Genomic DNA, 71,856 nt, shown 5'->3' on the forward strand with positions numbered 1-71,856 from the left:
CCCAGCAGCCTCTCAGAATTATCTTTTCACTTAAAAACTGTGTACATTGGGTATAGAAGTCATTGCAATAGAATAAATACGAACCCTCATGAAGTCATTTTCACGAAGTCTTTTTTAGAGCATACACACCCTTTAAGCAATAAAACATGACACACTAGGCAGTAGTTCTGATTAATAGACCCCTAGGTGTGTGCTGAGGCAGGCGGGGAAGTAAGGAGAGGGGGAGAGGTGACCGTTTGCCAAAAAATGAAAGGCAGATTACAGCAGCAGGATGTGGGGCTGGGAAGGAGTTTGATTAAAGGGCAGAAAGATTATGTCTCCATTTAATTATAAAATGCGCAATTTAAACCAAATGTTAGGCATATTTAAAATGTACACTTCTCTAATTACACAATGGATTTGTATGCTTCCAGGTGATTTTTCATTGCAAGATACTAGACATATCGGTCAGCGATACCCTTTATCATTTTAATGGAGTTGCCAGGGGGAGAAAAGAGAAGGAAGCTGTGTCTGCTGAGGTGTCGATAACCTGTCCAGCCATAGGACGGTGTAGTAAGAACTATATAGAGAGAGCTCTTGAGCCCCGTTTGCTGTTTATATGGCCACTGGGGTGTTCCTGTTGAATGGATGTCTCAGTGCATAGCATGGTTCCCCACACTGGCCAGAAAGAATCTGATTGATAGTACCAAGCTTTTCGTCTGGTGAGTAACAATAAGGAAGTACTCGCCTGGGAGAGGCAGATGAAGTCTTACAGCACTGGAGGCTAACATGTAAGAGCTGAGCTTTTCTGGCCAAGTAAACACTACGGAGATTCCCTAGAAACGTTGCCATTATCCCCATGTTTTCTGGGGCGGGGTGGGGGGGCGTGGTTCATCTTTGGGTGAGAGGAAAGGATTCTGTTTGAGGGTGAGGCTAGAAAGGAGATTAAACAATGAGTACTTTTATCCTGAGAGAAAAAGAAGGGAAGAAAGTTGGGAGACTTGGGAGCACTCGTCTGGACATTTCCACAAATAAATTGGTGATACGGTGAAAGAAAACTCTGTGAAAATTTAAACAAACTTACAGGATCAATCCCATGCAGAGCTAGGTGGAGAAGACGCATGGCTGTGGGTTGCCTCATAGCCACATCACCAATGGCCTCAGTTTCTACGAGGTCAGAATTTAACCATAGAATTACTGTGGCATGTTCTCCCCAAGAACTTTAGCTGAACCTGCTGCTTTTTTAAAGCGTGAGAGATTCCTTCATCCCGGTTTTCACCCTTAGTTTGTCACCCTGGTGGCATTTGCAATATTGTATTGTTTCTGCTGATGGTGTTAGAAAGGTTCGATTCCTTGTTCTTTAAATCCCCCCCCCTCATTTTCTGACATTATTTATCTATAAAAGGTTAATTATTATTTCGGTTTACTGAAATGAATCAGTGAAACAAACTTCTTTATCTTTTGGAACCCAGTGTATCCTTGCTGGCTGTGCACCCCGTGAACCCCTCACTCTCTCTGGTCTGGTGACTGTGGATGATCTGCTGGGCCTGTTGGTGCGGAGCAAGCACTGACAGATATTTAAAGATCTGTGACCTTTTCTATCAGGTATTGCTGCTTGGCCAGGAGCAAGGATGTGACCTTGAGCGAGTCAGTTCCCTTAATCTCATCTGAAAAATGAGAGGCGATGAGCTTTCAGGTCTTTCCAATTCAGTCTCGTTTCCATGACTCTAAGCAAGAATCTTGATTCCTTTTAACTTTGGTTCAGCAGACATCAGCCAAGTGCAAATCTCTGCGCAAGGCATTGCCTACTGTAGGGCAGTAAAACTTGTCTCTGCTTCCTAGGAGCTTGTAGGGGGCAGGGCACATTACACAAACAATTATTAGAGTCCATAGAACATGCAAAGGGAGTAGGGCAGAAAGTGCTTAAGGACTCAGCTAGGGCGCTTTCCTTGGGGCGAGGCTTCCTAATCGAGGTGGCATTTGGATGGGAAGGAGTGGGACTTCACTGCAGTGTGGGATGGGCTGTAAAGAGGGAAAATTAGACTGGGTCTGTATTGTAGGGGCCTTGAATGCCAAACTGAGAAATCAGAATTTAGTCCAGTAGGCAAAGAGCAAAGGAATGATATGTTTAGAGTGGTACTTAAGAAAAATTAGTGTGGTATTGGTGTGAAGGATGGGCTAAAGGTAAAAAAGAACCTGGAAGAACTGAAGCCATTGGAAGGCTCTCACAAAAGTCCTGGCACAGGTGACTAAAGGATAAATGGGTGCTGGGAGAGAAAGGAAGCACAGCCTCCAGTGTCTTAGCAGCTGATTGGCTATGAGAAGCAAAAGAAAAGGAGGAACTGAAAATGATTCCTCCATTGTAGGACCAAGTAACTGGGTGAAGACGGCAGGAAATAGACCATGGCAGGAAATGGGAACATATTTTGAGGGAGAGACAAAGATTTCTGTCTTAAACTTTCTGAATTAGAAGTGTCTGTGTGGTATTTGATGGAGGTATGACCTTCTCAGAGTTAAAGGCCCTGTCTTATTCATCTTTTCCAGGTGCCTGATAGATACTATGCAAACACTGAATGAATGAATCAATGAATGAATGAATGAGCAAATAAGTGAATGAACCGATAACCAGAGGTTATTAAGATGTGGATGTGGAGCTCTGCAGACAAGCAGGAACTAAAGATAGCCACGTGGGTGTTCTCTATGGAGAAGTAATTGTTGAGGTCATGCAGGGTGGGTGTAGGCAAAGATTGAGAAGAGAGTCTTGAGGAATATCTACATTTATGGAACGGGAGAATGAAGATGAGCCAGTAAAGGAGGCAGAGGAGAGAGTCAACTGGTGGAAGGAAAGTCAGGATGATGTGGGGTTCCAGGGAGAAGGGAGGACAGTTTCAGGACTAATGTGGTCATCGGTATGGGGGCTCGGTGTAGCCAAAAGGGCAAGGTCTGGGTAGGGACCTCTGGGTGCGAGGCTGGAGACAGACAGAGGTCAGTCCTGCAGCCCCTAAGGCTGAGCACCATGTGTTAGAGGACAGGGGAAATGGCAGAGGCTTTATAGTGAGGGGCCGAGGTGCGACAGGAACTCAGAACGTGGCCAGGTCCATGGTGCTTTCAGAGCAGGTAAGAACTGGGCAGAAGAGGAGGAGGAGCACCAGCAGAGTGGAGAACACCAGCAGAAGCATCGGCTGTGACAAGGTTGAAGGACAGTGCCCCCTACCCCCACCCTCCACCTTAGCTTCCATCTTCCCACCACAAAATCCACTCTGTCATCCGCACATACAGGGTGCTGTGGAAGGTCTCAGACCACCCCACCATCAGGTGGGCATGCTGAGAAGGGAGACTGGGTGACATCCTCTCTTCTGCCTCGGCCTCCCCTGGCCGGCCGCTGTCTGGTGCAAAGGGGCAGGACCGGACTCTTCCCCCAGGTCCCACGGTTCTGTCTCCATCAGCGTGACTGACCACCATCACCTGTCATTTAACGGCCTTATCTTTCTTCCTTGTCTGCTCTAGATGCAGCCGCTCTCTGTTCCCTGCCCCAATGAACATCTGCACTAGGCCCAAGCCTTGGAGTGATTTACCTGAAGAGTGACACCATTTATTTGGAAACTACTGTGAGTACATTATGCCTCCAATGAAAGCCTTCTTAACTCACTTAGTTTAATTAAAAAAACAAAACAAAAAAAACCTCACACAATTATAAATGCAGATGCCATTCTAGATGGCCTTGTGTCTTGACCACAGTGAGGTCACAAGGCTCAGTGCTGAGGTGCCTGCAGTGGTCCTCAGCTGCCAGCCGGCAGCTCCGCCCTGAGCAGCAACGTGCCCTCCTCGCCAGATGGCCGCGTGGGCCAGATCCGGGCCCACCTCACGGGTTCCGGCACTGTTCTGCTTCATTGTCTGCACCCTCGCCGGAAGTGGTGGCAGCTCCCACCCTCCTCTCTTGGCCCCTTGTCACCTTCTGTGCCACTCTATTGAATCTCACCGCAACTTGTCATTTCATGCCACCCTGCCCAGGTCCAGGGGCCAAGCTTTCCTCCTTGGCATTTGCCTGTTGTCTGAGTTGCATCTCTGAGCCAATGCTGTTGCCTCCTTGCTACTTTAGGGGGGCCAAGCTTCCCTGGGGACTCCGGGTCGCATCTCTCACCCATTGCTTCCAGCTCCGCCCTGCCCTCTAGATGCACGGCTCTGTGCGTGTGGTTGAGTTCCCTCTGTGCCGGGCATTTATGTCAGAGAAGTACAGCCCTTACAAGGCAAGGTGCACAAATAGGTTGGAATAGGAGGCATGACGTCTACATGACAATACTTATGAGAGATTGGTATCACGTATTCATTAACCATTGCTAAAAGTAACAAATGAAGAGATGCTTTTTTTTCTTTTATGCAAAAGCCAGAAAGTTAAATTATTTAGAGGCTATGCATGCAAAATAACTTCATTATACATTTTAAGACAAAACCTCTTTTTAGTTGTAGTCTCAAGTTTTCCTATATACGGTATGAGGCGGGTCATGGGGTGGTTTTTATAGACCTCTCTGTTACTGGAAAACGCTAACCCTGGGAGAGAACCATCCCTGTTAGGCTTTTGGGTAGGATTTTCACATTCGTATTTTCCGTGTCTTTAGCTATTCGGGCATAAATCATAGCCAAAGGGAATGTTTTGTTTTGCATTGCTGTTCTCCTTTCATGCTTTTAGTCAACTGCATTGTAATCAGTAGCAGTGGGGAGACGGGGCCACCAGAGTAATCTGCAGTACTACTGGGTTCAAGGGACCGGGGACTAAAGACACGATGGAAGATCAAAAATAGTTTCTCCATACCCAGGCAAGGAACTTGCTTGTGTAGACACCATCATTCATCCTCAAGTTGAAGTGCATGGAGTGCCTTAGACATTCCCATGTCTGGATGGTTTTCTGGGTTTCTCTGCATTATGTGCAACTAGGCTGGGGGCAAGTAGCACAGCTGAGCTAGGGTGCAGCCAGGGTTCCCAGGGTCTGTAGCCTCTGGAAGAGGCAAGTCTTTACTGCCCCTACCTTCCTGCAGAGAACTGAAATCCAGACCCAGGAATCAGGACCTACAGTTTCCTGAAAATCATGGAGAGGCCCACCAGTGAGCATCTGTTTCAGCCCTAGGAAGCATTTAACCTGTGCCCAACCCCAGGGCCTGCTTTCAGGCTCCACAGGTCCTACCAAGGACAGACAGGGCTCTAAAGGTTGTAGGCTCTGCTTTTCAGAAACTCAGCCCTCTCCTATATAAAGAAGAAACAACAGTAAAGTTTCCACACTTGCTAAGTACAAAACCAGTAAGGCGAATAAACTATAAAAATGTGGACTAATCGGGGCACCTGGGTGGCTCAGTGGGTTAAAGCCTCTGCCTTCGGCTCAGGTCATGATCCCAGGATCCTGGGATCGAGCCCCACATTGGGCTCTCTGCTTGGCAGGGAGCCTGCTTCCCTCTCTCTCTCTCTGCCTGCCTCTCTGCCTACTTGTGATCTCTCTGTCAAATAAATAAAATAAAAAAAAAAATGTGGACTAATTACACAAATGTTTCCTTCCTGTGTGTAAGCAGTGCCCCGGACCAGGTCTCAAGGCTTAGGGATGGGAAGGGAGGGGACAAGTGTTAGATTTTAAAACCTACCGGCTCCCACATCACTTACACAACTGTGCTCAGCAGCCCTGCCTACTTAATCTGGATAGTAGTGATAATTAAATGAGATAATATGCATATAATGTCTGGCATAGCAGAAGTGAATATATTTACTTGAACAACTGAAATTCACTGGGCATATTCCTTTGTGTCAGACACTGTTCTGGGGACTAGGGATGTGGCTGCTAACAAAACACACAAAAATCCCTGCTCTCACAGAGCCCACGTTCAGCTTTCTTCCCCCATAAACGGCAAATAGACAAAATAGGTACATAGATGCTAAGAGAACTAACTTCACTTCATTTTGCCCTGTCTTGCTTTCCAGAACATAAAACTGAGAGGGGAGGGTGAAGGAAATGGAGAAGGGAAAGAAGAGGTCCACTGATTCGTCTCCCCTCTACACAAACACAAAACCCTGAAGCCCTTCTCTGCCCTGATATGTGGCCCAGGAGGCCAGCCTCTCTGGACTGCACTCCTAGGCTGTCTCCCACTCAGGCTCCCCTTTGAATGTGGCCTAGAGGAACATCAGCAAAGGATGTGTGAGTAGGAGGAGAGTGAGGGCAGGCTGTTGATTTGTCCAGCCCCCTTCCTAACTGCAATTCTGACTGAACTCAGAGAACACCTCTCCTTCCTTGCCCCTTGGAGGTAACAGTTGGAAGCTGACTTTCACAGCTTTCCACCGCTGCTAGCCCCGGTGCTTCAGTCTCCCTTGGGCACCCGGCCACCTCCTCTGTACCTCACTATACAGTCCTTATATTAAACTCTCTCCAGCTAAAACCTTGGAGCGTGCCAGCTGTTTCTTGCCAGGATCCTGACGGTTACAGCAAGGGAGAAAAACACCAAAACACATTATAAATTGGCCTTGCTGAGAAGGTTAAAAAATTTGAAAGAATAAAATGTTTTAATTACAAAAACATCTTAAATTGATCTGAGAACATTAGACCAAATAGTAAAAGGATAAATTGTGAGGAGAACATGATAAGCAAGAGTGCCAAAGGTTGGCTTTGACACATAGACCGTAGTCCCAGGTTTGGTGAGCTTCTGCGGCCCAAGTGTATATTGCTTGACCCTCAAGTTCGAGAGAGGTTCTTGGGGTAGTAACAGCAATGACACCGTGAGTAGAAAGACCGTGTCAGGAGGGTGATACGGTAAGATCAGAGTGTCGAAGAAGAGATTGCTTATCCTTACACTCTTTCTACCTGTGCTACAGTGACAGTCCATTTCCCCCTGCTGAAGTCTAGACAATTAAAAAGATCACTAAGGTCGGGGAAGTGGCTCCTTAGAGCTGACAAAAACTGTGGAACTGATGCTCTCTCAGAGTTACCATCATTGAGTACTGGCCCTGCGCCATGGCTCTGCCCGTCGGTTGACATGAATTATCTCATTTATATACCTACCAACTCAGTAATACCTACCAGCCCAAGGAGGTAGGTATAATTACCCCATTATTTCCACTAAGGCCCAGAGAAGCACAGTAATCTGCCTAGGACACACAGCTACTTGATGGTAGAGTTGGGTTCTATTGGGGGGTGGAGGGTTGTTACACCTCTGCTCTCTTCTCCGCCCCCCCCCAAAACACACTCCTGAGCCTTTTCAATATTTTGTTGGGAAAGAGAATAAAGAAGTGGTTACCATTCAAAAAAAAAAAAAAAATTGGAGGGGAGGGCATCGTGGATCTAGATTGTCATGATTCAATGACTGAGTAATTATTTATCAAAAGGAGGTTCTGACTAATTCTTTCTTATCCAACAGGCTGATAAGTGGAAGGCATGTTAATGTGCAGGAGAGGTGGGGGTGGAGGGCAGTGAAGAGAGAAAATTGGGAGAGGGAGATAGAAGAGAGCACTCTCCTCCCAACAGCCCCAGGAGCCTGATAAGAGCTCACACAGATAAAATATTTATTTTCCATATGTTGCAGAAAGCACTGCCATCACTGTATGTGTGCAATATGTGCAAAGAAGTGTGAGATATATACATCAAATGCCACCGATCTGGTTAATTTCCACGCATTTAACATGCCTAATACCTACCATCTCATCAATATGTTTCAATGCATATTTCTTTCCACATGCAATATGTCTAGGAAGGAAGGAGCCAACATCATCCACAACCTCACTCACTGCTATGTTTCAGCCCAAAACTTGTTGCCAGGACCAGCACAATGAGAGTTAAAAACCAGCCACCAGTCACCTTAAAACGCCTTTCCAGCTCTTGAAGCAGCCCTTTTTCTCTTATAAGAGAGATGTTTGCAGTGGGGAGATGAGAATGTTTTTGTTCTCTTCGGACAATTGGGAGATATTCAGGGAGAATGTCAGAACTGACCGTTGAAAGGCAGGTGCCTGGAGCCACACTTTTTTTTTTTTTTTTTGAATGCGGGGCCCCTCAGTGTGGCGGGAGGAAGTGCACAATGATTGGTCTGTTTCTCTGTGGAAGTGTTCAGGGTACACCCAGTTTTGCTTTGCATATATTTACGAAACATCTGCCCTTTTCTTGTTCTTGAATCCTTCCCCCTCACCAGCCCCCTTTCCCCTTTCTCCCGGTTTCTTTCTTTGTTGTTGTTGGCTTGTCTAACTTTTTCATTGGAGCTTTCATTTTCCGGTTGAGGGGCGACTTCATCTGAGTGTATAATTTTAACATTGAGGGAGGGAGGGAGAGAGGGAGGTAAGAGAGACAGAGAGAGGGAGAGAGAGAGGGAGAGAGAGAATGAGAACTGAAAAGAAAAAAAAAGAGGCTGAGCGGCCAGAGCTTGGCAAACCAACCTTTGGCATGGTGACCGGGAGGAAGGTTCTGGTCTGTCAGAGTTTGCCTCTCTGCCGTGCCACCCAGAGTAGCCGGTGTGCTGCTGCCCTCTAAAGGCTCCAGGGAATAATGCGTAGCCACAGAGGCTTGGACAGACTTGCCCTCAGATGTGCCCTGTTTATGTAATTCTTTTTGCACAACCAAAGAAGGTATTTTCAATTAATTACTACAGGCCTTGCTTTTTCTCCTTAATAAACTATGAACTGCAAAAACGGGGTCAGCATAACAGCACCTGTGCACGTCTAGACAGACTGGGGCTGTGTTTCTGTGTTTCTCAGCACCAGAAAAAGGAGTCCTACAGAACTATCGGAGAGGGTGAGATGGGAAATGATTGCTTCTAAGGACAGTCAGTGGCTCTGTGTCATCTGTGTAGTTGGGAAAAACCCAGTGGTATCAGGATAAGCAAATGAGGGGGTGAGCCGGAAGGTTGATTTTCAATATTTTCATTTTGTGGGGGTGGCTTCCAGTGCATCTGTATTGTCATAGGTGATCCTTGGGACAACCAGGAGGAGGGTGTGGTGTAAGACGCCGGGTAGGAAGCAGGATCAAATCTAGGGAAGGAAGCAAGGGCATTTATATAAAGAATAGTACCATTTTTGCAGTGTTAAAAGAGTAATGCTGGTTGTTTGGTCATGTACTCATGTCTGAAAGAGAGCTTTTTCAATTTCCTGAAACACAAATCCCAGACTAGCTGAGGCCTTGTCTATAAGCATCAGAAATAAATGTTAAAAAAAAAAAGAGAGAGAGAGAGAAAGAAATAGTTTTTCTGTTAAGTCATATCTACCATTAGTACTTCATCCTGATATTTAACAGACTCATGAGGACCAGTCCAGTTTTGTTGAGCAAAATGGTCCTACTCTTGGGGCGCCTGGATAGCTCAGATGGTTAAGCGTCTGCCTTCAGCTCAGGTCCTGGGATCCAGTCCCACATTGGGCTCCCTGCTCAGCAGGGAGTCTGCGTCTCCCTCTCACTCTCCCTTTGTGCTCTCACACTCTATCTCTCTCTCTCAAATAAAAACAAAACAAAAGAATAGAAAAACGTAATTGGGATTTAGATGATGACTATTCTCTAAATACACCTTTATTTCAATCCCACTTCACTCCATCAACAAACGAATGTTGAATGACAGCTTTGTTGAAGCCACTCTGCTTAACAGTCCTCACTAGAGAACAAATTCGGGGAGGAAAGCAACAAGGCTTGCTGCGTTTCCTAACCTATGCCAGCACACTAGAGGTGCATGATGTTTTAAATATGTGAATAGATGAATGGTGGGAGGGAAGGAGGAAGGAAAGAAAGGATGAACACAGGGAATTAAAAAATAACCAAGACGTTTTCTCTCAGAGAATTTACAGTCTCATGAGAGGTATCACCACATAAATAACTATCATTGAAACAATTTAGCAGGTAAAATAGGGAGAAGTAAATTTGGGGGGGGTGGGGAATTTCAGAGAAAGGTGGAACAGAGTTCAGTTTCAGAGAGAGAGAGACCTTCTATCTGGTAGAGGTAAATCAAGACGGTTACAAGATAGAGACAACCTTTAATAGCAAGAAGGGTAAATATGATTTCCACAGAGTTGTAAAATGGACATTCAAAGCAAGGGAACTAACTTGAACAAAGATGGAGAGCCAAGGATATAGATACCCCAAGACATTCTGAGAATTTTCACAAACTTTGAGAGTCCTGTGTGGCCAACACTTAGCTAGAGCACATATAGAACTCATTTGGGGTACTGGGCTAACCTGGTTTTCTCAAAGGGGTCAAGGAGGATAGAGAGCCAATAAATAAACAACAGTCTAAATAAAACTGTTAAGGTGATAGTGGTGAAAATGGAAAGGAAAAACGGATGTGAAAAAATACGAAGGAAACAGAATTGTCAGGACTTGATGAGTTTTTAAAACTTTTTTTTTTTTTAAAGATTTTATTTATTTATTTGTCAGAGAGAGAGTGAGCACAGGCAGACAGAATGGCAGGCAGAGGCAGAGGGAGAAGCAGGCTCCCTGACGAGCAAGGAGCCCGATGTGGGACTCGATCCCAGGACACTGGGATCATGACCTGAGCCGAAGGCAGCTGCTTAACCAACTGAGCCACCCAGGCGTCCCAGGACTTAATGAGTTTTAAGGCAGGGAAAGCTGTTGCTCACCTGTGGTTTCCACCCTGATGACAAAGCGGGTGATAGATGACAGTGATGGAAATAGGGAGGGGCCTGGGGGGGGGCACTGATTTCCAAGGATAAAAAGCAGTTGAGCTTTGGAGACTTTATTTTTTTTTTTTTTAAAGATTTTATTTATTTTTTTGACAGAGAGATAGATCACAAGTAGGCAGAGAGGCAGTCAGAGAGAGAGGAGGAAGCAGGCTCCCCACTGAGCAGAGAGCCCGATGCGGGCCTTGATCCCAGGACTCTGGGACCATGACCTGAGCCTAAGCTGGAGGCTTTAAGCCACTGAGCCACCCAGGCACCCAAGCTTTGGAGACTTTAGTCTGGTATATAATCCAGGGCCTTGTAGACAGGTCCCTGACCCTGTCCCTGTACACACTCAAGACTTGGGGGTCGGTTCCATAGTCACCCAACCAACAAACGGTTGGTAAAGCATTGCAATTTGTTGCTTCTCTTATATTGGCCTACTCCATACTGAAAAATGTGTCTGAAAGCTTCCCCCTCTCTCTTCATCTTTACCATGCCATCTCTGCCTCCTGCCCTCTGAAAAAGCAGATTTGATTTCACAACCCGTTGGACCAGAAACACAGCATGCTAATCACAGCACCATATTCTGCGAGGGCAGATTTAACTACCCCGTACCACAAATTCCGATACAAAATACTCTGTATGACAAGTCCATTGCCAGGCTTATAGAAACAAGAAAAACATGGAAACAAAGCTACTTAAAACAAATTCTGTTGCACGCATAGTCTTCCACCAAAAAATAAAATAAAATAATTCCTCTGGTCACCATCCACATAATGATAGAAGGAGGCACAGAGCTAAGGAAATTGGAGGGCATGTTCAGGGTATGACTAATAACCCAGTTTGGCTAGGACCTAGGGTACATGCAGTGTAAGCTAAGTAGTTCTGTGTTTATGTCCGTTTTATCATCCCAGAGGGGGAGGACACCAGAGCCGACCCATACCTGAGCTCTTCTGTTTCCTATTCTGAATTCCAAGCAGCAGTGGGCAATAATTACTCTCTAGTTCCCTTCACCCGTCTCTTCCTCCCACCCTAAACACACAGTCACACTCCCATACTCTGGAGTCATGTCCTAAATCAACAAACAAAGAGAATCTTCAGCTTTGGATGAGTAAAGATTTGGAATAGAGGATCTCCGTGTGATACCTTAACTGTTCTACCTGCTAGAAGCTAAGCTCATCTTTTCACTTTTCATTTGCTACTTTAACAAAAACCTCCATCACTGCTCTCTCATCTATACAGCCTGCAAACTTAGATTGTGATTGGAAGGTATGTGTTCATCTAAAGTAAAATGTAACAACAGCGAGCAAGTTGAATGTTTCATAATGTGTTCCATGAATAGAAGCTTCAAGCTGGAAGGAACCTTTAAGGCCTTCTAATCCAAGCCCTTTATTTTACAGATGAGGAAACTGAAGCCCAGAGAGGTGAAGTGAGGTGCCCAAGGCCACACAGCAAGTTAGAGGCACAGCTAGTACCATAGCTCAAGTCTCCTGACTCCCAGTCCAGTGCTCCTCCCATTACTCCACGGGTCCTGTCTCTAAGCTTCCTGACAAATGCTAGAACGGTAAACCTCCACTAGTATTTTTCCAGACCATGTTAAAACTCTTAAGGGGGAAAAAAGGATGCTTTCTTGGATAATGTCAGCCATACGTAGCTCAATCTGTCTAAAGTTCTGGGACAGGGTCTTTTTATGCAGCCAACAGAGTCCAAATGTGGTGCTGTTTGCTTGGCCCATATGCTTTCATGTGTTCCCAGTTAGGCCATTACTGGAGGGAAAAAAACAAGAATCAGCTTGTTTTAAAACAAGGGACATACTGGACTCCCTCCCATCCCCCCTCAGAAAAAAAAAAATCAAGTTATCTTTAACAGATTCTAAAAATGCCTTTTCCCAAATATGCAGTCAGTTCCTTCAAAGGGCCCTTTGTTTATTTTCAGGAAGAAACCCAAGACAGCTGAAAACCAGAAGGCATCTGAGGAGAATGAGATTACTCAGCCGGGTGGATCCAGCGCCAAGCCGGGCCTTCCCAGCCTGAACTTTGAAGCTGTTTTGTCTCCAGACCCAGCCCTCATCCACTCAACACATTCACTGACAAACTCTCACGCTCACACCGGGTCATCTGATTGTGAGTACACCAGTAAGGTGATGGTGTCTTCGCGGCGCTGGGAGCGTGCTTCTCCCCTGGGTTCTGGCTTTTTCTTGCGTTCCCAATGAGCCGTTTCCGTGTGGTCTTGTAGAGTAGCCGAAGGGAACTTGCCTCCATCTTGATTCAGCCAACGTCACTGTTTTCAAAGCCAGAGTGTGTTTTAAAACCAGGTGCCCGGCCACTTGGCCTCGAAAGGCTGATTCATTACATGAACCACATTTTCTTTCAAAACATTCACTCAAAAAAAAAAAAAAAAAAAAAGTTGGGTTATTGTTTTCTAATTATTCTTTTGTCCCCGCGATCTGAATAACAGCACTTCCACCATGACTAAACTGAACCACCAAATATGGACCTCGAAAAGCCAGTAGACACAGGAAACATCCATTTTGAAATTACATAATACAAGTCAGCTTTGCATTAATTATTGGAGTCTCATTTGGCTTGGCTGAATTTCCGTCCTTCCAGTTTTTAATTTATTTTGAAGTGGTTAAAGGATAGCATAAATTTACAGAAGAAAAGAGAATGGCTTCCAAGAATTCAGAATCCACCCAGACTTCACGTAGCCAATAAGAATTCAGGTTAAAAATATTTTTTAATTAAAAAAACTGCCTACGGGCTAAATTTGGAAATGGACAGCTTAATGAGATCGTCACCATTGAAATCACTCCATTGCTGTTTATTTTTGCTGTCTTCCCACCAATCTGGGAGTCACTTCTTCAAATTCTATTTTAAGAAAGTTGATAAATCATGTTTTGGAGCTTTTCTCTCTTTGAAGTGTAACCCAATACTTCAAAGAGAAAGGAACATGTGTGGTGACAATGGAAAAGAATGGAATAATTTTGGGGTCCGATCTGAAAAAAATATTCCTTTTGGTCTTAAGGTACCCAACAAGTATTCTGAACTGCCCTCCACACAGGATGTCTAGTAACAGGCAAAGAGCTGGCATGTCCTTCTTTAGGAGGAAGAATAAGACCAAGACAGTCTTGTTTTCAAAAAAGGACTGCATTTATCCTGTCCATGAACACAAGCATTATTAATTAGGAAACGAGAGTCTAAATCTCCTGTTGTTATTTTTCTGACAAAATAAATGTAAAACTCTGCAAAGAGGGCAAGATGTGCCCGTGTCTGGAAGATTCCATTCCCTACTTACTTCATCATCCTAGTGTCATAGGTAAAGGGACAAAACCCAGGGGTTGATGTTGGGGTGAAAGGAGCTTGTTATTCTTGGTGGCTGGGCTGAAACCCTGCTCCAGCTATCGCTAGAAACGAAACGAGAAAGAACGGGATCCAACTCTCTAGAGCCTCTGTGATTTGCACTAAGTTGCTGCTTCTTTAGACAACCCTGAGGATCAGGAGCAAGGACTGTGTTCTGTGGACCCATCATAATAGTAACATCCTTGGCCCTTCTTGCCTGGCAGTCTCCAGCCTAATAGTAATTACAGGAAGAATTGGAAAATAGCATGGCACAGTGCCCGTAGGCATGTGTGCACTGCCCCTACCTACCAGGAAGGTGGCCGGTTCCTGCGGAGAAGGGCCTGGAGCTCCTGCACGCGCACCTTCATCGCCTGGCTTTCTGCCACACCTTATGGGGAAGATTACATAGAATGGCCTTAGCCCAGAAACCCCCTGTTGCAGCAAAATGACTGTTTTGCTGAATAGAGAAGGCACTGGGCTTCACTGATTGTACTTTACCATAAGCATCCTCCAGCCAGGTCTTGGCATTCGCCTGGAATACATGCAAGAAACTGTAGGAGCGTGATAGTTGCCGTACAGCTCAGAAGTGACCCAGAGGGAGCCAGGAGGCTGGAGCTTTCAGTGAGGTATCTGAAAGCTGTTGGAAGGAAAACAGAGAGGGAGGAGACACCTAATCTCCAGCCGCGTAGAAAGTCATTCCGATTTTACCATTAAGATGTGGACATCCTCTCTGTCCTAACCTCTTGTTGAAATCGATTATGCTTTTCTCCAAATCTATTTGGATCGTAGTTTGTCCTGATTTGAGCCTACACTTAGAAGAAAATTGTTTTTAGGAAAGATTCACAGAAATCTGTCCATTTGGAGATTGCTTGAGAGAAGACAGGAAAGAGGTTTATTTTAAGCTGTTAAATTTTTTGGATGCTCTTCTTGCATTCAAGAAGATTTTTTTTTTTTAACTTTCAAATGTCATTCTTACCATAGATTAATTTAAAAGCCTAATTTCTTTAAGGTAAAATATTCTGTTCCTATTTAGAACTAACAGATTTGGGGCATTTAAAAATAGTGCCCTTGACTTGTTAGTCTCTTTAACTTCAGAAACATTCCACCAGTGTGTGGTGTTCCAAGCTTTCACAAGTGCCTGAATTTTTAATAGCACCTTTTTATTTGTTATGTGTTTAGCAAAATTATTCTTAGTCATGCTCTAATGCCCATTTCCTGTCAGTCATTATAATTCTTCCCAATTTACGGATGAGAAAACTGAGAAAATTGACACTTCTGTCAATGAATGACTTGCTCTCGGTAGTTAACTCATTCAGATACTGAGGGATGTTTATGGACTTGCTCTCCCTGTGAGCAGCCTGAATCCTCTGTTCCAAGCCCATAAATGGCATTCTTGAAAATGTGCAACCATCATATTGGTGACTGAGTTCTAAAACACAGTTGATCAGCATCCCCACAAGAGTCAGCTCTGCCTATGAACCAGTGAGAGTGGGTAAGACGTAGTGTTGTCGCATCTGAAGGACGCAGGCCCATGTTTTAGACAAGTCTGACCCCTAAGATTTCAGCTGGCTACTTAACCTGCCCAGCGACTTCAAATTTTGCAAAAGATCCCAGTAATATCCAAACCAAGAAGGACTAGGGTTGAGAAAAGCTTCCCTTGTGAGATGGTGAGGTTAACATCTCCGCGGCGCGCCCACTGACAGTGACCTCTTAGCAACATTCCCCCATGACCTCCTTGTTTGTGGCCTCTTCACCTTTTCTAAAAACCCGGTGGTAATGGACTCCGGTGATGAGAACTCACGGCATTGGGATGAGTTGTGGAAGGCAGAGGGTACAAAAGCCCTAGGTGTTTGACAGACCGGTTCCCCGCTGAGGAACAGGCTGAGGAAGAGCTGAGCCAAGCTCTCTCTGCTCAAACGCGTGAACAGGCCCAACCCAAGTCAGCAGAGCAGATGAAGCCGTCCCTAGCTTGACAACTGCCAAGCTGTGGCACGTCACTGTCGTGTACACGCGACAGACTCGACCAGAGTGACGACTCGCGTGCTTCTTCCACTTTTTTTCCCCCAGATAAGGCCCCGCCGAAGGGAGAAGCAATTCTCCCCGCCATGGCAGTGCTCCCGACTTTTGGCCCTAGACCCACCTATTCTGATGTCGTTGGTGGGAAGCTGATGTCCCTGGTGACTTACCTTCCGGTGTTTCGCGCTGGCCTCAGCAGGCTGTCTCATCTTTTGGGTCCTTGCCAAGAGACACTTATGCGTTAACAGTTTTTATTTATTTTTAATTTAACCTTTACACATTACCAAACTGTTGTGTGGGTGGGTTTAAGTTTAGCTCCGTAGGTAGCATGACTATGCTGGGGCTGAGCACTGTCTGAAGAGACTGCGGGCCCTTCCTTTCCTTCTCTGGCCTTCCACCTTCAGTGGTCTTCCCCCTCCCAGCCCTTCGCTTCTCCCCGCCCCTCCCCGAACTCCCATCACCAGGCCAAGTGCCCGAGATTAAAATTTTTAGTACACTTGGTTCAGTTTGAACTTCTAAGCAATTTTTTTTTTAAGAGAACAAAACAAAGAGGATTTTTTATGGCCAACTTCATTAATGCCACATTAAGGCTGACATTTTAATTACCCCAAAGTCAGGAAATGCAAAGTTCAGGTTCCCACAGCAACAGAAACTGTCCCCTTGAGTGCCCACACCATAGCAGATTCTTTCTTTCCTGATTACACAACACCAGGCATGGGGACATTGTTTGGTCTCCACGTATGTGGACAGGAGCATGGTTTTTACCCTTTGTCTCTCTCCTGTAACTACAGTTGAGGATATGGGTCTTTAGCTTCCCTCCCCAGACCATCTATACATATTATCCTGGAGCAGAAGCCTGTTATGGCCCTACATGTGCACACGGACAGAATTAAAGTTGCCGTGGGAACATTAACTCTGATTTCCGGACTTCCGTGCCAGTCACATTTAAACCATAATGTTGTAATTTTTGGCATGTAATAAATGTGCATTTCATGTACACAGACAGAAAGAAGCATAAAATGTATTTTAAAGAGCAATTAATTACTAACTTTGTGATTAAAAAACATTTGGTGCATGTTCCTTCCCATTTAGCATCAGCTGCTGGTCTTAGCCAGGCCTAATAGATGACATACTGTGTCTCATCCTGTATTTCAGATGTACTTACTGTATGTTCCTGTTCTTCGAGATAATTAATTCCCTTAGTAAAGCTGTAGGGGGAAAACAAAATGGAAGGAATATGCAAGCATGTAAATAGGGTAAAGGATATTTTGAAGGAAATGATTCATTTCTGCAAATAAAACCCTTAGTCCCTGATAAAGAGCCAGAAATCTGCTAAGTGGGTGTAGACAAAGGTTTTTGGCCACCTTAGAGCATCTGGTCCAGGACTATAGGAACAACTTGAAAGCAGATTTCCCCCCTGAATTCCGGGCATGCCCAATGCGGGGGGGCCGGGGGGTGAGTTTACGCTGTAATAATTTTGCAGGCTTCGGGCTTAAGAAGTTATTTTACTCTGTCTCCACTTTTCGGTTTATATCCAAACTGGAAAAGAAACGGTGTTGGGAATTGGGCAAAACATGGGGTTCGCGGCAGAGCCCGATTTAGAGCGTAGTGTTGTCTCTTCCTGGATTTGAATCTGATTGGCCCGTTTGTGTCGGAGAAGGACGTGTTTCAAAATAAACGTCTGAACAAGTTTGTGAGTAAAAGGAGTGGGTAGCGAGATGCTGAAGGTACAAGTGTCTAAAATCACAAACGCTTGGGCGCGCACGGGAAGCTGGGTAAGGCAGCGTTTTACTGAGACGATGTGTCGCCTCAACTCCCCAGTAGCGCTTTAAGGGGGGCACGCTCGCTCCTGAACGATTTGCGCCTCCGCTCTTGCTATTAGTTCGTTCTCTCTCCTGTCACGCGCTCCTTTTTGTTCAGTTTGCTTGCGTATGGTATTTAACCTTGAAGAAAGATACTGCAGTTTTGCAGGGCTCTGATTTGCTTTCACTTGGGCTGTCTGCATGTGTGAACGTATGTCGGTGTGAGTGAAAACTGCTCAAGCAAGTTTGAAGGTCTCCTTGGCAAACTTGACTGTGCGTTCCCAAAGTTTCCAATCAGAAAGCCGATGCAGTGTAAAACCTTCCAAAAACTTCCCGAGGCACCTGTTCACACGCGAAGATGGGATTTCTGCTGGAGGTGCTCAGAAGGCAGTGTTTATAACCGAAGATCTCTGTTTGCAGTGCCAAAAAATGAAAAACATTTTGGCCCCCAGAAAACCTCCGAAAATGTTCAAAACGTATAATCAAACAAAAGCTTCATTTGGATTCAAATGCGTGTGTCTCAGCAGATGTGTCTAAACTCACTGGAATCCCACAGGAGCAGCTGAACTGGGTTTGGGTATGTCTTGATAACCGAGAGTTATTCTTAGGCTTTGAAAGGACAAAAATGGTCCATCTGTGAAGAACCGTAATAGAGACATGGCAAAAAACAGCATCCTCTGAAAGAGTTTATTTATGGAATTTAGGACAAGTTGGACAATCCTGAAAACATTTTGGGGTCACACTAATTTGCAGAAGAAACATAATCAGAATGGGCTGGGATGAGCAACCACAGAGAGCTATTATCCTATGGCTTTGCTATTAATTTTCTACTAGATTCCACATCAGTTTAACAGTAAATAGAACATCTTTGGTATAACTGAGTGTTCTCATTGTCCCCAGAGTGCCCCGCATCCCTCTTTATTCTACTTCCTATAGAGAATGACATATTTACCTCTTCATAGCTAACAGTTTCAACTATCTTTCTGCAGTGTCGTTAGCCAGGTAGACCTCTTAACCTATTAAGTGTGGATTCGTTCCTTTAAAGACAGTCTCGCCCTTTATAAACAGTCACCTTTCTGCCTCTGAGTTAATTGATACATAATCTCTTTGGAATTACTTTTGTTATCTTTGACGCCCTCTTATTTAGAGGTTTCAGTTCTTAGTCCAGCCCTCATGCATCAGAAGGCCAGTTAATGTCTTTATTGGCCCAAATTCCCAGAGCCACTACTTAGCATGTCTGGGGACACATTTATTGTTAAAAGTCTTCCTGAAGTTTCATGTCACAGTCTACCTCTTTTTATAAAATTCTCCATCCTTTTATCACAACTCGTTCTGTCCCTACACTGCTAATTTTACTGGATGTCTTCCGTGCTCCCTTCATGCAATAATTTCTAATAGTCCCGTTTCTCATTTATGCATGCATTCCTTCTTCTAGTCGTTCATCAAATGCTACTGAGCCCCTGCTTCTATGCCAAGTCCTCAGTGAGCCCTAGGGTGAAGACACTAACAAGATACCTTCCCCCCACTTTAGGAGCTCAGTGTTCCCAAATGCCTGGCTAAAACTAGAAACCTATGAAGGGAGATGTACAAATACAGTATTAACGTGTTCCTGAGGAGGTGGGAAGGGGACATTAGACCTGGATCATGAAAGAGCAGGTATGTGTAAGGTAAAAGAGGAAGGGAGTGGCATTCCAGGCAGACGAACGGAAGCAAAGCCACAGAAACAAAAAAAAAAAAAAAGCAGGATGTTTTCAGAAAATGGAGCAGTTCAGTTACAATACTCAGACCTTCTTAGGTTTCACCTCACTTTAATATAAACCCATGGGGCACTTTATATTTGGGTAATATTGCCTGTCATTAAAATTCAACTGGGCTGAATTGCCTATCCTTTCTAGAGACATTTCCTTCCCAATTAAAAAATAAAGCAAGACACCCACTTATTTTCTAATAAGCAAAAGTGCCCTCTTTCATTCAGTCAGTAGATGTAAGAAAGTATTGAGGAACCTAGTAATAATTTATTGATGAACAGATTTCAAAATAACTTTTCTTATTGATAAAGAGTCATTCTCGGAGCCGCGGAGTCACCTGTAAGTGTCACGCTAGAACTCTGTCACTGACTTGCGGTCTCCCCAGTTCTAGCAATCTGTCCTCTTTTGAAATCCTCCCAGGTCCCTTGGCAAATCTGGTCTCGTGACCCACTGCTTCAAGCTACTCCATGCCATGTTGCTCTCCCAAATATTGCATGGAGGTGCCTATAATTGTCTACATATAATTGTTAAGACTTACTGCTGGTTTTCAGGGCCCCGGTCTTCATCTTGCCATCCCATATCTTGAGAGAATACATCTTTAATTCTTATCTGCAGCAGCTGTTGACAGTTTCATATGTGCTTTCTCCACGCGTGGCAAGTTTCATTATATAAAATTAGTGTTCCTCCGTATCTGTCAGGGATTCTCACATCCTGACTTAAAAAACAAAAATTGCCCTCAGAGAGGGAGCATTTAGGATCAGTTGAGAGTGTGCATGAAGACTCTGGGAATTCCTTGCTTTAAGAAATTTCAAGTCAAATTCTTCCACCAATCACCTCACATCAAGTAGTACCACAGTCAGCTCAACCTCCCTGTTGACACTCAGCTGAATAAGCACTTTTCGCTTTTCTCCTGCCTCTGTATCCTTTGTTCTCTCTCAGAATGTGTACCAGTGAGTCCTTTTTATCAGCACTGGAAGAGATGGAAGGTGATCTAAATCCACTATTATTCAGATGAGGAAACAGGCCCACAGAAGGCAAATGTCCTACCAAGAGGTTTCCACGTAGTAAGTCAAAGAGCCCAAAAACAGAACCCTCCCCTTCTCCCACCATACTATGCTGCCTGCTACCCAGGAGAACTTAATGTTTTTCTGAACAGGAAGAGAGTCAAGACTGTTCGTCTACCAATTTACTGAATGCTTTCAGTGTGGAGGACCAGGACTACGTATTGTGTAGGATGCGATTTTATAAACTAGAGCCCTATGTACAGAGATTTGGAATCTCATAGAGAAGATCAGGTACCTTCACAAACAGCTACCTTGCAGAGTGGTTAAAGATATGTCCTATACACCTGGATTCACCAGAGCATTGATTCATTCACTTGGCAAGAGTGTGTAAGGTATATCTTATGTGCCTGGCCCTACACGGACTTCTATAGGCATACAAAGGTGGAGACAGCCAGACCTTGTCACCAAGAATCTTAAAACTTAGTGCATGTCCTCAAATCACCATTATCTGAGATAGAAGTTAGAAAGTTCATAAAGTTTATAGTAATATCCAGTTCAGTTTATCAGGAAAGGTTCCATTTGAGCTCTCTTGAAAAATGAATAGAATTTCTTTCGAAATAAGGCATGAGCGTAAGGGATAAGGAGTCTTCATTTTGGTGTAAAGCTATGGGTGGGTTTTAAGTAGGAATAGCCATGCTCAAGACTTTGCTGTAAGAAGCTCTAATTTAGCAGCGAGGGTGTGGAACATGCATGGATGTGGGAAGGGGTGGTTGGGGTAGGAGAGAGCCTGGGAAGCTTTGTCAGTAGTTCAGACTTTGGGTGACTGGAAGGGGGCTAGTGATGAACCAGGTTCAACAGACTTTATGGATGAGGGTGGACAGCTTTAACAACTGATTGAGTGTTAGTTAGTTAGAGAAGATCAAAGGAGCTAACTCCAAGATGTCAGAAAGAGGGGACGAGAGGAAATGTTTAGAGGAGTAGAATACAGTTCAGTTTTAAATGACACTGAGAATGAGACACCAGGGGTAGACCCAATGGAGACAATTAACATAAAGTCACAAATAGGTCGTGGAGCACAGCAGGAAGATTTGAAATTAGGGCCAGCGAATGCTTTCACCAAGGGGCCAAACCTGATGCCATGAATATGGGAGTAAGTTCAAAGAAGACTTTGTGGGGAGAAAAAAGAGAAAATAGAATACTTGCAGGGAGTGGTAAGAAAGAGAATGAGGAACGAGCAAAGGAGGAGAAGAAAAGAAGGTCTGAGATACAGGAGGAACAGCAGAATAATCCCGAAGGCCCCTTGGGGAGAAGGGTCAGCAGTGCTGGGTGCTGCAGACACCAAGGATTGGTGGCTTCCTGGTGGCTGTAAAGACAGCAGAGCCAGCTGCATCACAAAAACACCATAAAAGGGGGTTCGAGAGCAAAGAGAAGATGAATGAGGAAGCCAGCAGCTCGGCACTACTTTTTCAAGAGGTTTAATACTTTACAAAGAAATAATGAACAGGTAATACAAAAGCAGGGTAGGGAATATTTTTATGATGTGAGAGTCGCAAGCCTATTTATAGACTAAAGAATAAAAACCAGTGTTAAGGGAGACTCTGCAATTAAATAGGTGAGGTGAGAGAGAATTAGATCTTCCGTGTACACAGCAATTGAAATGATAAATATGTGAAAAAGAAATGTGAAGTCACTACCCAAGCCCAACTAATCAGTGATTATATTAGTTCTTTCTCTACTCCTTTCCAGCATGGCTTTCTCTTCCTTTTAGCTAATAAGAATGAATGCTCTGTAAGAATTGTTTGTGTCTTCTTCAGATGGCTTCACAAATATTCACTCATCCTTAGTAATCTCTAAGCATTAGCCAGAGGACAGGTACCATATACTTTGAGCCCTAAAATTTTCCCCCAGAATTTTAAAACAAGTTCTCTTAAAGAGTAATCTTTTTGAAAATATCACATTCTGAGAAATTCTTTTATGATAGGTTCAATTCAAGTAGCTCTGTATTACTAACAACAGATTTATGTGTTGTTCTCATGTAATTCTTCATTGTCACAGGACATCCTCAAGTTCACTATTTTGTGGAAGTTTTTTAAAACTTTTTATTTGGTCTGTATTGTTCTCTTTGATGGCCGAAGACATCCCTTAAGGCCACTCTCCCATGGACACACAGTATCTGCAATTACTTCTACTTCGTGTTCTGGAAACTTCTAAATGAAATGCTACTTTCCTCTGCTATTAAATTACTTCTAAACAAATAAGAAAATTATTTTATCACTACTAGGAATTATATAAACAACCACATGGAATAACTGTGAATATGAGTCTTTGTCATTTCACAAGGAAGAATGAATTCATAGTTAGTGCCAAAATGGACTTTGAGTTTCCCCTTTACTGTCCAACTCCAAAAAAGAGTTCTTCCCACTCATTTGTCTTCAGTGCTTTTAACTAGGTCCATGGTACTGGTTTTATACCAAAATCTCATGCAGTATTCAACCAGGCATACATGATTTTTAAGAGTGCCTGGCATGGCATGAAGAACACCACATGAATAATTGCAAGAAGTGAAATTAACTTTGTCATTAATTTTTTGGTAATCATTTTCTTTTCTGCATAATCACTTATTGTCTCTTTGCCTTGACCGGGTACTTAGATATAAAGGAGACAGTAGAAGAAAGATATATATTCACTTGAGCTACAGAGCATAATTCCATGTCTCACAGAAAATACACATGCAAATTCTGAACTTCAACCATCAGCTGTTAACTCCAGGGAAAAGGATGCATAGCCTTTCCTCGGGGAAATATTGTAGGTCTCCACATGCAGGAAGGGATGGTTAGGATTTTCCCCCCCAATTTTAAGAAAACCCCCAGAAATCTGATTTATTCCATTTTATTCCTGACCTAAGTGTCCTGGAGGAGTGGTTGGATCCTGGGTTTCTGAAGTAGACATTAATTATGGGTTAACATGCTGAGAGACACTCCAAGCAGACCTGGGCACTGTCCTTGGGCAGTGATCCAGGCAGAGACTTCATGCAGAGGCTACCCTCTCCCTCCAAAAGGACTCCTCTAGAAGAGGAAATGTTGGCCTGGAGGCTTGGTATTATGGTACCATGACCAGACCTCCCTCTCAGAGTCTGTGAACCTCCTAAGAAGATACACTCACATGTGTGCTTGCCTCTGTGGGTATTTTTCTGGGACAGTGTGTAGCTTTCTTTAGGCTGGGGTCAGTGGACAAAAAGAAGGAGAGAGCCACTTCCCCCATGGTATATCCCAAACAGAATCTTCATGCTCAAACCTGACCCCCAAAAGTAAACTCAGAAGCAAGTCCGATGTGAGCATCCAAATGTGGACTGGTTCCTAAAGCTCTTTCAAGTCCCTTCAAGATGCCTGCAGGAAGAGGCAAGTATAATAACAGACTTCTAAAGCTACTTCTTCAATCTCTGATCATGGAATAGATTTGGACCATGTGTTGCTGAGAAAATGTGTTCTCACCCCCACGGTCTACATATGTGTGCTTTTTAATGTGAACTTCAGCCTGTGAATGCATTTTACGTGTCTTTACCTAACCTCCCTATATTTCCATTTTCTCTTGTGCATAATGAGAATGCAAATAGTATCTGTCTCCTGGGGTTTATTATAAAGATGAGATGGAACGCTATATGGAAAGCTCCTAAAACAGCACCAGAAGGACAGCCAACACTCAGTGATTCTGAGCATTAGCTCTGATTTAAATGTTTTAAATTATTAAGTAAATATGTACTAAAATTGATGCAACATAAATGATGTATGTCACAGTAGCAGAGCCCACACCCCCCCCCCCCCCCCGCCCCCCCCCCCCCCCCCAGCCCCGAGAGTGACTAAAAGGAGGCCCGGATCTGTAGGAGAGTACATGGGACAGGAACCCTCCTCACTTAAAGAAAAAGCCAGTGCCCCCCTCCTTACCCTTTCTCGGATTCAGGTGCAGGTAGACTGAGAAGCCTCTCCATTACCTTTTTGCCTTCCTTCACTCCCTCATTTGTCTTGGTTTGGTTTTTGTCCTAAAATTGGTAGAGGACTAATATTTACTAAGCATCCACTGTGTGTCAAGTACTATCATTTTTACAAAATGTTCCATTTTAGAGATAAGGAAACTGTAGCTCAAACAAGTTAAAAAAACCTTTCTGACTTTTTTCTTCTTAGTATAGGGAAGGTTTAGAGTATTATTTATATGATGCATCAGTAAGATGGTATTGACCTATTAAATTCTTTCTTGTCCTCAAGTGCATTCCAGTCAATGAGAGATTTTCAAATTATAGGGAAGGGATCTGTGCGCTGTCTTAGCTCAGGATACGTCTTCGTAGAAGCTGGACCTGGCTGTGCTGTGTATCCTCCTTCCACAGAGTCATCTCCTGGCACTGACAGCTGAAAGGGCCAAAAGAACAGGTCCTGAGAATGGGCAGACGCTGTGCTGCCACATCCCAGGGCCCTTCTCCAAAGAGACCTTCTTACCCCAAAGAGACACATCTTTTATCCTTCCAAAAGACAGTCTGCCTGATGGCTTCAGAGTATTTTGAAATAATTGGAAATAGAGGCAAAGTTAGAAGAGTAAATGTGTTTCGCTGCAGAGAAAGATTGCTCTGAATCGCCCAGCTCACTCACCTTCTTCCGTTCCGAAGCAGTTTTCAGGAGTTGAAAAAAATATAAATATTCTTAAGAAATTCAGTAAGACTTGCTGGCTCCTTACACCAAGTAAGCCCTTCCTTTCCCTCTGGTGCCCACATAGTTTTTGGTAATGGAGATCATTTTGGATATTTGCTACTCCAGAGCATTTTGAGTATAGCATTCCAGGGACATGTGGGTGTGGAATTTGAGCTGTAAGTCTCTTAGTAAGAGTTGCAGATCAAATGCTAAACTAGACTGTATGAAGTCTCTATAAGCCCCAAGTCAGAGCTTTAAAACAATGATGTACTGAGTTGTGATTTCTGTATCTCGTATGCAGTATTCCTTAAGTTGTATGTTGATGCCTAATCAGCAGAATCCAAAGACACCAATTAGATGGTACAATATTTACAGAGAAAATATATGCATAGCTTGAAAAGTAACAATCCCTCAAGGTTGCAGTCCCACCAAAAGAAAAAGGAAAACAGTTAGCAGTGTGATCTGAACTCTCAACATTGTAGCCAAGAAATGAACAAAGATAACAATAGAAAAAGAGGGAGTCACGACAGAACATCTTAGTTAAAGGAGACTGGAGCTTCAAGAAATATGTTTGAGAAAGATTCAGAAGAAATTGTAGGTAAGACAAATCATCCCTCTTCCTCGAATAACATGCTGCAAGTTAAATTATTAAATGCTTATTTGGACCAAGCGAAGAACTGGTGAGGGCAGAAATCCTCTCTTGTTCGCTGCTGGATCCTTAGCTGCTAGCAGAGTGTTTGGCCGGAGGAGGTTCTCAGCAAATAGTTGTTGAATGAATGAACGTGGTGGGGAAGAGCGGAGCGAAAGGAAGGGCAGACTGTGTTTTTGAGCGTTCTGCCCATGGGTGAAAGTGTAAGTACGGATTTCTTACTGGTTTTTTTTTCCCTTCAGCAGACCTACAAAACAAAGTGCATCGTAGATACCCTCTGGTTTTTATGCTGGGAAAACAGAATGGTTTTCTGTTGGATGTAGGCTGCTACATGTTTTGATTCTAGTAACAATATGGCAGGGTGAAGGTCAAGTTTGTAGTATAATCTGGTGCCTGTTTTTGATAGATATCATGCAAATAGATACTTATTTTCAAGATGCTCAAACAGATGATTAGGTGAAAGCTCCAGCAAACCTTGAAACAAGAAAAAGGAAAGGTTTTTCCCACTCCCATCTCCCATTACCGTACCATCCTGCAGAGTTTTCTGTGACCCCACACCCTTCTCCTTGTTTCACCTTTTTCCCCTGGCCTAATCCGTGTCTAGGGGACACAGCGTGTGCTGTCAGTCGAGCAAGGAGGCCATTCTTGGGAAATCTACCCCCCACGCAGTGCTCCCCAGCTCCTCTCATGGGACTGGCATGATTTGATCAACAGCAGGCAGAGCTGGCCCAGGGAAACAAGAGCTTGGCTTAGAATCCCAGTGCCCTCCTGCTGGAAGGGCCCTCAAGAGAGTTCTTCCCACCCATCCTCCCTCAACTGGCTGGACACTAGAAGAATGTGCAGGAAAACAGACTCCTTGCTGAATGAATAGAGGATTAAATGAATGAGAGATGAGTTCACTCCTCTAGAGTCTCCACCAAAGAAAGCTAACTTTGAAGCCACTCTGTTCTCCATGGCACGATTTTGTATATACTCAGCTTTGGAATATGGTTGCCATCTGTGGCCAGCGCATTGGACTAAGGAAGCACTGGGGTGAGTAGGAGGGGGCCAGGAGGGAAGAGAAAGCGACATTTAAAACGCGCTAATGATTTCCTTTGTGTTGGAGTCTAGGTTTCAGAACTTCAGTCTTATACTTCAAGAACAAAACACCGGTGAGCCTTAGACCACACCAGGCGCCGGTACATCAGATAAAACCTGAGCTGTGTGGTGTTCAGTCACTGAGCCTCAAGAAGTTTTGAAAGTGAAATTAAAGGAACAAATTGGGGAAACTGAAAGGAGTAAAGGCGTAGGGGAAAACACGATCAGGAGGGCTCTGCGGATATGTGTCTTTGGGGTTACAGTAGTTCAAAAATGAATCTACTAATTAAAGAGTTGGAAAATGCTAGAAATCCCAGGAATTTAAGAATCTTTAGAAGAAATGAGATACTTCTTCATACACTCTGCATCCATTGTGATCCTTTAGTAGAGTCTCGGGGTGCAAGTAGTCTGCCTATTGTGCATTGTTGAGCGTTTAAACGGTTGATGGAGAGTTACAGACAGCTGTATGAGAGGGATGGGCGGGTGGTCTTTTAAAAACAGAAAAAAGCTATAAAGCAAAGCCAATAAGACCAGAGAACACCTCTGAAAGGCAGTGAAGAGCTCACAAGGCTTCCTAGTCTCCCTGATCTTATAAATTGTTGGTGATGGCACAGAATCGTACGGATGATTTATATACTAAAACAACATGCCAGAGAATAATAATTAAGCTGAGGCTATACACTTGAGGAGAAAATGATTGCAGCAGAGTTCACTGTACTTTTGAAAAAGGTTAGCTAGTGGATTACGTCCAACAGCGGAAGGCAAGTATTGTTACGTGTTTAGCAGTAGTGTCTGTATCTCAAGAAATTTACAGGGTAGGGAGATGGAAATCCTTTTGGCCTTGCAGGGAAAGAATCTAATCGGGGATATATGTAATAGAAGTTTAGAAGCATTGACAATCCTAGGCATGCACAAATCCCTTTACAGAGCACAAAGTGTTGTCCCAACAGGGTCACTCTGGTGCCTTAGAGTGGTTGAGTCAGTAAACATTTGTTGGCTACATGTGCTCTAGCCTTGATTTGCTGCCTTCTGCCATCAGGGACGAGACACACGACTGTCACTCAAGGACAGTTAGAATATTAGTACTGCCCTGAAATCTATCAGGTATAGTTTCTTTTCCTAGGAACCCTACATGCCTCCATATTTTGTTTTATTTCCCCTACCACATCCCGGTGAAGCAAAAACATCTTCATTTTACAGGTAGGGTAACTGGCCGACAAAGAAATAATTTAAATCTTTGTCTTTAAATTTGAAATGATTCCTAATCATTATGTGACCCTGTTCAATGTACTGTTTTTCCTCATTATCGTAGGTTTCCAGGAAAAGGACATATTTTATCTTTCTCATTATTATTTTTAATTGGTTTTCAGAGAAGTTGAGATAAAAACAGAATCTAACAAATATCCCATGGAGATATTTGGTGTTCTCTTTTCTTTTAAAGAATAAATTAAGACCTTCTCTGCTCCTCTCTCCAGGCTCTCCACGCAGGTACTCAAAATCCCATGCCAATTTTCAAACAAATAAGAGCTCGTTCTAATAGCTGGATCACAGTCCCCTCTGTTGAGGAAATGGCCTTGCAAATTCTGTCTAGAACCTGCAAGTTACTTTGGTTATAAACCTTACCAATTTTACCTGAGCATTTATAAACTACCAATATCTGACCTGGCTCTAAATTCAGTAATAAATTTCTATCCATTATGTGAAATGCCAAAGAGAAACCAGTGTCTTTTATTCCCTCTGGTGACCTACAATAAAAAGCATATATTTACTTATTTACTTTGTAAATGAGGACACCCAGTGGCCACCAAGTGAAAATATTCTAAACAATCTCCCTCCAACACTGTTGATGCAAAAATAATGCTCAGTTATCAAAGCTTATTGATAGATATCTCTGTAATATGTGTGAGCAAGCAGTTTAACTTAGGGAAGCTAAGAGCGGTGGGGGTTTGGCCTGATCATTTTTATATCCCTTCAGAGCTTGGTTGTCTCTTTGTACTCTGGGTTGTAAGGTATTGGCTCTGCTTTGAGCTCCACTGACTCCTCAGAGGACAGGAAGACCTAATGAGCTGCCTCTTGGGCAGAAATGGAATGCAGGAGTGGGGACACTAAGGCCTGTATCAGAAACCATAAGTGAATGGGCACAGAATGTGAGAAACTTAGTGAACGCCTGAAAAACCAAATGCCTTAGACCTTAAATTCATGCTGAAAATAGAACTATGGCTATTCCTTGAGGAGAGGTAGTAGATAGTAAAGGAGAGGGGGAAGAGCATCACACAAAACTGCAGAGACAGAAAGACCCCCCAGGACTATCACATACAGACATACCTCAGAGAAAAGGTGCCACCGGAAGTTCCCAGCTACACTGGCAGCATGTTTTGGGAAGTTCAGCAGAGACCTGCCCTGACAAATACTCAGTTAGGACCTCCTTGATGTAAGGAAACGTGTTGGGCAGTGTGAAGGGTCCAGTAATTTGCAGTTGTAGCTGTAGTTATAGCAAGGTAAAGAACTAGCCTGAGGAAAGCTGGGAGTCGGGCCACCTCAGTGTAACTCCAAAGCACCAGCCCCACCCTCTTCACCCTAGAAAGGGCCTAGCTTAATTGTCCTTAGAGGGCCTAGATTCCAAAAACAAAGCCCTCTGTCTTAGGGCTTTGTCTCGAAGGCTTAACTTCTGATTTGGACTCTGAGGCCACAACTTCCTGAGGCAAGGAAGCCCAGAACTGTGTACAAGCTTAGCCTTTCTTAATTGCCTTATTGTTAGGAAAGTTTTCTCATTTAGTGGGGGCTGGGGGAGACCAAAACAGACATTAATGTTTCACTCTCTTACCTCACCAACCGGTTGGCACTAAGGAAAGAGAGAACTCAGGATGGACTCCAGCAATCAAAGGCTCCACAGAGAAAGAAGAACTTTGAATAGGATTTTCAGTGGTACATAAGGTTTAGTAAGTAGGGAAAGCACAATTATTTCAGTACTCGGGACAAATTCAGCAGAAGAAGAGAATTAAAAACAAATGCAATACATGCAAAGGATGGCAAAATGTCCAACTTCTTACATTGGTGCAGAGATTTTATTTGGGAAAGTGAGAAAATAAGATCAAACCAGTGAAGTAAGATGAGATCATTAAAATGTTACCTATAGCTAGAGAAGACTCTCTTAACAGCTTAATATCCTTGCTCTTATGACATGTAAATAATATAAAAATATTATATAAAAGGACATATAAGAATACAATAAAAATTAAATATCTTATTCCTTAGTAGAATAATTATGAAGTATGCCTTCTACTTCATTTACTTACCAGTGTCTCCCAAGGTTTTGAGTCCCAACATTTATCTAGGATCTTCTTCATCTTAGCATGAGCCAAAAGGACTTTCGTGTTATTCTTTCTTAAGGAAATCCTGAGCCTGGTTTTATAATGGATCACCCTAGGTGGGCTGTTGAGATGTAGTTTCAGCTACTTGTCTTAAACTAGCCCACATCAAACCGCCTCTGTGCCTCTCACTTAACTCATAATCCAGCAAAACAAATTTACCTTTTCCCCTGGCTTTTTCTTGTTGCTTTGAGATAGAAGGCCTTCATTTTTTCAGTAAAACCATCTATCATGGCTCAAGCCCACACCCTCTGTAGAGAAATAGCATAGCCCCCTTCTACCGACAAACTGTGCTTGAAAACCAGTTGTCACATCGGAAGGAACTTATTTTTTCTAGCAAGACATAAGCGAAGAGAACACTTGAGCATAAATCTCGAGATCTGCTTCAAAAGCAGTTTCAAAATATTGCAACAACTGAGGACCAAAGGAAGTTCTGTGGCGTGGGGAAAAGCTCTGTGATTATTTTAGTAAAACAGCTTCTTAAAATGACACGATGGGGTTCTGTTTTCTCACTCGTTGGAGTTCAGATAAAAGTTTCCCCAAAGTTGAAAAATTAATTTCTTACATAACTATACTCTAACACCAGTTGATATTTTCCAAAGGAACGCCCTACAGTGGATCTTTGAACTCACTAAAGATAAAACTTCATTTTTCCTTTAAAATGAGTATATGATGATCTAGAGATCAAAAGAACAGATTAGTAAGAAGATGCTGGTTTTTATATAAACAATTTTTAAAGGTATAATTTCCTTTCAAGCAGAAAAAAAGGACCTAACTTATTAACTGCACATTTGAATATAAAGATCCTTCTTTAAGGCCTATCCAAAGCCAAGTTCAAACTGCATACTTTCACTGCGAATTTAAGTAGATCCCTTTGTTCATTTTTGTATCCCACCCACGGATGCAGCATCTCTGTGTTTTTGTTCCCCAGATTTAGTGAACAAAAGAAAAGGTTACAATAGGGCAGCAGCTAAATTTGTAAGGAAAGAGCTTTATAAAAAAAAAAAAAAATCAAACTCCTAAAAGGTGTCTCGAAAGGTTTATGATATAAGAGGATTTAAAGGCATCAACCTCAGATTTCACTGACTTTCCTCCTTAGTCCCAGCAGGTCCTCCCTCCTCAAGAAGAAGCCATTTCGTTTCAGCTTCGGAATGAGGGCATAGGTGTCTTTCAATGTTGTCTAGAATTATAGCTGTCCAATGCCTTTGTTCCCAGAGTTAAAACTTAGCTTTCACAAGCTGTACTACAAGAGAATAAAGAAGGTGTTTGAACATTCAGTGTTCTATGCCACTGGAATCAGATGCTTAAAGTACAGAAATTCATAAAGTGTGTAGCTTGATAATACCCGAAGCCAAAGTTTTAACTTACATTTAGAATGGGTTCCATAACGTTGATGTTCAATTACTTCTTGATTGTTTGATTATATCCTCACCTGATAACTAAAAGGATTTCAGTTAGCTTAAAAGGATACTCAGTACATTAGCAAATATGGAGGAAAATGTACTTTTACATAACTATAAAAAAGAAATCAGCGGTGAAGTAAAATAAGGAATTGACACTCAAATGAGGCTGGGGGTAAATTTGACTTAGAAAAGCATACCATGAGGTCCCATATCATTGTGAAATGTGAAAATGCGACCTAAATTTTAATTCTGAGCTACAGGTATGATTTTCACAGGGTCCACAAAGATAAAAGTAGAATCAACTTCTCCTGGGCACCAAGGTCTGAGAGAAGCTGATTGATTAATGTATGTTTCAAATATCAAAGGTCCTTATGGATTAATTTCTTCCACTGTTTGAGATTTCAGATCACCTATGGCCTTATGGATCCATTTACACGAGGGTATTCTCAGTAAATGTTTCACTCATAAGTTGGTGAAAATTCAAATGACCCAAACAGCTTCATGTATCAATCCATTATATTTGTAATGTTAGATGCATAATCAGGCATTTCTCAGTCCCTTCTTGGAGGTAACAGCAGCATGAATGTGGAGTCAAGCAAACCAAAGGCCTGGGCTGTCTGAGGGAAACTGTGAAAGCCTTCAGAGCCAAGTAAAAGGGCTTCCCTGGGACTTTTCCTTTGGCCCTGAAAGTCCCACCAGTATTATCAGTCTCTTCCTATTCTGCAGACAAAATGTAAAGCTCTTACTTTTTGGTAGAGGGAAGAGAGAGGAAGGAATGGAGGCTTAGTCCGGATTTGGGGATAGGCCTGAAGATCACAGGGCCAATGTGTTCCTACTTCCCAGTTTTGCCCCCATGTTCCCCGTACTTGAAGCTGAGGAAAACTTAATGGTGTAGCAGAAGGAAAGAAGGAGGGATGGAGGACGGGGAGGAAGGGAGAGGGAGGGAGAGGGGAGAGGGTAGGGAGGAAAGAAGAGAGGGAAAGAGAAAAACAAAGACAGAAAAGCTGACCACCAGTTTGAAATACTACAGACTTACAGGTGAAGTCTAACTTTTTGGCTAGATAGCTTTAAAAAAAAAGAAAAAAAGAAGAAAAGTGCAGGTTAAGTTTATGTTTATTCATACCACAATATCTCATTTTTCACAGCAAAAAAACCATTAAAGGATGTTTCCTAGTTCATCTGTGGCTTTGTGTTAACCGTTGAAAGGGACCCACCTGCTTAAAGACTGTGTTTGGCCCCAGCAGCTGTCAAACTATCCAACTCTGTGACATTCCTCCAGATCTCAGCTAGCATTAGTACTTTCTCGTCCCTGTTCTCTGTTTTCTCTCTTCCCCTTCAATCCTCTTTTTATGTTTAAGTCATTCTCTTCAGAGAGGCAACTGCCTGTCACTTTGGCCGAAGACTGTTGAGTTGATCACATAACTTAAGTAAATGGGACGCCCCAGCCTGCCCGAGGGCTTCATCAGATGAAGGCAGCAGCATCGGTTTCAGAGGCTGTGATTACTCAGAGTAGTTGAGAGCAGCCTAAGGAGAGATACTGGATTCTCGATTCACAGGTCTTAATTTGGGGAGGAACACAGACCTCTTGGAGATTCTAAAGAAAGTCACTGACCTTATCCCTGTGAAAGTGGGAACATGCCCATTCGTGAAAAAATGGGGATACCCCTAAAGCCCACACATAACACTTCCTAAGGACCTTCCAATATGTAAACTGTACTCCAAAATGAATGAAAATTCCTTAGACGTATGAATGAAAGTTCAAGGAGTAGGAAAGACCTATCCAACTATAGTACTGAGATCATAAATAGAATGGTGTTGTAAACACTTGAAGCAAGTTAGGAAGTTGACTATTTCTGTCCACCTAAAATAATAAGCAGTGACTACAAAAGTATATACAGACCGTTCCCAACATTCCTAGGTGGTATCTTCCAGAAAATATGTTTGAAAGTCAAATTTCTTGAAAGTTGAACAATTATGTTTTATGAGAACAATTCTGTTACCAAGGGTTAGGAAGAAAAGAAGGGAAAAAAAGAAACAGCCTTTAATGGTTCCTGTATCTTGGGCTTAGACGATAGAGGTCAAGTCTCACCACAGGGAGACAGCCCAAACATCCCCTTTACACCCAGGAGTGGGTGCATAAGGCAGTATAGCTCTCCTTCCTGAAGGCTGATGACCCTCCCATGGTCCATCTCCGGTGGTAATGAGAGCTGTGCTATGCTAGGTGTAAGAGGAAGTCTTGTCCTGCCTGCCACCTTCCACTTGTTTAAGTGATTTTCCCAATGCCTCAGCCACCCTCCAATTGATGCCTCGGGCCGGTTTGTGGATCCAGAGGCAGACACGCAGGATCAGCCTAGAGGGTCCCTGGCTATGCTCAGGATAGAAATCAAATGCAAGCCCGCAGGAGGTGGAAGCAGAGTTAACTGAAGGTATAGAGAGAGTGCAGGCATAGAGAGTGCAGGTACGTCTGGGAGACTTAGGAAAGGAGGGAGTCTCACCATTGCTTGAGGTCTGGGGGTTTTTACTGATGACTGTGGTCTGATGCGCGTGTCCTCTCAGGCATCCAGGAATGGGTCAGAACAAAAACAGAGTCCAGGTGTCCACCATAAGTCACTTACTCCCTGGAGCCAGGGGGTCTTGGTGTCGAGACGTCTAGCGTCAGTGGTCCGGAATACGCACATGATGGCCTCGCCTGGTCACTCCTTAGATGCTATCTGTTGTGCTGGGAGACTCCAAAGAAATCATTAACTCCTTGCCCCTTATAAAGGGGATATACATGAAGGCATGTGTAGCGGAGGGGTGCAGGTCCTAGCAAGAATAGAAGCAGGAAAGGGAACAAAAAGCAGGTTTTTATGGAGTCCTTCACTTTCCTTGTCTCACAGAGATTGTGATGATGCCGGCGAGATAGAAAGCCTGTTTAGGCCCATGTGCTTCAGACGGTGAAAGCGGTGAGCAAGCGAGGTCGAGCCCCCTGCCACATAGAGGCTCAGTGTCACCTCAGCATAGAGGTGACATGGACGTGACTGAGGTCTTCACCCTGGCAGTGGCAACAGATGTAGATTTGGGGAGGAAGGGACCTGAGTTACCACATGCATCCCACTTCCTCAGGAGAGGAATGGGCCTTTCCCTAGCATGACCGACTTGGTAAGTTGCTTAGGACCACCACTAATCACCTAAGATATGAAAAGGCAACCTCAACACGGTAAAGGTACCAACGTGCAATGTGGAAAAGAGTGTGATGTGAGACACTGGGCTGTGGAGGCCTGGCCACCCCAGCCCTAGTTCATGAGCTGACCCACTTACCTCATGTGAGCCTGGTGGCCCAGATTGAAAGCTCAAGGGCTTTCCAGCCCTGCCATTTGACTTAGACATGTGGACTTGACCGAAATTCATGTGGGTTTTAATTTGAGAGCTTGTGTTCCCTCCCGAATCCCAGAGACTTGAAATTCCCATCTGCCTCTGTAGCACCTCACCCTTGCACTGGTCTCATTTTATATATCCGGGCTGAGAAAGGACTGGATTTCACACCTAATTAAAGGAGATCGTATTGCCTGCTGTTTCCTTTCTTGTTCATTTTCCCTCACGCACAAGCAGTTTTTCATTCTCATGCTAAGTCCTGTCCCCCGGACACCCGCGGTTTAAGAGACAGGCAGGAGCTGGGTTCCTACAAGGCAGAGCGGGCCCTCCATCACCTCTTTCACCAAGAGCTGATTTTCCCTTCAGTCCTCGCCCTGCTGCAGCCCTGTCCTTATTGTGCTCGCTCACAGAACACAGTCATTCAGCATACAGGACCACTCACGGTGGTAGGATTCCTTGCGTGTTTCTAGTGAATGCCATCTCAGGCTGACCCTATATTTTTACTCTAGTGGAAAGAAGGTTGGTTATTATTTTTAAGCACACAGAGAATCATTTTTATCACTCTTTTCATTTTATCCCATCGGTTCTATGTTCATACCACTGTGGGGGTATTTTTGGGGTGATGTGGTATCCCCAAATATACATAATCTTTGTAAAGTTGTATGGTTTTGTAGAGTTGAGAGTGTGGTTGGTGTTTTCTTTTCTTTCTTTCTTTCTTTCTTTTTCTTTTTTCTTTCTTTCTTTTTTTCTTTTTCTTTTTTTTTTTTTTTTTTTTGAATAGCCCAAATGCCTATTCAGTGCCAATCTAGGAAAGAATGGAGTTAGCATTTTCACACCATTCCTTCCTATACAGTCCCTGAATAACCATCTAATCAAGATTTGTTTTCAATGGGGAACAAATCTTCTACAGTAGAGTATTTCAGATTTATTCCATTGGAATCTATACATTAATGCCCATTGGATGAAAGGACCTGCTTCACAAAAGCCTGGACATTGCCTTGCTGTGGCAGAAACTTTTTCCCACTGTATTAGTGTGAAATATAAAAGAAAGCCTGGGAAAGAATTGCTTCAGCATTGTGTGCGGGAGGAACGAGGCGTGCCTGAATGGAGAGGCAGGGTCCCCCATCGCATCTGTACCCGTATCAGCAAAGCCCATTCAGCCTTTCATGGCTGCTCACTGCGATGTGGGACCAGCGTACTCAGGGAGATGTTTAAAAATTGTGTCTAAAAATCCAGCTAGGCTTGCCGGGTCGGGTTGTACACGTGTGCAAGTTTGAGTTTTTTCTCTGTGGTTTTTAGTGACGTGGGAGACATTACTGCAGGAATCCTAATTCAGACCATTTCACAGTTTTTTCTGATTATCTCTATAGGGTTACCTGATTGGTTAGATAGACTCGGCCAGTTCAGTCAAACAAGCACTTTGAGTTTTTCTCCTGAGACTGCGAGTGTGTGCATGGGTGTGAGTGTGTACAGTATGAGGACATACAGTATGCTGCTGTTGATCATTTCCCTCCCTACAGCAACCCCCATCATCCCTCCCAGTGTTTTTAACTTTTCTTCTATGCCCTGAAGATTAGGATGGCCTTAGAGCTTCGGGCAATCTGAGTTTCATTCCTCAGCGATCCAGTGTTATGGAGTGAAAAAAAAAATAAAAAGCATCCAGGGGTGTGGGTTCTAATCCCAACCCTGCCTCTTATTAGCTCTGTAAAACTTAGGGTAAGTCACTTAAACACTTTGATAGCCTCAACCTTTTCTTACATCAAATAATAATAATAAGACGTGTCCTAAGAACATATAGGATGGTTTTAAGGAAAGACCAAGTTGTTTTATGTGGAAGAGTTTTGTACACCGTGAAATGCTACATGGGTATTAATTATTAGGATATTTGTTGTAGTTTCTTCCCATAATTATCAGAAACAAGACAACTCTTCATCATACGTGACAAATCTAGTGATATTGCTGTGACTGGTGCTAAGAGCAAATGTGTGTTTAAAGAGTTTTTTCACCTGTGTGGGAAAAAAGTCATTTAATAAATTCATCCTCCTCAGAGATGGCTATTTTATCAGACTCATCCAGTTTTAGTGCTTAGTGTTTTACTTAAATAAAAAAGACTTTAGTGATAGTAAAACTATATCTAGAAAACTCTACGTTTTAGTGTCAAGACAAGTTGTTTTATCTCTTGCGTTGTTCCATTTATAAACTTAAAAAAAAAAAAAAAAAGATGTCTTTTAGATTTACTGAGACTATGTCCCAAGGCCTAGAAACATGAGCACCATGCTAATTCAAGGGTAGGTCTAGAAGCAGCTGGAGAACATACTGAACAGACTTTTTCACACAGCCTTACCATGGATTTATGGACACCCAGGGGCCAGACCTCATTTAGGGCAATGCATGCAATACAGTGAAGCAGGTAAGAGTGAAAACTCTAGAGCCAGACCTGCCTAAGTTCAAATGCCAGCTCTGCTACCTATTGCCTGTGTGGCCTTGAGCAAGTTTCTTCATTTGTATGGCCTGTTTCCTCATTTGAAAAATGGGGATAATAATACTACCTACCTGGGGTACCTGGGTGGTTCAGTTGTTAAGTGTCTGTCCTGGGCTCAAGTCATGATCCCAGAGTCCTGGGATCTAGTCCCGCATCAGGCTCTCTGCTTAGTGGGGAGCCTGCTCCTCCCTCTCCCTCTGCTGCTCACCCTGCTTGTGCTCTCTGTCTTTCTCTGTCAAATAATAAATAAATAAAATATTTTTAAAAATAATAACAATACTACCCACGTGGTAAGGGTTGCTGTGACGATTAAATGAAATAATCTCATAATACCCAGTAAGCGTTAAAAAAAAAAGGAATATTTGCTCTTGTTGTTATCCTGCTCTCTGTGCATGGGGGTACTCAGCAAGAACTTAGAATTTGGTCTGCTGACTGGGGTTATTGGGGCCTTCCTCTGGGGCTATACTTTGTATGAGCACAATCAGAGAGGATTCACCATGATTCTTTAATCTGGCAAAGACAGTTTGTTTTTACGACAGTGAAAAAAATAGAAATTAGAGCCCAGTGCATTATTTTCGGCACTTCACAGACCTAATGGAAGTCAGAACAAGAAGGAACTCTCTTACGTAAAAATCAGTGCAAATCCTATAACTGAAAGTGAACATAGAGCCTCTAGGCATGTATTAAGTTAACTGGATATATGTGAGGCCAACAACATGTAAAGATGGGAACGAAGGAAATGAATGAGTATATAAAAGGATGTGCTCACACCGACTGAGCTGAGACAGCATGAGAAGATCGAGTGCAGCAAGGCAGAGGTCGTGGAGCTCAGACTTTCCTGAACTGGACCTCTCTCCTAGGGCAGAGGAGAAAGAGCCCGAGGAGGTGGTCATTCCTCCCATCTGCCCAGGTCATTACCTCTGGGGGGCTACCCCTCACAAGACACGGGGATCCCAGCCATTGGCCAACAATCAGTGTTTGGGCTGCCTGGTTATGAAAGCCCACTTACTTGGCCTCTCTCAAGCTGACTGTTCAGTTGCAAAGGCAAGAATGGGGACTATAAATGAAGAACCGTTCGGAGAGAGGGATTCTTTGGAGTCACTTGAGAAGTGAGGCAGAAAATTAGGAAAGTCCTAAGCCTTCATGTTACAGCCACCCATTTTAATTCTCAATCTGTGATCCAAATGTAACTGTTATCCCTTGTCTTCAGAGCCCGGGGTATAAGGGTGACGATGGGTCAGGCTACGGAGAGCTTCCACATAGCTGACTGTGGCCTTCCTACTGGGAGCCCTTTGATACTTCCCTGTAGCAAGTGTATAGGATACGGAATCGCCTAGGGTGATCACACAGCCCATTCCCCATTTACTTCTGCTGTCCTCACCTAATTATTAACAGTGCTCCCTTTCACTCTCAGAAGTGCCCAGTTTGAACACTAAATATGATCACCTAGTATATCACAGTCTCCCAGGTCAGTGCTGCCATGTCTGACCTTTTGAACATTCCTTCCTCATTAAGCTTCAGGAAATGCAGAACACGACCCATGTCACATATCACCAATTTAGAAAGTCCTCAAACAGATTGTGGGAGGTGACAAGAAGAGTGTGTAGATACAGAAAGCAGTGGGTGAGCACCCCTTTATCTAGCAGGCTGTGTCCTAGAGTCTGTCCCTCAAGTGGAAAACATGGCGTCGGTGTTTGGTGGATATCTTGGTCTTCACTGGATTTTCCAGGGGTTTTTCCATAACATGGTGTGGATTGAGAAATATACATATAAAATAATAAATAGGAAGGGGGTTTGTTTTTTTTTTTTAACTATGAATATTGTTGCCATGAATAAAATCAGGAGTTTTGAAAAACTGGGGAAAATGTAAGCTTTCCCAAAGGACCTTGGCTTAGACCTGTCTAAAGTAGAAAGAGAGCGTTCCATGAGAACCAATCTTCCATTTGTTTCTCAGGTCTTACGTGCTGAAGTTGTAGGAAGAGCAGACAAATGACCCATCTGTTTATTAGGCTGTCCTATTTCAACTGGCAGCCCTGGCTGAAGCTCTAGGGCATTAATAGGGATTCAATACCCAAAATAGCTGGGATATTGTTGGAGCCAAATCCAAGGCCTCATTCCCGTAGGCCATCATCCGCGCGCAGCCCGATACTTGTGCAAAGCATGTCCATCTCGCCACAGAGCCCGCGTGTGCCTGCAAGGTCGGGGGTGGGGGTACTTCCAGGAGCCATGAGCGTGACCCACCTGAGACCTGGGTGTTAGGAATGCAGCCAGCTAGCTCTGACCCACACACCCTGTCTTGTGTCTGTCTTGCCACCGCGCAGGTGACATCAGTTGCAAGGGGATGACCGAGCGCATTCACAGCATCAACCTTCACAACTTCAGCAATTCCGTGCTCGAGACCCTCAACGAGCAGCGCAACCGTGGCCACTTCTGTGACGTGACGGTGCGCATCCACGGGAGCATGCTGCGCGCACACCGCTGCGTGCTGGCAGCCGGCAGCCCCTTCTTCCAGGACAAGCTGCTACTGGGCTACAGCGACATCGAGATCCCGTCCGTGGTGTCGGTGCAGTCGGTGCAAAAGCTCATTGACTTCATGTACAGCGGCGTGCTGCGCGTCTCGCAGTCGGAAGCCCTGCAGATCCTCACGGCCGCCAGCATCCTGCAGATCAAAACAGTCATCGATGAGTGCACGCGCATTGTGTCGCAGAACGTGGGCGATGTGTTCCCGGGGATCCAGGACTCGGGCCAGGACACTCCACGGGGCACTCCTGAGTCGGGCACATCGGGCCAGAGCAGCGACACCGAGTCGGGCTACCTGCAGAGCCACCCGCAGCACAGCGTGGACAGGATCTACTCGGCGCTGTACGCATGCTCCATGCAGAACGGCAGCGGGGAGCGCTCCTTCTACAGCGGTGCGGTGGTCAGCCACCATGAAACTGCGCTCGGCCTGCCCCGTGACCACCACATGGAGGACCCCAGCTGGATCACGCGCATTCACGAGCGCTCGCAGCAAATGGAGCGCTACCTGTCCACCACCCCCGAGACCACGCACTGCCGCAAGCAGCCCCGGCCAGTGCGCATCCAGACCCTGGTGGGCAACATCCACATTAAGCAGGAGATGGAGGACGATTACGACTACTATGGGCAGCAAAGGGTGCAGATCCTGGAGCGCAACGAGTCCGAGGAGTGCACGGAAGACACCGACCAGGCGGAGGGCACTGAGAGTGAGCCCAAGGGCGAAAGCTTCGACTCGGGCGTCAGTTCCTCCATCGGCACCGAGCCTGACTCGGTGGAGCAGCAGTTCGGGCCCGGGGTGGCGCGGGATGGCCAGGCCGAACCTGCCCAAGCGGAGCAAGCTACGGAAGCTCCTGCCGAGGGCGGCCCACAGCCGCACCAGCTAGAGACAGGTGCCTCCTCCCCGGAAAGAAGCAACGAGGTGGAGATGGACAACACGGTCATCACTGTCAGCAACAGCTCCGACAAGAGCGTCCTGCAGCAGCCTTCCGTCAACACGTCTATCGGGCAGCCATTGCCAAGTACCCAGCTCTACTTACGCCAGACAGAAACCCTCACCAGCAACTTGAGGATGCCTCTGACCTTGACCAGCAACACACAGGTCATTGGCACAGCCGGCAACACCTACCTGCCGGCCCTCTTCACTACCCAGCCCGCGGGCAGTGGCCCCAAGCCTTTCCTCTTCAGCCTGCCACAGCCCCTGGCAGGCCAGCAGACCCAGTTTGTGACAGTGTCCCAGCCTGGCCTGTCGACCTTTACTGCACAGCTGCCAGCGCCACAGCCCTTGGCCCCATCTGCAGGTCACAGCACAGCCAGTGGGCAGGGCGAAAAAAAGCCTTATGAGTGCACTCTCTGCAACAAGACTTTCACCGCCAAACAGAACTACGTCAAGCACATGTTCGTACACACAGGTGAGTGCGCAGGCCCCTCTGGAGGCCTAGAAACAGGCCATAGGGTGTGAGGGGGCTGTAGGAAAGGAGGGACAGGACAGCAAGTGCAAGGGAAGGTTTGGAGTCATCCTTCAGATTTGAAGGAGACCCCACTGTCAGCCATCTTCTAGAAGTCCCAGCAGCACCCCCATTGTAGGCGTGAAGCATCTGCCACCAAAACACAAAAATCACAGAAACCCTGTGGAGAAGGGGGCCAAATGGGGAAACGTCTGACAGAATTTGCAGGCACAATATCCCTTACGCACATTGGACTTTGTAATACATTCTTTAATTCTAGGTGTTTAGAACTAGAAATGTCCTTCGACATTGTTCACTCCAGGCACTTCATTTTATAGACCAAAGTCATAGAGGCAGAACGGGGTTGAGAGTTTCCGTCTGTAGCAAGTTCTGTATGAACCATCAGCTTAAAGAGGCCACAACAAGGCCAGTGCAAGCTTAAGCTGCATTTGTGGTCCCCGATATGGAGAAGTAATAGACTCACTCTATTTACTATTGCTTATTCCCTATTTTCAATATCTAGAGACCACAGTCTAGTCTGGGCACTACCTTTTAAAAAGACACTAGACTGGGACATATTCAGAGGAGTATAATTAGGACGACAAAGGAATGCAAAGCCATGGCATATCATGGTTGAAGGTCCGAGGGCTGTTCAACCTGCAAAAAAGATGCCTCAGGGCATCATATAACATCCAAGTATTTGAGCTTCAGGGGCAGCATAATGTAGTGAGGCTGGAGCTCTACAGGCTACATTGCTTAGGTCCAAAATCAGCCTTAGGCACTGTGGAACTTTGTCAGCTTGGGAAAATTACTTAACCTTTCTACACTTGTTTCATTGTCTCTATAATGGGAATAACAGTAATATATCTTTCTCAGAGTGTCGTTTTCAGGATTAAGTGAATTAATAAATGAAACTCTTAAAACAATTCCTGGTACATAATCAGCACTCTATAAATGGTAGCTAACATTAGCACTGTTAGCTTTATTTAAATGGTTGGGAGGAGAGAGACGTTAAGCTTGTTCAGTTTGGCTTCAAAAGGTAGAACTGAACCAATGATTGGAAGCTATAAAGGAGAGTCTTTCAACTGAATAAAAGAAAAGGTTTGTAAACAGTCTTAGCTGCTCCAAGATGGGATAGACAGCCTCCAAAGGGACTGAGTTTCTATAGTTAAGAGTGTTCAAGGAGAGAATGGATGAGTTTTTCATAGTGAGGTTGTAAAGGGGCCTCAGTCATTAGGTGAGTAGTTGGGTGAGGTGGTGTTTCATCTCTGGATTCCATGATTCTAGAACTAAGATCTCCTGACTGCCCAGCTAGTGCCCTTTTCCAGCTCAGTAATGGGACAGGCAGAGAAGTGAGAACTTCACGCATGCTCTGCCATAGAAGTGACTACATATGTGGTATGATTTCACATAGATTCTCTCGCATCTGAAAATATCTACCCCAGTGATAGTCACCGTATTTGAAATTCCTATCATGAGTCCCTCTTCTGGTATACCTCTGGTTCCAGAACACCCCTGTTAAGTGACAAATAAGTTGCCAGAGAAATTTACTTACTAGAATCAAAATACATGAAAATAAATTGGTTCCTCTGAGCAACCTTGTTTCTCAGATCAGCTAGCAGGAATCTAGGAGATAGGACATAAGGCACATAAATTTAAGTTCGGAAATAGAAGGGATGGAAAATAACAGACCCTGAGACAAGGTGCCCGACATGGAGGTGAACAGCTAAAGCAGAACGTTTACTTAGGATGAACTTTGCCTTCTTCACAGTCAACTCAAGTCAAAGCATTAGGTCCATCTGTGTATGTGTCTTTGTGTGAGTCGGTTGATTCACAATCGGTTGACAGTTTTCACAACTCCACATCAACACAGTAACTCACTACTGAATTTAGGAAGAAAATCAGGTAGTAAGTCAGTATGTTAATTTAGGGTAAATGTGACTGCACTTAAAACCTGAGATCAATTAAGGGCAATTTTCTATGTGGTATAGGTATCATCATTACTTGGTAAATTGATCAAATGGTTGTATTTCTAGTTATGTGGCACTTTATGGTTTACAGAGTGCTATCACATAGTCTGTCATTTCTTCTTCTGAATAGTTGTCATATAAACCATCAAATTAAAGGTTAGGGAGGAAAAAGAGATCATCTGTGAAAGTGTCTTATTAGCTGAAGTTCACTTTGCTGGTCTTGGATCCATAAACATTTCTATTCTCCTTCCCCCCCGCCCCCACCTCCCACCCTTGTGCATCTCTTCCAGTAGACCTAGTAGAAATAAAATTCACATATTCTATTAGATGACATATTGAAATAAGCCTTAATTTTGCAACATAAAATTTTCAGTGCACTATCAAAAATTGTCTTTTGCTATACAAACACAGTCATCCATTGGATTCACTAAAGGATTCTGTGGTTAACCCAAATAACTAGATTTGCCCATGAGAAAACCAGCAATGGGTTTGTACATTTAGACATCATGGATGCAAGAGCTACAAGTAAAGTCATTTTATAAATCTGAGTTATGCTCAAAGTGTAGCCTTAAGATCTCTAGTAAAATATGAAGGTTTTGTATTGGTGTATATAACACGGCCACATCTGAGAACAATTAATAATACACAGATATCACTTGGGCCCCTCATTTAAAAGAAGTGAAATTATTCCCATTCACTCTGAATTATTTGGCAGTGGCAGTTTGGAAGGGCCATCTGTCTATCAAGACTTTTGTCTAGCTGAAGGAGTCCCTAACCTAACAAAGTTAAAGAACAATTGGTCTAGATTTTTCAAAAGGCAAGACAGCCTGAACATGTGGAAGTGATTCAGGACCTGGATTCACTGCAGCCTCCATTTCAAAACAAAGTTCTCTCCAATTTCTTAGGAAAATATTAAAAAACAAAACAAAAAAAAAAGGGCCTCCCAACTTCCCAAGAGCCCAGTGGAAATTATAAAAATCCAGAGCAAAAAATCTAAATGTCAGTCTAAAAAGATTCTAGAAAGTACTAGGGATACTTGGAAGAGTAGGGATGGCTTCAGTATTCTTAGCTACAACCTAATCTAAAAGAATCTTGCTAAGAAAGAGTAGCTGGACCGAGCTAAAAGGAAAAAGATCTGGGTTCTCTGCATTATGGCTATTATGCATGCTACCCAGATTTGCATTTCAGTTACTCCAACTTTCATATCAGTAGTACTTCGATCCATAACTGCAGAGAATCTATTCTGAGACGTGGACTCCAAATAAAATTCTGTGGGGCTCTGTGTTAATGATCCACATATTCATTGAAAGGAAGTGTTTGAAACAAATAAATCATCTGTTGTATTGGCTATGGAGCTTAGTCCATAGCAGAGAACCAGAAAGCCCTTAGCTGTAAAGCATATTCCATAACGATAACACTGATACTTGGAGTGGGGACATAAGTGAAATACAGTTATGCCAGAATTCGATTATTTGGGTTCAGTTTTGGGTCCTTTAATTGGCTGTGTGGCCTTAAGTCACTTAGTTTTAAAACCCTCAGTCCCTTTGTGTTTATGATGGAAAATAATAATTGTCCTGCCTTTTGAGTCACTGTAAAGGTATGGTGCATTTAAGAGCTTTTCATAAAATGTAGAGTACTAGTTAATGTCTAAAAAAAACCCATCGTCATTAGTACCTGAGCCCCTTCCATCCAAGAGACATGGACTTTTTTGCTGTATCTCGTATCTCTGAATAATAAGCTCTTGACAGAGTTCCTTCCTCTATGGAATTCAAACACTGAAGCCACTTGATACTTCCTGGGTTTCCCCTGAACTTCCTTCATAACATCAGCATTTTTTTCTACTTCTTAATGATTTTTTTAAGAGTGAAAGAAAATCCCTCACCTGACCACTGTCTACTCCCAAACAAGCCACAGTGGTACTCCATCTCTCCTAGGAGTGTCTCAAGTTCACTTTACTACAGCTTCATAAAAATTGTAAGGTACGAAACCCAGAGTAAAGGACATATTTGAAAATAAGAGTATCAGGGCACAGTGGGTGGCTTAGTCGGTTAAGCGTCTGTCTTCGACTCAGGTCATGATCCCAGGGTTCTGGGATAGAGTCCCGCATAGGGCTCTCTGCTCAGTGGGGAGTCTGCTTCTCCCTTTGCCCCTCCCCCTTCTCTTGCGTGCTCGCTCTCTCTCTGTCTAATAAATAAAGTCTTAAAAAAATAATTAAAAGAAAAGAGAATCAGAGAAAACCGGATAACACAAACCATCCTGTCATGGAACCAAGCAGGCTCCTCTATGTCCCCTCCCCTCAAGATGAAAAACAAAAGTCAAAGGAATGGGAACAGAAGGGAAAGACAGAGGACAGAGAAGGACAAGCTTTGGTGTCAATGTCGATACAAAAGGCAGGCAATAGGGAAAATTCAAAGATAACCCTGAAGCAGTGGTTCTCATGGCACGATCCCCATACCAGCAGTACAAATTGTCAGGCCCATCCAGACCTGTATCAGAAACACTGAGGAAGCCCAGCAATCTGTTGTTTCAATGAGCCCTGATTCACAGTATGTTGGGAATCATTTTCCTAGAAGGCTATAGGCCATGACGAGGATGGCGTCAGGTAGCTTTGGTTACATAACATTGTTCTTGAAAATTCCACTCGTAAGAACCTATGCATTTGGAAAAAGAAAACCAGTTGAAATGACAGCTTGATTTTATTGTGGACAAATTATAATATGGAGGCAAATACCTCATGAACAAGAGGTGAGCTAAGTCTGTCAAACTGCACAAGGACCACAGCAAATGTTCGCCTATAGGCACTTTAAAGTACTGACATGTATTATCATTATGTGGTTGTCTCTACACCTTCCCATTATAATGTGAACTCTGTGAGCCAGAAATAAGTGATAGGTAGGTAGATAGATGACAGATCAGTCGATCTTATTCTTCAATATACCTAACATAATACCTTACACATAATAAACATTCAATAAATATTTGATAAATGAATGAATCAAATAACCAGGATGGCATTGGAGGATTTATATGCCACTATGTATAGGCTGGCCAAGTTTAACAAACAAAAATACAGGAGGTCCAGTCAAATTTGAATTTTGGATAAACAACAAGTGTATTTTTAGCCTAAGTATGTCCCATGCAGTATTTGTGGGATGCTTAGACTAAAATATTATTCATTGTTTTTCTGAAAGATTCAACTGGGTGTCATGTGTTTTATCTCACAGTACTATCCAGGTAGAACTCTCTTTTAAGACCCAATCTTAGGACTTTCTGACTTAAAATCTGCATATGGGGGTCCCTAAGTGACTCAGTTGGTTAAGCGTCCGACTCTCGATCTCAGCTCAGGTCTTGATCTCAGGGTCATGAGTTCAAGTTCCACACTGGGCGTGGAGCCTACCTAAAAAAACAAAAAAAAATTAAAAATAAGTAAATAAATAAATAAAATCTATATATGAATACAGGCTAGCATATGTAGTTGCTTAACAAATACTTGTTGAGTAAGTGAACGAATGTTCTGAAATGTGGGCATGCTTTCCAGGCAATTTAATTCAAGGGACTTACACATAAATGCATTATTTTCTAGCAAGACTTTAATTTCCCTTTCTTTCTCTTTTTTTTTTTATTTGCTAGAGAATTTATTGTATTTGCATTTCTACTTGTCTTTTCTTCACTAACAATGGTAGATGTTTGGGCTTTTTTCTGAATCGTACTATCAATAGCCCATTTATTGGTGACTAGTTTTGGTCCATTAGTGTTCTCTGCATAGATGATAATTTTGTCTATTACTTTGACAAGCTCAGCTATTTCAGCCATGAATTTGATACAAAAAGATATAGGAAGAGCAGTAACATAACAATGTCAGAAACAGTGTAAAAATACTAGGATCAAGATAATAATGTGATAGTCTTCACCCAGAATTTGGGCTATTACTTATATCAAGCCAGTGGAGCACTGAACACGTATATGATTTGGTATGAAAACCTCAGTTTTATCACTCTCAGAGTGACCTTAAATAAGTTCTACAGTTAACCTGAGCCTTAATGTTGTTGCTACAAAATATATAGATCTTAATACTTTATGTGGTTGCTCTAAGAATCAAATAACATTATTTCTGTGGAAGCATTTAATCCATAAATACTGTAAAATCATCAAAGGCATTTAAGAACATGTATGTTATAGTTATAACACCGTACATCTTGCAGAATAATCCAGAGATCAGGAAATCCTTAACAGGAGGAGGAGGTGATCATCTGGCTAGGCTGGTTATCCTCTCATCTGTTACTGACTTGTTGGATGACCTCTCTATTGGAGAGACCATCTTCTGGGGACATCAGTGTCTCACAGAGGTATAAGAAAAGTTAAGTAACGTTGATGAAGTTTCCTGAGATTTTCAAAGTTCTGCCTCACACCAAAATATGTTAGTTGTCCCTGAAGCCACAGATGTTTTGTAAATGCAGCCTGTCCCCCAGTAGGCAGTCCCTCCCCCCAGTCAGCCTCACAGTCCAAGCTGGTCACCAGGATTGCACCCTCAGAACTGGAGGAAGGCTGGCAGGCAGTCCCCTAGCCTTATCTCAGGGGTTTAGGCCTCCCTTTATCTACACCTCTCTGGTAGAGAGCAGACTCTTCAGCCAGTGAAAGCTCTGAGTGACTGTCTGAGCGCCCTTCCATTCTTGCTGCTGAACCTTTCCCATTTTCTGTTCCCACCTTGATGTTCTCCATTCAGGCACTCCTTCTGCGTTCTTCGCCAGAGGCCACCTTCCCCTATCCATACTCTCCTCTTCCTTCCCTGCCATCTGCCCTCTTCCCAAACTCCCAGTCTTAGTTTTCTGGTCCCTCAGTGGACTCATCTGAAGAGGAGGGTGTTGTGCTTAGAGCAGATGATGGAGAGGCCAAGAGAATGGGAGAGACAGGTGGGAACATCGCTTCCGAAAAACATCCCAGTAACAGCATTCACTGTGCTTTCTGCAAGCCAGGAGAAGCCTGGTTAGAATGAGAAAGAATCAGCAGAATAAACGGGTTCTTGCTCAGCCCCTACTACAGGAGTGACTATTTAAAATTGAGGTGTCTCGCCCAGTCGCATATCTTTTACTTGAACTTTGGGCAGATCCTCTGTATCTATGAACCTAACAGGATGTCTCTTCCTTTTTTTCTTCCTCACTTGTCAGTCTTGGTAGAGTGTCAGTGCTGGTGCACAAGAAGGAGTTTAAAAGAGGCTCTTTGGAGAACAGGCATCAAAAACTGGAGAAAAGTATATGTGTTTGTCACTCCCCCCACACCACTGGAATCGTAAAGGACACTGCCACCCCCTCGGTTTCTCCCCTTGCTGTGCGGTTTCTTGGGCTCCAGAGCTCAGTTGTCACCTGCTCAGAACCCCTCTGTCAAAGCTACTTACTGACATTTTATTCATGGTATCACTTCTTTGATTAGCATATGTAATTGAGAGCAGACCATACCCTTAACTCTGAATCCTATAGCTGCAACGTAATCACTTGCTTTATTGATAAGCTGAAAGTTTTGTGTTGTTTTTTTTAAATCCTGGGTTGGTTTCCCCATGTAATGCAAGTTATTTCTCAATTGATTTCATTTATCATCAGTTCCTTTCTACTGAAAAGAACGGTTGATTTTTTTTTTCCCTTCAAATGATCATATACTCTGTGCTAAGTGCTTTATCTCTTTAATTTTCAAAATGCCTTCACAAGTCAGGTACTTCTGTATTATTCTCAAGTTACAGATAAGGAAACTGAGGCTTATAGAGGTTAAGTAACATACCCAAGCCACTCAGCCAAGGAAATGGAATTCATATCTTACTCCCATATCTGTATAGCCCAAAATGGAGCAGTTTAAAGTGAAGGGACTTATATGAGCTTCTCCCTTATGTTATAATTCTAGTGTCTGCTTTGGACTTTGTGTCTCTTCCTAACGCATCCAAGGACTTGCCATTCCTGGCCAGAGGCTCAGACCTGAAAAGCCATCTACTCCCACTCATCTTAACTCTTCATTTCTCCACATTGAAAGCAACAGTTAGCAAACCTCCTCTGTCTCATGTATAATGTTGAAAGCCCTCTTAGGGTCCCTATAAACATTATGCAGGAAAAGAACAAGGAAGAAAAACACATTTCTACTGAGGGATACTGTTTCAAATCCGCACACATATATAAATGAAAGCTGTGGCTGCCTGATTAATCTGAAAATAAGCCCCATTTAGTAAGACAGTTCTTGAAATACCAATGTTCTACCAACACAGCGCCTTAATAATTATAGAGAGCGTTTTCCTTTAAGGAGCTCCCAAGTGCTTTGCAAACATTTTTCCTCATTAACTATCATACCATTTTCTGTGGCAGGGAAGGGAACAGGGTATTTTGTCCTATTTAAAATGTGGGACTGCTAATGCAGTGAGTGATGGAAGCAGTCTGCCCTCAGGTCATGTGCTGACAAGGCCTAGACTAGAGTCCTCAGGGGTTGTGGGTCAGGATGGGCAGAAGGCCACTAAGTCTGCAAAGGGCTACGGCAAGGGCTTGGTCCAGCTCCTCACTTTCAGAAGGGGAAATGAACTCAGGGAGACTTGGAAAAGACCAGGGTCACACAGATAATTAGCAGCTGAACCAATACTACGTGCGTGCAAACAACATACAGATGTATGCTACGAAGGGAAAGATAACTACTGTGAAGAATCAATTTATAGTCAGATTAGAAGGTTGTGAAAGCAAAAAGCCTTCAGAGTGACCTTGCCTAGAGGAAAAACACACTGTAAAAAGGTGAAAGTTTCAAGCAGCGAGAGCATTTTAACATAAAGTTTCAACTTTCTAGCAGCCAAAATAGCATCTGGAACTTAAGAAGGCAAGTTGCCCATTAAAGGTGACAGGTGAATACATTTTAAAAGATAGTTGACCAGCCCATTGTAGCCTCTATAAAGTGTACTCAAGGCACATGGATGGCAAAGACCAGCCCGAGTTCAAGCATGCTTACAGCTGTTCCAACTAAAAATAACATGCATGACTGTCTCTCTTGGGGAATCTCTCATTTCCAAAGAATGTATCTACATAAACACCATGCATAGCCTAAATGCATCATTTGGGAATGAGGCTTCCCCAGATTCGCCTGTTTGCCCAAAAGTGAACTCCTCTTCTAACCTGTGATCCTACTGACCATACTGTCCCATCAATGAGAATGAAAGGAAAGAAATCAGAGAAGAGTCTAGAAGAGAGGGAGCTAAGCCAAACACGTTTGTGAATAACTAAGGGAAAGAGAGTTCAAAGACCAATGACCTTGGTTAAGAAATTTGTGGAGGGATTCCTGAACAAAACAGCCATTTCTTACCATCCCGCCCTTCAAAACATATCCTTTAAGTTTACAAACACAATGAAAAAGGTTTCTGATGAGATAAAGTTTCATAAAACAGATTCTGAACATAAAGTGCTAACACTGGGCCTGACCCAGATGGAGCACCGAATGCATGCTGACTGTTTTCATTGCCATTATTATTGTGACACCTCAAACCTCTTCTGCTTCATAATGGGAAAAATGAAAACCCAGTCAAGGCCCATATTTTAATTGGAAGTTAACTCCGTTTTAAGAAATAGATTTCCTACCCCGATACACAATCCAGATGTTGAACAATGACCCTAGAGAGTTTCAAAGGCTTTGAGCTTTACAGTGGGTTATGGAAGAGTACAGAAAAGGACTTTCTTCTCCAAGGTGGGTGCCTCCACTAGGCAATCAGTAATGAGGTGGGACAGATGGAAACACCCTAAAGCATTTCATCTTACCTGTCAAGGGCAAAGCTGAGAACTAACAACACCAACAAAAACAAGGTTCTGTTTATCCGAAGGGTTGTCACAAGCCCATGGACATTACTTATAGAGGAATACTTCATGTGGCCAGTTGGTAACAATATTTTTATTTACCTTAGTCTCTTTCACAAGCTTGAATGTTTGGTTTCTAAGCCAACAGCAAACCAAAGCAGTAAACTGAGGAGAAAGAAGAGTTTCAGCCAACAGACTGAGAACAAAGAAAGAGAAAACTATTTTTTATATTGACCCAAGAGTTCAAAAATGCGTATGGAACCATTTAATTGGGGTTGGGGGGTGGGGAGAGGATAGTTTTATAATAAGAATACCATGCAAGTATTCCCACACCATTCTTGGTGGTCTGCAAAGTGATTTCATATGGATTTATGTCAACACCAGCACAGTGAGGTAAGAAGGACCGTATACCTCAGAGGCATCTGGAGATCTGTCAGAGTTCCATGTCGAGGGTCGGAGCCCAGATTTGAACAGGACCATTTGACTCTGAGATCATTGTGTTGTCCACCACCTAATCAACCTCCACACCAGACAAGGCTAGTCCGCAGCTCAGGGCACTCAAGACAGAATAGCCAATTATCTCTAACGTTACATTTCAGGAAGATTTCTGTCAAAAATAAATAAAATTGAAAGCGTAGCTCTTCAGAGCAACTTGCTCCTAAGTTGGCCAGTATTTTCCAGACGTATCACGGCAAAGTGCCTTTACTAGATAGAATCCTGGAAATAGAAACCATCCCCAAAGAGCCAGGCTATGTAACCACAATCCTTAGTTTCTAAAGATTCTAAAGAACCCGAATGCTTCGAAGATCCTTCTTCTCTCTGATTTCTTACATGGGTTTGATAAAATTAATGGGAAACACAAGGTTAAATCCACACATGAGTGATGACACGGAAAGGGACCCCCTAAATGTAGCCCTCCCTTTTCTCCACAGACTGATCTTTGAAAACCTGTGGTGGGGGGTGTCTTGTAGCTTTCCAAGAGAGCCATTTTCTGGCATGAGGAGGTAGAAGATTAGCTTGTTCGGGCATCACCCAAAAGCAAGGTTTCTCAGCACACGAGAGGCCAGGAAGGACTGACTGAATCTTTCTAGTCGAGGGTGAACCAACCAGATTTTTTTTTTTTTTAATTTTCCTGTTTGTGTGCGTGTGTGTGTGCATGTTTTTTTTTTGTTTTGTTTTGGTTTGGTTTTTTTTCCCGTCTTGTTTCCCTGTCTCTCATTCTCCCTCCCTGGCTATGTCCCGCTCTGTTCCGCTTGCTGTCTCTTCCCCCACCGACAGGTGAGAAGCCCCACCAATGCAGCATCTGTTGGCGCTCCTTCTCCTTAAAAGATTACCTTATCAAGCACATGGTGACACACACGGGAGTGAGGGCGTACCAGTGTAGCATCTGCAACAAGCGCTTCACCCAGAAGAGCTCTCTCAACGTGCACATGCGCCTCCATCGCGGGGAGAAGTCCTACGAGTGCTACATCTGCAAAAAGAAGTTCTCCCACAAGACCCTGCTGGAGCGGCACGTGGCCCTGCACAGTGCCAGCAACGGGACCCCTCCCGCGGGGACACCGCCCGGCGCCCGCGCTGGCCCCCCGGGGGTGGTGGCCTGCACGGAGGGGACCACGTACGTCTGCTCCGTCTGTCCCGCCAAGTTTGACCAAATCGAGCAGTTCAACGACCACATGAGGATGCACGTGTCTGACGGATAAGTAGTACCTTTCTCTCTTTCTTACGAACAAAACGACAGAAAAGAAACAAACAAAAAAAAGCTATGGCACTAGAATTTAAGAAATGTTTTGGTTTCGTTTTTATTTTCTGTTTTTGTTTTTGTTTCGTTTCATTTTGTACTACATGAAGAACTGTTTTTGCCTGCTGGTACATTACATTTCCGGAGGCTCGGGTGAATGAGAGTTTTCCCAGCCTCCCTCGGATGGTGGCCTTAAGGCCTGGTAGTGCTTCAGGAGGTCCACTGGTTGGATCTCTCGCTACTGGCCTCTAAATACAACCCTTCTTTACAAAAAAAAACAAAACAAAAAACAGAAAACAAAAAACAAAAAAAAACAAAAAATCTTAAAAAAAAAAGTAAAAAAAATTTTTTTTTCACTTGTGAAGAGCACTACAAAAATATATAACAAAATCTAAAAGGCCTACTGTCTTTAAGTACACCGCTTGCAGTGTTTCAGTGGACATTTTCGCAATTCTGGCCGCTTGGACTTCACAGTAACCAGTTAAAACTGTGGAATATCCCTTCTGGTTGAAAACCCAGAGGAAAGGCCCTGCTGTTTTCCACCTACCACATTGTCTGATTTCATAAAAGGGCTGCGGGGGGGGGTTGGGAAGGGCAGTGGGTCCGGTGGTGTGGGGAAGGCAAGTGGCAGGCTTCTCCCCCAGATTCTGCCCGCGTCCACGCACCCCGGCCCACCTCCTCCGTGTCCCCCCTTTCGGCAGAAGCCAGGAAGACTTGGACAAGCATCAAGCAACAGTGGCTATCGTATTTATTCAGTGTCTTCGCTGAGCCACAGCCTCAGCACAATCAAGAGGGACTTTCATGAAAGGCAGGAATGCAGATAAAACAAAGATATCAGAGGTTTGCACCTATGTTTCTAGGTACAAGAGAAGGATTATTTCCCACAATCTTTGCAAAAAACAAAAACAAAAAAAAAAGTGTCAGGATATATTCTTGTGGAAGAGAAAAAGAAAGAGAAATGGAGGGTGGGGGGATAATAAAAAGTTCTTGAGGCTTTTTTAATTCAAATTTTATAGAGGGGCAAAAGTGACGTTTACCAGATAGAATGCTGATTTTTTTAATATATTTACAACAGTATTTGTGTAAAAAAAAAAACAAAAAAAAAGTGAGATTGTTAAAAGTAATTTTCTTTTTCGTTTTGGTTTTGCATACACTGCCACCAATCCCTTCTCTTTTATTTTATTTCACACACATATATATATTTTTTGGTAAGTCAAGACTGTTAAGGTTAGCGATACTGCTTCCAGATAGAAAGAATCAAAGGCAATTAAAGTTATATTTGAAAGAGAGGAAGGATATTTTCTTCATTTTTTTTTTTAAATTTTTCTTAATTTTTATTATTTTAAGTATTGCCTGGGTTGATGAGGGCCCCTGTGGCCAGCCCATCCCTGCTGTAATTTGAACTGCTGCTTTGTATTTTGATATGTAGTTCTTTGACTTTTAGCAAGCTTAAGTTGCTCCACTGACTTTTTTTTTTTTTTTTCAACTGATCCATCTAGAATTCTGTTCTTTTTCATGGGAGGACTTTATCTTTCAGAAACAGATTTCTTGCTTCTCTAAAAGTTCATTGAGGTCTTACGATTCCAGACTTTCTCTTGACTTGACTTCTTTTCTTGAATGAAACACTAGTAGTCTAGAGGTCGTGACAAATGGGTTTTCCTTTCGTGGGCAGCCAGGAGGAGGAGTTCATGCCTCCTCACAGCTGCAGAGAGCAGAAGCCTGGTATAGATCAGGATGCCTTGATGCCAAAATTACTTTCTTCCTTTCAAATACCACCTTCTGACTACTGCCACCATGGTTGAGAGGGCTAAGTAGGATGATCCTCCTTTAGAGGATATATTAACCCTTGCTTTCTGGAAAGGTTTTAAGGAAATTAACAAAAATTTCTCGGATACCAAAATCCATCATTCAGAAGGCCACTAGTTCATTGCATCATCCTAGATGCCACTCTCTCTTCCTAGTTGGGATTTCTCTCCTCGGTCCTAATCAAAGTATTGTAACAGGGATTTTTCCATTCTAGACAGTGTCCAGAAGGGACTGCAACTCAAATATGAGAATTCTTAAACCTCACAAAAACTCCAAAGGTGATTTTATTGCTGGGCATGGATTAATACTCTTAAGGGGGAAAAGGAAACCTTTAAACAAAGCAGAAACACCGAACTGTAATTTTAAAAAAGAAGCAAAGACAGAATTTTAATTTCAAAATTACTGTGCATTTTAATTTTTCTGTCAGCAACTTATTTGCAAAAACTGTGCAACAAATGAGGAGAAATCTTCCAAGGGAAGCAACTCGATAGTAACTAAATTGGTTTTACTCATATATTTTAGATATTGGTTAACTTGGATCTTTTCCACAAGTTCTTGGTGATGTTTGGTAGGGTTAGTGCAACTAGAGTGCCTGTGGGTTTTATCTGGTCCTCTGATCCTTAATTCAGTAAATATTTTGCCAGCAGTTTAATGTAGACTTGGATGGTTAACTGATGATTGGGTATCGCTCATTGTGATTTCTAAGAGGAGTCCTGTCGAGAACTATGTGTCCAAAATTGACTTGTTTTAAAAGTTAGTGGGAACCAGCTTCAAAATGAAGAAAAGTCCACTTTTCTCTTGCTAATTCTGCTTTTTAAAATAGCAGTGTTGTTAGGACTTTACTATTTCCACTTACTACCAACAGAGGGAGCATTAGTTAATTAACCATGTCCTGGGACTGTTTTGGTATCTTGAAAGACAAGTCATTCAACCCATGATATAAAAAAGAAAAAACTGACATTAAGGAAAAAAGTTGTTTAATATAGAGGGAAAATGGCATAAAATCCCTCAGCATATATTACAAATGAAGAAGGCCAAAAGCCACTTTAAAATATTTTCAAATTTTTGACGGTAGCTGACTTAAGATTGTGTCCTTATCCCAGCCTTCACAAAGTAAGGCAGAATTTACAGTACCTCTAGAAAAGCTGATCTTGGGTGCCATTTTGGGCCGAATTTTGGTATCTGCTTCTCAAATCAGAGGGAGATCTATTTGCCTTAATGTTGATTTGCCATGTGAAAAGTGAAGCAATTGGGTTAAAATCAAATCCACATTTTGTTATAGAACATATAGAGGAAAAAAATTCCAGTTGGGTTTGAAACACTAATATTCATCCTTTCCCTTCAAATGAAATATCTCTTTTTTAAAAATGTTGGAGAACTCCCAGAGAATTCTTGGTGAGGTGATGCAATCTTTATAACCACATGGATTCTCCAGGTTTGCATAGCAGTAGACTTTGTCTTACCGTATGTCTATTCCTCTCAAACATTCATAGTCTAAAATAGTTGATAGACTTGTTCTCTGGAGAGAGGGAGCAGTTAGACTGCAGTGAAAGGTCTAATCTGGGGAGTAGTGAACTTGCTGTGGGGTCATTACTGTATTTCTGACCTCCTGAAAGGGTGACTTTCCCAACTGATATAAACCAGACTAGACCTATTTCAGAAGGATAGAGATGCTTTTAGATTGCCAATCCTTACTTTTAAATTCAATAATTACCAACATTTTAGGAAATGGGGAAACATATTTTGCTTCAAGAATAGAGGATGAACATGAATCCTTTTATTTTTTAGTTTCAAATCCAACAATCTTACATTTAGAACTTCATGCTAGGATGCTATGAGAGTGCTAAAAAAAATTTTTTTTTCAGTAGTCAGGGGAAAAAATAGATAAAATGGAAGCAAATGTTCCAGATTTAAGACCTCTTAAGATGAATACAGGGAACAAGAACTGGTTTGGAAAAGAACCTTTTTTTTTTTTTAGTAATTTATGATTTAAAAGTAGGTTAGCTGAACAAGAGAAAGGAAAAAAAGTCAAAGGGGAATATTTATGTCAACTCATTTAGATACAGTTTATGAAAAATAAAATTTCCCAGCTCTGAAAACATTGGTAGCATCTTAGCGTGGTAGGCAACTTTCCCCCTATTACTACAATAAATGCCAATATTTGTACCAAAAAAAAAAACCCTAAGTGGCAAAATATGGCCCCCAAAAAGGAAAGAATTGGAACGGATGGATCTGATACAAATCTGCATGGGAAAATGTTAAGAAGCCAGGAAAAAATAGTTTGAAATGGAAGTCTCAATATCAAAACGGTTTTTACTATATATTTTAATTGAGTTGTAAACTTTAGCTCCTAATAATAGTTTATAGACTTTTTCCTGCCCAAACTCCTAACTCTCTGAAACTGTCTGTGCCATGAGTAGATGTGACAGATAACTTCCTTCTTGTGTTCCAGCTCTAGTGCATTCCTTCTTCATAGGCATCTTGGAGGTCACAGTAGCTCCCAGGCTTGGAAGAAAAGACTTGGATTTGCTTTGTTGAAAAGTCATGGGTTTTATTTTGTATCACCCCAATATTCTTTAAGGACCAAGAAAACCCTTTGGAACCCATGAACAGTTAGAATTTGTACAGTCTGATAGGAGAAGAAAAAAGATTTCCTTGGCTATGTGTGTTTCAAGTAAGTCCTAATGCCTTGACCTACATGTACCTCCATCATACAAGCATATCAACAGTGTGTGCCCAGCCCTTACATACCCCAAATCTGTTTTCCCTCAGCAGTTCCCTCAAATGAGGCGTGCTCCTTTTAAAATCCCTCAGGTCCCCAACAGAACATAATAAAGGTTCATGTTGCTTCCTAGATGTGCTTCCTCCGTAATGCTCCCAACAACTGTTGCCTTTAGGAAAGGGAGCAGTGAGCTAGATCTGGCCAGGATTCATACTCATCATGCCCATTCAGGAGCCTTCCTCTGTTGTTATGGAAGATGTTACTTAATTAGCTGAGGCTGGGAGAAGAGGGTATGTGATTCTGTGGAGAAGGTATCAGATAACCAAATCAGGTCTGCTTCTGCTATGCAAAAAGAAACAAAACGGAAGGTACAACGTAAGAGCAGACACAACCTGAGATGCCCTTGGGCTTTGGGAGAAGGGAGGGTGCCCTTTTGCTGCGACCTGACTCTTAAAAGAAATCTCCTGAAAGAATTCTTTAATTTAGTAATGAGTTGAAGTCCAGGGTAATGGAAGCCGTGGGGAAGAGAACAAAAGGACCGCGAAGTGTATTCAGCACCCAATAATGCGAAACCAAAAAACATCCAATCACAACACTAGGAAGTTTGGCAAGAAGTATTTAGAGAAATCTCTGGGCTTTCCATGGGTAGTGGGGTCGACAGACTTTCTTTTGAGTGATTTCTGGCTCTGAGAAACCTCTTTACTCACTAGAAAAGAACTTTCTTTAAATGGCCAATTTTATCCCCCAGAAAAAGAAATTTAAAAAAATAAATAAATAAAAATAGGACACTAAAGACAGAACCATGTGACCTGGTAACAAACAAAAGGAAGGGCGCACTAGAATTTCAATAGACTCCCTAATTCCATAGAAAAGGCAAGGCAACCCAACGCCTCTCCATCTGCAGTGGCTTGAAGAAAGTGCTTGCGCTGACCCAGCCACCCCGAGGCTTTCTGAGGCTCCACATAACTTCCCCATTGGGATGTCAGCAGCCCCTTTCTCTTCGTGTTGACATGAATTAAAGGACTGTTCTCTTAGGTGCCCAGGAAATAGATTGCATGGGGCCAACATTCAAAAGCTATCTCTACCCTGGTGCCCAGGCAGCATATGGTGACAGAAAAGGGACACAGAAGAGCTCTTGCTCTCGAGTAAGAATATTCTCACCAATATCACCAAGGGCTCTGTGTATGGGGTTGCCATTTCTAAGACCGCTTGCACCTCACCTCCACGAGAGGAAAAGCTGTGGTGACTCAGTGTTCATATAAACACAAAACGTGGAAGTGACTAACCCAAAGTAGCATTTCTAGCACTAGGGACTAAGGTGATTAGCCTAACCAAAACTCCCCAAAGATTTTTCTAAGTCTCCGAATACACTTTTCCCCCTGGAACACTGAATCCACGATGGCCAGCAGTGTAGAGTGACAATTCCCAGAAAATGGTTTGGAACACCAGGCTTTGTTTTCAGTTCTTTTTAGGATGAAGAAGTAGGGGATAAGGGCTGTATAGCATGAGTTCTTTTTCAGAACTATAAAGTTCACTGAAAAAGCGGTAAAAATATGCCCCGGGTTGAAACAACCGACTGCAACCCCTGGATTCCAGTGGTTCCTCAGACCCAGCCCGTGGCTCCATAAACTGAATCCCTTCAGACTAAAATCTCATCTGAAGTGACGTCAGTTGAGAGATTTTCACCAGAAGCTACTTAGAGTGAAGAATTATTGCCTTAGGTCAGAAAGCCCAGGGAAGAGAGCAGAGAACAGAGAGGTTGGAAGAATGTGAAAACACAGACATTTCTTGTTTTTAATGGTTGCATCGTCCTCAAAACGAGCCGTCTTCATGAGTGAAGGTGATGGAAACAGTGGCTTTGCAGAGACGCATTGCACTTGTCTGGAACGGACAGTTCTCAGGAAGTGGTTGCCCCTTTTTCATAGCCTACTTCAGTGACAGAGGTCTGGGCTGCGTGTAAAATAGGCATCATATTAGTCAAAGGGTAAATCCCATAAGACATGATCACAGGTGCCTGGGATGTCAGTTTTCATCATTTCCTTCATAGGGAGAACAGTCTCTACAAAAAGCTTTCTTTCCCTATACACTATATATTTCTAAACTCACTTTTCCACAGTTTTCCTGAGTATCTACTTTATCTGGTGGTTCTTTGTTTAAATGCAAACTGACAACTTTCAAATCTTCAAGGAAGGAGCACAATCTGCAGATCATAGAGGAAATCTAGCCACATTTATGGGAGTCCTGACTTTTGAGATCCCTAATTTAGGGTATAAAAAGTCCCTACTAGCCCTCTTTCAAATTCAGGGCTTCCTTTGGTTCAGATGCCTCCATGAGATTCTGATACACCTAAAATAGAAAAAAAAAAAATTAACCCCATCTGAGACATCTGTTCCTACTATTGTTACAACAGAAGGTTGTTATTGCCCAGCAAAATCATTGTAATTTATATGTAGCTTCCAGTAATAAAGAGGACTTAACCCAGCTAATAAGTCACAGCTGCTGTCCAAAATGTCCATAAACGAGTACACATTCTGCATGTACACACGCAGTGTGAGGCGCTCTCAGTACAGAGCTGTTCCACGTTCATATTCCCCAGTGACAAGATAGCTTCTGGAACTTCTTTCTAGCTAGTCCAAGGTCTCACGTATGTCCTATCTGCTTCTGCTCTGTTGCCTTAGTTGGGTGCATCAGTGCCGTCTGCTGTGAGGAAGTTCTAGGGCATTCTGAAGGAGCTCAACCATCAGTAATTTCTGTGTACGTGCTTCATGAGAAACTTGAATATGCTGTGTGCAGGAGAGTGCACGTGACAAATTCTGCACTTCCTCTGGCATGTGTGTGTATGTGTATGTTTGCATGTGGACTTGTAGTCCGGAAGTGTGTGCACCTCTCAAAGGAAGCACACACAGGCATGCGTCCCTGCATAGACGGAGTTGCCTCTTCCTACTGTTGTGCTCAAGACTTGTGGCTCCCTTCCCAGGAAGCAGTCACCTGCCCACTCTGTTGCTTTTCGTAGCGTTTCAGAGTTGGGAGAAACAAAGGCAGCTTGTTGGAGCCACAGCAATCCTACAGTGACAGGCTGTTTTCCTCCAGAAGAAGGTAGAACAGAAGAATTGGAGAGCAGACAGAGAGAGCAGACAGAGAGAGCAGCAGTCTGGGGCACCTCTCTGGGTCTTCTGGGGAGAGGGAGCACCAAGGCCAGGGAGGCAACTTTGATCTGTGCCAGTCCATGGCTGGAAGGCCCCCATTGCTCTCCTCTATGCAGCCCAGTGTGGGCCCACAAACACCTGCTCAGCTGTCTGTTTCACTCCCAAACTAAAGCTTCCTGACCCTGCCTGGATCTGCAGGACATCATCGTAATTCCGAACTGTGTCTCCTGAAACCAACGTGGCCTTTGCCCAAGTCTTTCCAGGAGTGGGTTGTTTACCAGGTCTAGCAAGCCAATAGACTCTCGGGGGAATCATTTTTGGTAATCTCTAGGAATTGATGGCTCTGGCCCATCTCACATGTTAAAGTAGAATGCCACTCTTGCGCACTATTCGGAACAAATGGACCTGGCTCTTGCAGCTGACCTTAGAGAATGGCCTAGAAACAGTGGAATTCAGGTTGCTCATTCCCATGCCCTTCTTTTACTAGGTGGTTTATTATTTCTTGTGACATGTAGAAGATGATTTCTGCTAATTTACAGAGTTCAGAGGACATTTTCTTTCCTCTTCTATTTTGGTGACTTCCCCCTGCCCCCTTAAGCAAGGCTACATATAGTTAGAATCTTTTCATTGTTATTATTTTTAAAAACTGTATATTGTCTTTCTATATCCAGAAGAAGTCTGTGACTGTAACCATAGGTATTTCTTTTTACTGGAAAAAAAAATGAGTTGTTTTTTTTGTTTGTTTGTTTTTGTTTTTGTTTTTGTTTTTTTAATTAACAGTACTAGTAACTTTGTGGAAGAACATGAGTTACATTTAGGTATGCTTACTTAAGTACAGTACACTACATTGCAGTATTTCTGAAAGCTAGAACATACACATTATATATAACAACTCTATATTGAAATATATATTACATTATATTCATTTTAACTTTTGAATCTGCCTATGATCATGAGTTGATTGAAATATTCTTTCTTTGCATTTATCACCCATCACCAACCCGCTGCAGTCAATCTGGTGCATCGAATAATAATCATTACTGCTCTAGTTTGCTTCTTATATTATCAGCTTCAGTATTGTCTTTACAGGATTTTAGAATTTTTTTAAGTTCAGACTTAGCAAATGTAGGAAAGTAAAGACGTTTGTTAAGAAAACTTTTTTTTTTTTTTCCCGGTGTGGCCGATACAAAGAGGTTCATATTCAAAGTGATCTTGTTTAGCCGACCCTCTCGATATCTGAAGAGCAAAAGAAGTGCATATGAATGTATCTGTGATTTTCCCTTTTAGGACTGTCACTGTCTATATTTGCTTTGGAAAATACGACCTAGGGGCTGCTTAACCTACGTATGATCTGACCAACAGTTACAGGCTGTCAAAGGCCTGCTCGTCCGAGAAGCTAAGGGAATGAAATGCCTAGCTGTCCCAACAGGATTTTCAAACATTGATTTTCATACTGCTTCTTTATGGACTACTTTCTGTTTTCAGTGTGCTCTATGATTATTTTAACTAGTCTTCAGTGCTCCCCTGGAGGCAGCTTGGCAATATAACGTTCATTTTCCTAGGAGATTTTCTTTCTTAAATAAAACCGGAATTTGAGGAACTTTTTCATGACAGAGGCTGATAGAAATAGAACTGAGAAATAGCTCATTTTTTAGCCTGCAGAATCCATAAAATGGTGGCTCTCGGGTCTTTGGCCCTCCATATCTCCATTTGTCTGTGAAAGTGGGGATTTGGTGCCTTTCTTCTTTAGCCAGGCCGTCATGGAAACTTCAGAAATCAGGCATCCTGTCTTCCTAGCAAGAAATATTTTCAAGTAGTATTTTCAGATAAAGAGCTTCTCCAGCTTTCCTTAGCTACTCAGCCTGGAAAACTCCCTAGTTGAATACACTTTACATCCATCCTGGAGACCCAACGCCAGATTCATTCTCTAAGTTCTCCATTCAGGACAAAATGACAACAGTTGTTTATGATACTCAGTGTGAAATTCCTTCCCACACTGGACCGATATTAAGGCCTGTCAGTATGAATGACACCAATTCTTTCCTTTCTTCTCTCCTAACAGATTTTTATTTCCAAACCCCATCCCATTCTGCTGCACTCCCCCAACTCCGGCCCTCAAGTCCTTCCCGACCTTCCCTTATTCAGGCTTGCGGCGGTGCCCTCCCACTCGTGAAGCCTGGTGGACCTATGCCAGCCTCCTTGAAGGGGCTAACATTGAGTCTAGTAGCGAAATTATGAATCCGTTTCTCCCTAGTGTTCTACTGAATATATTTCTCCAGGACAGACACAATTGTGAACTGGGAGTCAGTGAAGTCAGTGAGGCTTTCGCTTTTCCAGTGATCACATAATACCCAAATCGTATCAGTCTCATTATTTTCCTCTTTCCTTTTCCTAACTGTGTTCCTTTATTTCTTGTTTCTCTTTAGGACTGCTTTAAATTACTTTTTCTTCTCACCACCACCTAAGGAATTCGAATAATGATGACCCCTGAGTGCTCACTGCCTCCCTTCCCCACCCAGTCCTGAAAGTCCTTCTCTTAAGTTTTGTGCGGTTCAAGAGCACTGACGGGCGTCAGCTCACCAACCTGAGACTCGTAGGTGGAGTGAAGAAGCATGTCTTCACTGTACCTTCAGATTCTAAAACTTATCAGTATTCTTTTGAAAGTGGGAGGACCTGAGTCACAGTTTTAAATGTCAGCTGTACTGGTGAGGTCATTAATTCCTTTCACCTTCACATTTGGCCAAAGGTAAAGAAAAAAAAAATTACTGTTTTTTTGTTTTTGTTTTTGTTTTTTACAGTGTTTGAATTCCTGATATGAGTAGACCATTTCTGAGAAGGGAAAAAAAAAATTCATCAATGTTGACTCTTTCAAATCCTGCTGATATTTGGCCAAATGACATATTTATCCCATACTAGATTTACAGAAATCTTAACAAAAGAGGTAAATTTTAAGATAATTTTGATAATTGCTGGAGCCTTAGTGAACTCTTTTAAAATAGGTAAAGCCACTTCCACTAAAGTAGGAGGAAACAACTATGAAGATTTTTTTCGTTTGTTGTCTTTCTGAAAAACAAATAATTGTTGATTGATTTAGAACTTTTAAGAGTAATTTACTGAGGGATGAAAAGGTCCATAAAGGGTCTTTTTTACAAACAGTTGTTTGTTTGTTTTTTAATGGAAACTATATATATATATATATATATATATATATATATATATATATATAATATTGCCAAAATGTTACCCAAAAGACTGATACCGTTCTGGATCTGTCCCTTTATAGGATGTTCATAATGTCATACCTTCTTTCCTCACTTCCAACCCATGACCCTTGCCAGGCCCCAACACTGCCTCTTGGCTCTTATGAAGACAAAATCTGTGGCATTTTGAGTAGCACCTGGTTCTGAGTGCACAGACATGTGCTCTTTTATTTCTTGCTTTACCCACTGACAAACAGAATCAACATTTGGTACCAGAAATGTATTCTTAATGTGACTAAGAGGCTTGACCCATCTCCCACCTTAATTAAACCAGTTTTTAGAACATGAACTCATACCACAGAAAGCAATGAGGTAAAGAGATAGTTCAAAACCTTCCCGAGTTATACATCTAGTAGGAAACTAATGTTTCTTAAAGCCAGTATTTATGTTGGCTAGGTGTGGTCTTCACTTGGCATGTTTTCCCCGTCAATCCCATCTTCTTCTCTTCCTTTGTCTGCTCTCCCTCTATCTCGTTTGTAAAAGTACCCCTCATCTAAAGTACTCCTCTCCTCAGACTTTGGCTTCTGAAGCAGGAGACAGCTCTCTTTCAAATCCTCATGACTATTGTGTAAAGTGTAACGTGGAGTAGGAGAGGATCCAGGTTTGACAGGTCCCATTTGGTTCCGTTAATCGCAAGGATTTCTCCAGGATGCCTTTCTTGACATTGTTCCTTCTGGTTCCCCAAGAAGAGCTCTAACCCTGAGACCAGGATTTCTCGCCACAACCTCTGCATCTGTCTAGATTAATGTGTAAATCCTGCTAGTATCTAGAGACTCCAGGATGTGAATTTCTTATTGCTTATGAGCCTCCTGCCTTCCTCAACTGACACCTGTCAGGAACACCAAGAGCCCTGCCAGTAACTAATGCAGCAAAATGATGGTCAGAAATATTATAGTACATAATAGGGAGGATAGAAGGAGCTTTCGTTCTTCTTCTCCCCCATAAAAAGCTTGCTTCCCCACCCCACCATGACCACCATGCATTTCAGAAAGTCTGCATCTCATTTTTCAGATATGTAGTTTTAGGATTCGCAAATATAGCTTAGGAAATGTTCTGAGACTGAAGCTGGTGGCAAACCAGTTTATTTTCTGCACTGGACTTTAGGAGAAGTGTGCACAGATACAATTCCTTCAAAGAAAGTGAAACTAATATAGTAAAGCAAAGGGATAATACTTTTACACATTAAAACAGTTGTTTGCTAGCTGTAAACCTTGACTTAAGCATAATTATTATTTTTAGAAACCTGAAACTGGAGGAATGTGTATTTTAGTAAAGTTTGTTGTCAGTTTGTTTGTTTCCCTTTATCTCTTTCTTTTCGGGATAGTGAAAGATTTTGATTCTTTAATTTGATACTGTCCCTGGCCATAGGTATCAGTTAAGTAATGCCTGCCCTTACCATATACTCTTTTCCTTTTAGAATGAGAGCCTTCCTTCATGCCATTAAAGAGTCTTTTCTCCTTGAAAATCTTATCTTCCTTTACAGATAGCATGAGAGAGCTTTGAGGAGAGAGATTCTCTCTGCACTTTGAGGGTAGAATCGTTAAAATAAAAACTATTTCTTGAGAGAAACCCCATTTACCCAAACTAACAAGTCTGAGGCCAAAGAGTGGGAATTGATTGCAGATGAAGGTCATATATTTTACACTACAAATCTTTACTGCCTCCTCCAATTTTTGGAATAAGGCTAGGAATAAATTAATTTAATGAAAATCTGCTTTGGATGTTTCTTCCTAGTACCTAATGCAGAATACCCAGAAAAGACAAAGAAAAGATGCTAACTTAAATGCAAAGTCAATCAATCTATAGATTTTTATAAGTATTCAGATTTCTGTTCTACTCATTTCAAAAATACATGTCATGAGGTCTTAAACAGAGGAACATCCGCTTCTCCATTGCTTCTCATCTCCTCTACTGGTGCTGGCGGTGACAGTCACAGAAGGAGACTGGTGCCACATCGCCAGTCCTCCACCCATCCATACCCCACCACCACCACAAAATAAAAAAAAAAAAAATTAAAATTTTTTTTTTAAAAAAAAAAAAAAAAAAAAGGAAACTGTAGTGCTTCATTTGAAAGCATACTGTTTTTAACTCAATTTACAGATAGCCTGACAACCTTTTTAGAACCTGTCTTTTGTGCTATAATTTGCCTTTTTAGCTCAATCTTTAAAATAGTTGCAATTTCAATTAAGTGAACAGAGGAAAAGCAAAGAGGGGAGACAGGGCAATGTGAGGGGCTAAATCTGATACAGTTCTGGATTCATAAAGCCAGTTCTCAGGGTTACCAGGGAAAGCTAACACCACTCACCCTTTACTATTCTTGTCCACCCTTACTATTATGGTCTTAAGAATTGGTCAGGAAACCTCACTTCTTTATGATTTAAGACTTCCCTTATTACTATCAAATCCATTCAAAGAAATTGTATGCACCCTTGACTGCTCCTGTACCTAATCTGCTCTCTAGGACCCATGCAGAGAGAGAGCGGAAAATAAAGTGAGGTTTCAAATTCGATACAAGATTTAAACCTAGTCTAATGCGCTTTGTGTATGGTCACTGCCAAGGGGTTCGTTGAAAAATAAGGCCAGTTTCTCTGCTCCTGCTCTCCTTGGGACAAACTTTGATTTGGAACCATCTGTATATAGATTTGTAAGAGAACATTCTCAAAAGCACTGTCAGCAGTTAAATTCCTTCCTTAGTCCCATTGATTTGAACCTCAGTTTCCCCGAGGGGCCTATTGAGATAGAAATTGAGGGTGACTTTCATGTATAGAATGAAAATCGATTTTTTGCCCTATTGTTGAAAGGATTGTGGTTTTCAGAAAAAAAATGAAAGCAGATTTCTTATTAATCCTCCTCATGGCAAACAAAGGCAAGAAGTTGATAGGATAGAGAAAAACCTATGGTAACTTTATGTTTTAAGGTAATTTGTGCTGACCCCACTATGCCAGACGCCCTTGTTCCTACAATCTATTCTCAACTACGGATGGATTCTCCTGAGACTTCCCGTACGCATGTGTGGGTTTGAGCAGACACACAGATTTACGTTTGGAGAATGGAGACGCAGACAGGCCAAAAGAGATCAACTCTTAGGAGTATCAAATACAAAGCATGTCTGCAGAGTCACTTAGTTCTGCCATATCCCAAACCAATTCCAGACTAATCTTAGGTGAGAAGTAAGCTCTATAAGATACCCTACTATGAATGTTTTTTTCTTCAGAATAATACAAGAAGAGGTACAATGCAGATTCTTAATTTGGGTGTAATTATAATTCACTTTTATATTTAATAGTTGTGCTTTTTTGTGTGAGTGTGTCATTGAGCTATTTGTACCAGTTTTCAATCTGTCATCCTGAGAGGGGCCTTGAGAATTTCTGCTTCTGTGTATGCAGATCTGTATTTATGTGTTGTCAGAAAACAAAGTGAGTAGGGGAGGGGCGAGGGGAGGGAGAAGATGGTCAATTTGAAGACGTGAGTGCTCCTAGTGTCCCTATTTCTGTTAGGTCAAGTGGCTGCTGCCAGAGGCCCTCCAGGAAGAGTTGATTGCACTAGTCTAAAATAAGAGCCCGGCACTGTTAAATTTAGAACCGTGTTTTGGGAAACGGGAGAGTTTTATCTTTTTCTGTACCCATTCTCTTTAGCATCAGAGCCATTTGACATGATGAAAAACATTCAGTAAAAACCACTACTGACCTTTGCATTAAATAGCTGTTTTCCTCTTCTAAATACTACCCCTGGTTTCAACTCATCTACTTCCCTTTATTTTCTGCTTATCGATTTAACATTTTCCAGAAGAATACATAGGCGCATGCTAGTTGTTTCTCTTTTTTGAGCTGAAACAAATAGGCAACAAGAGATGACTCACAGAAGAGTGAGGTAAAGACTGAATTCCCCACTCGTGTGGCACTGGTAACCTTTAGTAAGAACTGTTTAGAGTTGAGCTTGGGTCTGTAATAGGGCTTTTTGTTGTTGTTGTTGTTGTTGTTGTTGTTTCCTTTTTTTTTTTTTTGGTGTTTTGATTTTGGGGTTTTTTTTTCTTTTTTCTTTTTTCTTTTTCTTTTTTTTTTTTTTGCACTAAATATGACTGCACTGCATTGCACTACTGAAATGTATTTACTTGTACTGGGAGAGAGTGTGTGAGGTATGGGGAAGAAAGAGGCAGTTAGAAACAGGAAACGTCACAAAAACAGAGGATGATTTCCATCGTGCTTGGTCTGAGCAGGGTTGGTGAGAGTCTGTGGAATCTGCTAACTCTTGATCAGGCCCAGAAACTGCCATGCTGATAGGATCTGTTGTCTTATTATAAAGAAGCTGGGCTGGTACAGTTAGTTGAAGATGTTTAAGAAAAAGTTTGCGCAGTGTTGTCTCCAGCTAAGCTTCCGTAAGAGTTGCGATGGTGAGGGAGCCAGCCGCGGTGAGGTCAAAGCCTTCACCTTGGCCTCCACCACAAAACCCCTTGTTGACGCACACTACGGTGTGGCAGGGGGCAGCGGCATGTCTTGCTTTCAAACAAACAAACAAACAAAAAAAAAAAACAAAACCAACAGCCTTGTCTGTATTAGAGATATCCTTTCAGCCTGAGCATGCTTTTCCATCCCTGGGTGAGACCTAGATCAGGCTAACCAAAGAGGAAGGCCATGCACGTGGTAAAATCCTTTAAGATGGCGGTAAGGGAACAGTGCAATAAACACAGACAACCAGTGAGATGAAAGGTTTATTTTGAAACAAGCTAGGCCAACTTTGAAACTGAAGTAAGGGTTAGAGAATTGATCAGAACCTACTTACTAGCTGCTCCTTCATAGACTGTCCTTTCTTAAGCAGAAGACCTTAACAGTGCCTAAAAGTTTAGTTTTGAAGTTGCTGAATTTTTTCAATTTTTTATTGGATTTCTTTTTATTGCCTTTTTAATCCTGAGAAGTAATTAGCACGTGACAGCTCTTCAGTGACTATTAATGAAAGAATCATGCACCACAGGAAAAGCAATCAATTGTGTAGGGCACAGTAAGACAAGAGTGAAGATGCTTGTAGAGCTCTTCCAGAATCCAAGGTGACAGCTTGGAAGATTCCAACGTATAAATGGCTAATGTTGAATTTCTGTGAATACTATCATATGTGGGGACATCAATTTGGAAAACTGTCATTTGAGGTCTCTTTCCTAAGATTACAACGTTGATACGTATCTCTCTCTTTCTCTCTCTCTCTCTCTCTCCCTTCCCCCTCCTTAGCATCCATCCAAGTCTACTATTACAAGGTAAAAAATTTGTAAGGGAACTGTCAGCCTTGCGAGTTAGAAAAAAACACCACTTAGGGTTTTCAGAACTAACATAAGCAGTCCCTTCAGCATTATCTCAGTTTTAAATAGGAAACTCTAAATTCAGAGCTCTTAACAGGTACTTAGAGATGTGTATTGCATAAGCACTAAGACGGTATTGACTGCACCAAACCAAAGGTATAGAAAGAAATAATTGACCTTTTAAGATACATTCACATTAACTGTCCTAGGATACTTCTCTTGAGGCTTTGGGGAAACAACTTCTTTTATGAAACTTGCATACCCATTCCGGTTTTGTCACCAAAGATTTTAATCACCAGAGCCTAATCTCCTCTCTCCCAGACAAAAATAATATGACAGGCTCAGGGGGTATGCTTTGGTGGTCAAGGGATGACACTTTGGTTTTCATTCTGTTCACAGTGGTATTTACAAGAGTCTTGTTATTAAGAGGAGCTACTGAACTGTCTTCATGACTTAGGGTTTGGCCAGAGGTTTAAAAAATTAGGGAAGAAAATAAACAGTAATACCTTGACACTGTAAACTGGTCCTTAATAAAGTCATGACCTGAAGACTGATGGAGAGAAAGAAACTTCCATGGAAGAGAGTGAGCTAAATCACATAGAACCAAACAGGGATCGTTGGTGCAATGGGGGACAGTGTAGATAACAGAGCAGATTGCTGTTCTTCATGGCCAGAGCCCACAGCAATGGCCCGGGGGAGAGTCAGACAACTGGCAAGCGAACTCCAGTATTGAAAAAGCCATGATCTGGGTTTCACTGTGGTTGCTGGAGTGGTTAAAACGCCCACGCCCATGGCGAGGACAGTGCTGAGGCTGACCTATTGTGATAGTGCCTTTCTTAATAATTTGTTCAGTTAGGCTTTTCTGGACCGTTACCCCCAGTCTTCTGAGGAGGTCTGAAGGGATAGTATTCACTTAGGATGAAGGGACAGGATATTGCTCCTGGGATGATGTGATTTGATGATATTTGCACTAGATTCTGAACTCTACTTTAAACTGGAGCAACTGAATGAGAGAAAAACCAAGGATGGTTCAATCTTAAAAGAAACCAAAAGCAGTATTTTCTAACTGATGCCTCTTCTTTTTCTTCTCCTTATTCTTGTTCTTCTCCTCCTCCTCCTTCTTTTTCCTGGAGGCAAACTTCATACTTGCTGATTATCAAGCTCGACTCTTGCCAGTTCTTTTCCTTCATATTTTGTTCCTCACGCTGAACAGTGTGAATTAACCATCAGTTAGAATAGTTCATGTAAAGGACATCTGTCATTACAACTTGGCACCCCTCCTCTGCATCATCAAGGGCATGAGGCAGTGATTGGGTGGGAGAGGGGAGGCTTCCTCTGGGACCACCTAGCCCTTAGGAAGGCTGAAAAGGGAAGATCTCCTCTAGAGAGCTGAGCAGACACCTATTTGCCCAGAGGACATTGGAGCCTGTAGTCAATCCCAATGAGAGCTTAGAAAGAGAAGGAAACCCAGGTGTTGAAGAAAAACAAGGAAGGTGGTGCCCACAGATTGCCTGTTTACCCTCTCTCTCTTCTTTTCCACCTCACCCTCCTTTTTCCTCTATCAGAATTTTATTTCATCTCATGTATTTATGTTACCAGAAGAATTATTTGGTTCCTTGGTTTTTCTCTTGATCAGTGGGCTGGGAACTCTTCCAAAATCAAAAAACAGATACCATCAGCAGGTCCCCTGCAGCCTACCAGTTTCTCAAATGCTGTCCACCTGGTCTTTACCCAGTCAGCTAGGAGAACTCAGAAGCTTTGGCTGGCTCAACCACCTGTCACTTTATTTTCATTTTGTTTTCATTTCCATTTGAATTCTGAGTGATCCAGTGGGAAGGTGGAAGTCACAGAGAAGGTTTAGAGGCTGCAATTCTAGGGCATAGCTTGTCAAGAGTTTGTCTTACCCAAAATATAGCTTTCTACGCCTGTTTTTCTGTTGAGTCTGTTGCCCTGATTATAATTTCTATTATATTTGTGGTTATTTTTATAAGAATAGAGTCCATTTGCTATGTCTCTTTGAGTACTTTTTTTCTATTTTCCCCACATGGATGCAGTACCAACCCGTTAATGAAATACCTTTTTATTATATTATTAATATGTAATTCTACTGTAGACCAAAAATATAAAAACAAATTTGCTCATTTTAAAGATATAAAGAGCTAGTGAGTAAAAGATTAAGAGTTGAAGGAAAAGACAGAAGAGCAGTGGTTAACTATGTTGAGTTAGAAATCTAAGAGTAGCCTTACCTATTTTTTAACCAGTGCTTGCCAATCATACCATAGTTGGGATTATATAGTCTTGGCTCCTTCATGCTTACGTTCTCTAATTTTTGTTTGTTTGTTTTTCTTTGATGTAATTGAGGTTGCACATCATGCTATTTTTGGCGATGCCTGATTTTATTATATTGTACTTTTATCAGTCATTTCCTTTAGAAGGATGGGGGGAAAGTTTTATTTCTTTAATTTAAAATTTGTTTAATGCACTGGAAATAAAATTGGACACATTTCACTATTCAAAAATTCAAAAGCAAAACAGAACAAAAACCACAAAGAAAAAACCAGCAACCAAACAAGCGACAGGAAAAAAAAAAAAAAGCTATGAGGAAAACCACCTATTCCTACTGAATACACATACAAAATCTATCTCACAC

The 71,856-nt window shown here is 42.6% G+C and overlaps 1 protein-coding gene across 3 annotated transcripts; it reads left to right on the forward strand.

The window, feature by feature from the left end:
- Positions 1–3,499: 3,499 nt before the first annotated feature.
- On the forward strand, positions 3,500–53,246 carry LOC111148776 (zinc finger and BTB domain containing 20). 3 transcript variants are annotated; one of them, XM_022505598.1, is made up of 4 exons: positions 3,500–3,587; positions 12,532–12,719; positions 39,835–41,439; positions 52,526–53,246. In XM_022505598.1, exons 3-4 carry the CDS (start codon positions 39,855–39,857, stop codon positions 52,945–52,947), a joined length of 2,007 nt encoding a protein of 668 aa, XP_022361306.1. In that variant the 5' UTR covers positions 3,500–3,587; positions 12,532–12,719; positions 39,835–39,854; the 3' UTR covers positions 52,948–53,246. The 3 variants fall into 3 exon arrangements, with proteins under 3 accessions (XP_022361306.1, XP_022361299.1, XP_022361289.1); XM_022505591.1 differs by lacking the exon at positions 3,500–3,587 and adding an exon at positions 12,076–12,160; XM_022505581.1 differs by lacking the exon at positions 3,500–3,587 and having other exon boundaries at positions 12,454–12,719.
- The last annotated feature ends 18,610 nt before the right edge of the window (positions 53,247–71,856 follow it).

The sequence above is a fragment of the Enhydra lutris genome, unplaced genomic scaffold (genome assembly GCF_002288905.1).
Source record: "Enhydra lutris kenyoni isolate GAN:26980312 unplaced genomic scaffold, ASM228890v2 scaffoldscaffold2, whole genome shotgun sequence".
NCBI classification, from domain to species: domain Eukaryota; kingdom Metazoa; phylum Chordata; class Mammalia; order Carnivora; family Mustelidae; genus Enhydra; species Enhydra lutris.

What these genes read in the sequence shown, in the direction of transcription:
- LOC111148776 (XM_022505581.1), top strand. Translation starts at nt 12,491, where the DNA reads ATGCAGTCAGTTCCTTCAAAGGGCCCTTTGTTTATTTTCAGGAAGAAA. An exon ending in TCACACCGGGTCATCTGATT is followed by an intron (nt 12,720 to 39,834) that starts GTGAGTACACCA and finishes GCCACCGCGCAG; the next exon opens with GTGACATCAGTTGCAAGGGG. An exon ending in GCACATGTTCGTACACACAG is followed by an intron (nt 41,440 to 52,525) that starts GTGAGTGCGCAG and finishes CCCCACCGACAG; the next exon opens with GTGAGAAGCCCCACCAATGC.